General features: G+C 46.1%; 1 protein-coding gene across 2 annotated transcripts; it reads right to left on the bottom strand.

Moving 5' to 3' along the window:
- Positions 1 to 4961: 4961 nt before the first annotated feature.
- On the bottom strand, positions 4962 to 41034 carry LOC135548257 (phosphatidylinositol 4-kinase alpha-like). 2 transcript variants are annotated; one of them, XM_064977656.1, is made up of 51 exons: positions 40823 to 41034; positions 35075 to 35191; positions 34784 to 34877; positions 34522 to 34683; positions 34062 to 34324; positions 33597 to 33663; positions 33333 to 33481; positions 33167 to 33232; positions 32981 to 33077; positions 32639 to 32830; positions 32361 to 32461; positions 31975 to 32234; positions 31715 to 31810; positions 31300 to 31483; positions 31051 to 31151; positions 30776 to 30944; positions 30454 to 30504; positions 30221 to 30329; positions 29883 to 30019; positions 29656 to 29789; positions 27402 to 27529; positions 27242 to 27312; positions 26909 to 27115; positions 23725 to 23808; positions 23565 to 23654; positions 22870 to 22989; positions 22695 to 22787; positions 19902 to 20058; positions 18485 to 18612; positions 18202 to 18360; positions 17778 to 17929; positions 17576 to 17683; positions 17310 to 17437; positions 13594 to 13752; positions 13428 to 13507; positions 13115 to 13314; positions 12857 to 12944; positions 12505 to 12672; positions 11921 to 11974; positions 11525 to 11645; positions 11282 to 11411; positions 11115 to 11185; positions 10834 to 10906; positions 10459 to 10636; positions 10220 to 10324; positions 9843 to 9968; positions 9480 to 9600; positions 9022 to 9181; positions 8842 to 8931; positions 8673 to 8756; positions 4962 to 6600 (listed from the first exon to the last, which is right to left on the bottom strand). In XM_064977656.1, the coding sequence occupies exons 1-51, from the start codon at positions 40919 to 40921 to the stop codon at positions 6549 to 6551; spliced, it is 6333 nt and encodes a 2110-aa protein (XP_064833728.1). In that variant the 5' UTR covers positions 40922 to 41034; the 3' UTR covers positions 4962 to 6548. The 2 variants fall into 2 exon arrangements, with proteins under 2 accessions (XP_064833728.1, XP_064833729.1); XM_064977657.1 differs by having other exon boundaries at positions 27402 to 27484.
- Positions 41035 to 52195: the final 11161 nt, after the last annotated feature.

Below are 52195 nucleotides of genomic sequence, written 5' to 3'. Positions count from 1 at the left end.
ATAGACACATTGACTAACAAATAGCCTACCAAAATGTCGGAAATTAAACAGAAACATAGACCTATCTAAAAGTCCTGTCAAAAAAAATCTTTCTCTGATTTGCATTTTGTATATGTGGGGGTTAGGGTCGGGTGCGGGCCATCAGATTTTCACTTTATCACATATAGTCGGGCGCAAATTATCTTTATATAGCCTATATAAATAAGTACAATAATAAAAACAATACTAAACACATAACATAACATAACATAAAACCCAGACAACATACAAAACTATATACAGGTGTCACCAGATCCGGAGGATCTGCAGAGGTCCTTCAAAGCTTTTCTGAACAGCACGGTCTTGAGCTGTGGTTTAACGAGAAAATAGACTGCAGCCATAATAGTGTCTGGAAGTGCGTTCCATAGCCGCGGAGCCGCGCAACTGAAAGCCCTGTCACCCATAGTTTTTAGTCCGCTGCTGGGCTGCTGAAGGGAGACGGACCTGGAGGAGCAAAGGGTGCGTGTGGGGCAGGAGTGAACCAGTAGGCCAATATTGGCCAGAATGCTCCGATTAAAACTCTGATTCACCTGCTCGACAAGCATTAGAATGTTAAAATATTTATTTGATCAGCAAATTAGTAATTCCCGCTATGCCATACCGTTTCTGTCCCCAGGAAATATTACATCTTACTTAGTGTGAAATATGGATTCTAAAATCATATGAATATAAGGGCAGGTGTCATTTACCTTAAAAACACAAAAATGTGGCTCTAGAAAGGTAATTTTATGTATTCAGGTAGCCTAGTGGCTAAGCGCCTTGGGCCAGCAAGCATAAAGTCGCTTGTTCAAATTGCCAGCAAGGTGGGAAATGATTGGTTCTACCGTTGATCAAGGTAGTTAACCCCCAACAACTGCTCCCTGGGTGCTGATGACATGGACCTTGATGAACTCAGCACCTCTCTAATTCAGAGGGGTTGGATGAAATGCAGAAGATGCATTCAGTTGTGCAACTGACAAGGTATTCCCTTCCCCTAAAGGCTTTATAATTGATAAAGGTCATGTTAACTGACTGACATTATCTCATAGAACAAAACATATAAAATCTCTTAAACCTGTGTTAACCTCAGACCAAAACCCTATATTTATCCCATAGGAATGGGCCGATGAACCAGGGGATAACTTTCCGGGTTTTAGGACTACAAGCTGGCGAGCTCTATTCATCAACTTCTACAAGAAGAAACCAAAAAAGTCCTAAACAAATCTAAATATATTTTATATTTGACTCTTCAAAGTAGCCATCATTAGCCTTGATGACAGCTTTGCACACTCTTGGCATTCTCTCATCCAGCTTCACCTGGAATGTTTTTCCAACAGTCTTGAAGGAGTTCCCACATATGCTGAGCACTTGTTGGCTGCTTTCCCTTCACACTGCGTTCCAACTCATCCCAAACCATCTCAATTTGGTTGAGGTCGGTTGATTCTGTAGGCCAGGTAATCTGATGCAGGAGTCCTGCACTCTCATTCTTGGTCAAATAGTAAAATTTGATTTGATTTATTTGATTCATTTACTCCAATTACAGCTGGTATTAGCTTCCAAAAAAGGCCTAAATCAAAATTTACAAGCAACCGCACAGGTTGTGGACTTCAGGAAACAGCAGAGGGAACACCCCCCTATCAATACATTGGAGGTGCCGTACATAAAGGGTTGAGAGAGTTTGTTGATGCTGAGAATGAAATATATATGTTTTTCAATAACATTTTTAGAATGTTCTTTGATCGTTTACTCATGTTTTCTTGTGGTTTTTATGGAAATCTTGTGAGAACATGACTTTAAATAGAACCATGAGGAAACCTGTAGGAAACGTTATGCAGAAGTACTGAAATTCCCACAGAAGATCATTGTTTCTTAATATTCTTGGAACAATGAGAAGTTTACTTTAAATAGAACCACAAGGAAACCTGCAGAAAACATTATGCTGAGGTACTGAAATTCCCACATAAGAACGCTGTTTCTTAACGTTCTGAGAACATGACTTTAAATAGAACTAGGAGGAAACCTGTAGGAAACGTTATGCTGAAGTACTGAAATTCCCACATAAGAACGCTGTTTCTTAACGTTCTGAGAACATGACTTTAAATAGAACTAGGAGGAAACCTGTAGGAAAAATTATGCTGAAGTACTGAAATTCCCACCTAAGAAACATATGGTTTTCAGAATGTTATGTGCTAGCTGGGTATCAAGCACCATTCCCAGAACATTGTGTGAAGGTTGTATGCAAAATAACCACAGGACAACCACGCTCTCACCCCAGCTGTAAAAAAAACAGGTTTCTCAGAATGCTATATGCTAGCTATGTTGGGTGTGGTGAGTGATAGTTGCTGACATTTCTGTAGTTTTTGGTCTAGTAGATGGATCATGGCTAGAAGAGATCCAGCTTTTATCAAATGAAGGTCTGAAGTAGATTTTTTTGCATTTTAATTGACCCCAATCCTTCCTAATCTTAAAATAATTACGATAACCTGCTGTGTAAGTTCTCCTAACCTACTTTGAATAGTCAAATCTTAGGTTAATTTGACAAAAGCTGGATCCCTTCAAGCCATTACCCAGTAGATGAGGATGTAGGAGGATCTTATCTGGTATTTTAATCCAAACAATTAGCTTATTGATTGGAAAGTTGTCAAATATGTTAACAAATTTTACACTGAACTAAAATATAAGTGCAACCTGCAACAATTTCAAAGATTTTCTGAGTTACAGTTCATACAAGGAAATCAACCAAATTAATTTGTCCCTAATCTATGGATTTCACATGACTGGGAATACAGATATGAATCTGTTGGTGACAGAAACACTACATGACACAATCCTTGAGGGGCAATTTATACCACAGCGGGGGCAAAGTTGTCGAGCTAAGGAGAGGGTGACAGAGTCCAGGGTTGGAGCCTCCCAGTTGGCTCATTGATCCCCAAAGAGGCTTGTGACTTGGAATACTTGGTGTTGCCATGCCAAGCAGTCTGCTGCCATTTTTATCTATCCAGGCAAAGGTGTTTTGAGTGTACAGTGCATTCGGAAGTATTCAGATCCCTTCACTTTTTCCACGTTTTGTTATGTTACAGCCTTATTCTAAAATGGATTAATTTAATTTCCCTCATCAATCTTCACACAATACCCCATAATGACAAAGAAAAAAACAGGTTTTTAATAATGTTTGCACATTTATTAGAAATAAAATACAGAAATACCTTATTTACATAAGTATTCAGACTGTTTGCTTTGAGACTCAAAATTGAGCTCAGGTGCATCCTGTTTCCATTGATCATCCTTGAGATGTTTCTACAACTTGATTGGAGTCCACCTGTTGTAAATTCAATTGATTGGACATGATTTGGAAAGGCCTGTCTCTAAAAGGTCCCACAGTTGACAGTGCATGTCAGAGCAAAAACCAAGCCATGAGAGAGCAAAAACTAAGCCATGAGGTTGAAGGAATTGTCCGTAGAGCTTCGAGACAGGATCGTGTAAAGGCACAGATCTAGGAAAGGGTACCAAAAAATGTCTGCAGCATTGAAGGCTCCCAAGAACACAGTGGCCACCATCATTCTTAAATGGAAAAAGCTTGGAACCTCCAAGACTATGCCTAGAGCTGGCCGCCCGGCCAAACTGGGCAATCGGGGGAGAATGGTGGTCACGTTGACAGACCTCCAGTTCCTCTGTGGAGATGGGAAAAACTTCCAGAAGGACAACCATCTCTGCAACACTCCACCAATCAGGCCTTTATGGTAGAGTGACCAGATGTAAGCCAATCCTCAGTAAAAGGCACATGACAGACCACTTGGAGTTCGCCAAAAGGCACCTAAAGACTTTGACCATGAGAAACAAGATTCTCTGGTCTGATGAAACCAAGATTGAACTCTTTGGCCTGAATGGATTCGTAACGTGCTGTACCTTAATTAAGTAGGTTCGTGGATCAGAAAAGCAGTCAGTATTACATTACAGTATCTGGTGGAACCACCATTTGCCTCATGCAGCACGACACATCTCATTTGCAGAGTTGATCAGGCTGTTGATTATGGCCCATGGAATGTTGTCCCACTCCTCTTCAATGGCTGGGCGAAGTTGCTGGATATTGGCAGGATCTGGAACACTCTTGTCGTACACGTCGATCCACAGCATCCCAAACATGTTCAATGGGTGATATGTCTGGTGACTATGCAGGCCATGGAAGAACTGGGACATTTTCAGCTTACAGGAATTGTGTACAGATCCTTGAGACATGGGTCCGTGCATTATCATGCTGAAACATGGATGGCGGCGGATGAATGGCACGACAATGGACCTCAAGATCATGTGATGTGTCTCTGTGCATTCATATTGCCATCGATAATATGCAATTCTTTTCAGCTTATGGTAGAGAAACAAACATTAAATTATCTGGCAACAGCTCTGGTGGACATTCCTGCCGTTAGCATGCCAATTGCAGACTCCCTCAAGACTTGAGACATCTGTGGCATTGTGTTGTGAGAACTTCAGCTTTTAGAGTTGACTTTTGTTTAATGTTAATTTCTCTACCATAAGTCACCTCACGTTGTTTTAGAGTATTTGGCAGTATGTCCAACCGACCTCACAACCGAAGACCACGTGGAACCATGCCAGCCCAGGATCTCCACATCTGGCTCCACCTGCGGGATAGTCTGACGGGGGAGGGTGGGTGTGCTGAGGAGTATTTTTGTCTTTAACAAAGCCCTTGTGGGAAAAACTCATTCTGATTGGCTGGTCCTGGCTCCCAAGTGGGTGGGCCTATGCCCTCCCAGGTCCACCCTTGGCTGCACCCCTGCCCAGTCATGTGAAATCCATAGATAAGGGCCTAAGGAATTTAATTCAATTGACTGAATTCCTTATATGAACTGTAACTCAGTAACACAGTTGAAATTGTTGCAGTTCTATTTTGGTTCAGTATAGATAAAATGACACCTGAACTGGGGTTTATGTTTCAGTACTTTATCACAATACAACAGTCCAATAAAAATACTAATAATGGAACAGCTCTTTATCATCCCATTGGTCTGAAATGCATGTCCTGTTAGCCATTACAACCTACAGTACATAGTAGGGCTCTCTACGCTGATCATTTTTACAATGAGCATGTGTGCACCTAAGTTGAAAAATGTAAGCACACAAAGAAATTAATACGCACAATGAAAAATATTTGAAGTATTAAAGCTAGAATCCTTTAAATTTTTCTAGGTGCACTGGTACGCCTACATTTAACCTCCAGGTCACACAGCAGAACATTTAGGCGCATATGTGAGTAAAATGGTTACACTGTAGAGCCCTGAAATACAGTACACCGTAATATACTTCACGTGTCAATTTTTACTCATTTAGCAGACACTCTTAACCCTAATTGCTCCTGTAAGTCACTATGAATAAGTGTCTTGCTCAAGGGCACATTGGTAGATACCACACCTAGTCAGCTGGGGGCTTTCAAACCAGCGACCTTTCGGTTCCTTGCCGCTAGCTGACCTGCCGCCCACGTTATATTACAAACATACTCTGTAATACATACATGGATGTTTAAGATGAAATACCCTAAGTAAAATAATAACATATCCATTCAGATCAAAAATAACACATCTAAAATGATAAGATGTATGATTAATTATCTTTACAGACTACCAAGTAAAATATCTTCATAAACAGAAGGGTTTCTGAAGAGATTATGACAGCAATCTCATATGTTGACACACATTAAGAAGGTAACATCTAGCATAACATCAGAGGAGTATAGTTGTCACGTAATACCACCCTTCTGTTTGTGCCAAGGTTTAGAGAAATGGCTTTTTGGGTCTTCATTGTCATTGTAAAATCACCACCACCATTGTAATACTAAACACAAATCCTGGAGATTCAACTACAGGATTGAAGGTGAATAAAATCTTTCTTTGTGCAGAAAGAGGAATGTCTCCAAACATAATCTCACACACACCTGTTTAAGAATGCTACTAAATCCATGTAGCTACTAGAAGGTCCGATCATGAGACATGCAGAGTTAGTGGGTTATTAGGTAAACAACACTGGTTTATTCTGTACTGGACCCACCAACCTTGGGGCGGACACACACAGTATGTGACTGACTCAAGACAGATATAGTCACTAGCTCCACCATTAGAAATGACCCCAGAGAAAATATCTACTCATCGCTTTTGACTACAGGACAGGGACACTCACATTCACTGTGATTGCATCAAGACATTGATACATGATATATGGATTATGATCGTGGGATTTGCTGATTGTATTGGAGTTCAGTTACAGGTTGTGTGATTGGTTAGTGTGATTTCTCTAGTCTAGCATAACAGCTCTTGATCAGGGTCCAATCAGGTGGGTGAAATACAACGATCTATAAAGTGCATAAGTTGCTGGACGCTAGCTGGCTAGCAAGCCAAGGATAATTACCTAGTATATAGGACAACCTCTGACCTTACATAGAGTCTAAAGAAGAGGTTACTGCCTATATAAGGAATAAGAACTCATATCAGACAGGTATGTGATAATACTGCAGCAGGTCTTCAGTATGGGATCTGGTTCTGGTAATACTGAAGCATATCATAGGTCTTGCTCCTGAGGAAAGACAGAAAACAGACAGTCAGCATGTGTATATAGACAGTTAGCATTATGGATATTTCCTGTGGCCGAGTTGGGGCCATAGGGGTCAGGAAAGGAGCGAGAGACTGGAATGGGAGCAGGGCCATTGAGTGAGGAAAGGAGCTGAAATGGTACAGGGCCATTGGTGAGGAAAGGAGCTGGAATGGTACAGGGCCATTGGTGAGGAAAGGAGCTGGAATGGTACAGGGCCATTGAGTGATGAAAGGAGCTGAAATAGTACAGGGTCATTGAGTGAGGAAAGGAGCTGGAATGGTACAGGGCCATTGAGTGATGAAAGGAGCTGGAATGGTACAGGGCCATTGAGTGATGAAAGGAGCTGGAATGGTACAGGGCCATTGAGTGATGAAAGAAGCTGGAATGGTACAGGGCCATTGAGTGAGGAAAGGAGCTGGAATGTTACAGGGTCATTGAGTGAGGAAAGGAGCTGGAATGGTACAGGGCCATTGGTGAGGAAAGGAGCTGGAATGTTACAGGGTCATTGAGTGAGGAAAGGAGCTGGAATGGTACAGGGCCATTGAGTGAGGAAAGGAGCTGGAATGTTACAGGGTCATTGAGTGAGGAAAGGAGCTGGAATGGTACAGGGCCATTGAGTGAGGAAAGGAGCTGGAATGTTACAGGGTCATTGAGTGAGGAAAGGAGCTGGAATGTTACAGGGTCATTGAGTGAGGAAAGGAGCTGGAATGGTACAGGGCCATTGGTGAGGAAAGGAGCTGGAATGTTACAGGGTCATTGAGTGAGGAAAGGAGCTGGAATGTTACAGGGTCATTGAGTGAGGAAAGGAGCTGGAATGGTACAGGGCCATTGGTGAGGAAAGGAGCTGGAATGTTACAGGGTCATTGAGTGAGGAAAGGAGCTGGAATGGTACAGGGCCATTGAGTGAGGAAAGGAGCTGGAATGTTACAGGGTCATTGAGTGAGGAAAGGAGCTGGAATATTACAGGGTCATTGAGTGAGGAAAGGAGCTGGAATGGTACAGGGCCATTGGTGAGGAAAGGAGCTGGAATGTTACAGGGTCATTGAGTGAGGAAAGGAGCTGGAATGTTACAGGGTCATTGAGTGAGGAAAGGAGCTGGAATGGTACAGGGCCATTGGTGAGGAAAGGAGCTGGAATGTTACAGGGTCATTGAGTGAGGAAAGGAGCTGGAATGGTACAGGGCCATTGAGTGAGGAAAGGAGCTGGAATGTTACAGGGTCATTGAGTGAGGAAAGGAGCTGGAATGTTACAGGGTCATTGAGTGAGGAAAGGAGCTGGAATGGTACAGGGCCATTGGTGAGGAAAGGAGCTGGAATGTTACAGGGTCATTGAGTGAGGAAAGGAGCTGGAATGTTACAGGGTCATTGAGTGAGGAAAGGAGCTGGAATGGTACAGGGCCATTGGTGAGGAAAGGAGCTGGAATGTTACAGGGTCATTGAGTGAGGAAAGGAGCTGGAATGGTACAGGGCCATTGAGTGAGGAAAGGAGCTGGAATGTTACAGGGTCATTGAGTGAGGAAAGGAGCTGGAATGTTACAGGGTCATTGAGTGAGGAAAGGAGCTGGAATGTTACAGGGTCATTGAGTGAGGAAAGGAGCTGGAATGGTACAGGGCCATTGGTGAGGAAAAGAGCTGGAATGTTACAGGGTCATTGAGTGAGGAAAGGAGCTGGAATGTTACAGGGTCATTGAGTGAGGAAAGGAGCTGGAATGGTACAGGGCCATTGGTGAGGAAAGGAGCTGGAATGTTACAGGGTCATTGAGTGAGGAAAGGAGCTGGAATGGTACAGGGCCATTGAGTGAGGAAAGGAGCTGGAATGTTACAGGGTCATTGAGTGAGGAAAGGAGCTGGAATGTTACAGGGTCATTGAGTGAGGAAAGGAGCTGGAATGTTACAGGGTCATTGAGTGAGGAAAGGAGCTGGAATGGTACAGGGCCATTGGTGAGGAAAAGAGCTGGAATGTTACAGGGTCATTGAGTGAGGAAAGGAGCTGGAATGTTACAGGGTCATTGAGTGAGGAAAGGAGCTGGAATGGTACAGGGCCATTGGTGTTACCTGCTGCTGAGGAAGCAGCTCTGGATGACCTTGATGATGAAGGCAGCCGCCTCCTTCTCACTCATACTGGGGTTGAACCGCTGCCTGTGAACACAGACATGGTCAGAAATGGTCACGAGACTTGGCACAACCTAATTTATGCTCCCATGTGGTTTATTGATGTACTGACTTGAGCAGTTTGATGGTCTGTCCTCTGAAGCACGGTAGTCCAGTGTCCAGCATCAGAGTGACTAGAGACACCACTGCATCCATGTAGGGCCTGAGAGAGGTGTAACAAAAATAGAATTAATCCATAGAAAGACCGTTTAGATGCAAATAAGATTAAGACCCCACCCACACACACTCTTACCTGACGGCCAGGTACCCCCTGACACACAGCTCCATGAACCATTTGAAGGGAGTGGCTTCCATCTTGCCTCCCATGATCATCACCATCTCATCGGTCAGCTTGATGTCCGGCTCCCAGCCCAGGTTACCACCAGGAGAACTCTCAAACATGAAGCCAAAGTCTGAAAGAAGATGCTGTTTTAGACAACGATTATAAATTCAATTCATATATTTATTATCACAAAGAGATAAAAGATATCCACATTGCTGTATTAAATGAATGATTGATTGTGTGGATGATGTTTTGGATGAAGTTCAGGATGATTGTGTTTCCACGTGGATGATGATTTGGATGAGGTTAAGGATGGTCGTGTTCCTATGTGGATGATCATGTTCCTATGTGGATGATGTTTTGGATGAGGTTAAGGATGGTCGTGTTCCTATGTGGATGATTGTGTACCAATGTGGATGATTTTTTACCTATGTGGATAAGGTGTCCCTTGCTGTCCAGCATGATGTTCCCGTTGTGTCTATCTTTGATTTGTAGCAGGAAGAGCAGCAGGCTGTAAGCAGCCATACTACGGATGAAGTTATACCTCGCCTGGAGAGGAGGGGAATGGGAGGGGGAGAGATTAGGAAGTACCTTGTATAAACCATGTTGGTGAAGTAAAATAGTTGTTTATTAAGGCAACAGATCCATTGTAATGACGTACTGTATGTACTCAAGAGTATTTCTTTTTTTTTAATAATCCTTCATTTCTGATTAATTAAGAATAATGGCACAGACGAGGATCAGGTCAGGGGTCAGAGTTTAGGGGTTGTAGGACAGTACAGTCATCTCACCTTCTGGAAGGCCAGAGTGGACTCATCTCCATACTGGTTTCTGAAGTAGTCATACATCCCAAAGTCTGTCTGTCTGCCCAGTTGGTCACGGGATTTACAGTCTGGGATACACTCAATCACACCACACTGGACACAGAGACAGGAAAACCATTACTGTGATGCTACACTGCACAGAACAAGACACAGATTAAGGTGAATAAAGATTAGGGTGCAGGGGTTAGGGTATAGGAGGTAGGGTGTAGGGCAGAGGACAGAAACAGGCTGCCCGTGGGCCAAAACCGGCCCACTCGTATTTATGCCCCCCCCCCCCCCAACAAAAATGTGCCTGCGACTGAATCTATCGGCCTAGCCCTGGTGTAGGGGAGAAGTGTACATACCCCAGGGGCAGTAGCCACAACTCTGTAGGGAAACACAAACAGGTCCAGACCCACAAGTTGGAAGATGTTCTTAAACAGACCAATGATCTGGAGAGCCAGCATGTCCTGGGCAGGGAGGGAGAGAGAGGAAAAGAAAATTCAAAAATATGCCGATTGAAAAATAAATAGTTTATAAGCGCTGAGTATGTAAAATATGCTTGTGGTGTGTGTATGCGCATGTGTTGGTCTATCTATCCTACCTGTCTGCAGTCGTCTCCCACTTTAAAGATGGCGGCCTGCCAGACGATCCTGCGAGCTACATCTTCACCCGACTCCACGTCCTGGGAGTCAGTCTGACAACGCAGACCCTCTTTCTCCAGCTCACTGACCCCACAACGCTTCACCTTGAACTTAGCCAGGTACGGGGCCTTGGCAGCACTGGGAGAGAACGGAGACAGCCGTCAGATATAGATCCTGTGAGAAGGGTTTCTATTCCTTTTTTAAAATAGCATAAAGGAATAGATATCCACACACCATTGAATGCTCCTGTGTACTTTATTGCAACGTTCCAACTGGAAGGTCTCTGTCAGGCATGAAATCAATCAATCAAATGAATAGAATCAGTGAGTGAGTACCTCTGCATTGGTGTTCCAGACTTGTAGTCGATGTCCAATACGATGGCCTCTGGATTACTGGGCAGGTAGCAGCCTGGAGGATGGCCACCGGGAGGGGGCGAGATGGACAGACACACACACAGTGACTACTGCTTCCACATAGCACAAATCACACATACAGGAATCAACTGCTTAGAGGTAAAAACACCTAAGTCAAAACTATTCACATACACCTCACTGTAATCAAACATGCACCTGCACCCACAGACCGAGCAACATAGATGTCTCCTAGCTGTTGTTACCTTGCTGGACTTTGATGTCAGACAGAGCTTTGAGACAGGCCCTCTTCCTCTCATCTCCCTTTGGGGTGGGCCTAATAAAAACACCAACACGTTTATATCCAGAAACTAGTTGGGTGACAGTAGTGGACTATAGGGACTGCAGTTCTGATTAGATTTGTTCGTCTTACTTGATGATGGCAGATACGTTGGTGATTTTGTCGAAGAAGTCGAACTCTCTCTGGAAAAAGTCTTTAGCTGCACCAGACTGAGCACCGATTATCTCCTCAAGCATCTCCTCCAACAGATCCCCGATGTCGGCTACACGGAGAGAGAGGGAAGAGAGAGGAGGGAAGCGAGAGTGTGAGGACTGGTAAGTGTGCAAGTAAGTGTGAGTGAGTGAGTATGAGAGTGTGTGCACGTATGTGTCTCACGGTCTTTATGGTGTGCTTCCTCGTCCAGGTAGATGTTAGTCTTCATGTTCCAGATGAACTGGTGGGCCAACAGCTGAGACTTCTGGGCCGCCCACAGGATGTACTCCCTCACATACCCCATCTGCCAATAAAATACAGACATACACACACTTGTTTTACTAAAAACAATTGATATCCTATTTTTCCTTACCCCTACCGCTACACCTACACCTAAACCTTAAGCTAACCCTGACCTCTAAAATAGCATGTTCCCTAGTGGTAAAATGTCTCCACCTGTCCAAATGGTACTTGCTTTACTATCCTTGTTAGGACTTCTGTTCCCCACAACGAAGGTAAAAACCAAACACACACGGTAATGTAGAAATGCAGCAGCTAGTTAAATGTAGTGTCACTCACCTTGTCATAGCGCAGGGCCTGAACAATCTGAGGAATGTAGAACAGGATGGCATCCTAGAAATTGAGATAGATTAGTGACGGTATAGAGCGTGCGTGTGTGTTTCGTACCAGAGGAAAGGACCGTAGTGTGTGTGTGTATGAAGTGTGTGTCGTACCAGAGGAAACGTCCATAGTGTGTGTGTGTTTCGTACCAGAGGAAAGGACCGTAGTGTGTGTGTGTGTGTATGAAGTGTGTGTCGTACTAGAGGAAACGTCCATAGTGTGTGTGTGTTTCGTACCAGAGGAAAGGACCGTAGTGTGTGTGTGTATGAAGTGTGTGTCGTACCAGAGGAAACGTCCATAGTGTGTGTGTGTTTCGTACCAGAGGAAAGGACCTTAGTGTGTGTGTGTGTATGAAGTGTGTTTCGTATCAGAGGAAACGTCCATAGTGTGTGTGTGTTTCGTACCAGAGGAAAGGACCGTAGTGTGTGTGTGTGTATGAAGTGTGTTTCGTACCAGAGGAAACGTCCATAGTGTGTGTGTGTTTCGTACCAGAGGAAACATCCATAGTGTGTGTGTGTGTGTGTATGAAGTGTGTGTCGTACCGGAGGAAAGGACCGTAGTACTTTGACCCCATACTGAGCAGTAAGGGGGTGCGGGGGGTACATGGAAGAGAAGTAGGACAGGCCGGTGGGAGGGTCAGCAGGAGCCCAACACAGGATATGACTCAGCTCTGGAGAATCTGCATCAATGGTGTGCCATGTCACCAGGAACTGGAAAACAAATACATTTGGGTAAATTGACAAAGAACTTTCAAATTAGAAACACCATCACTTCTAATCCTAAACTGTTTGGCTCCGACATAAAAAACATGTCTTTCATAAAAACCTATTTGAGGTGTCATAAGCATTGGCCACTCCTGTGTTGCAGATGACCTGTAGATCAACAGTGACTCACCTTGACAGCCTCAGGTACGTCGCTGACAGCTCCAGGGTCCAGCCTTACCAGCCGGGTCACCTCAGCCACGATCACATCGTTCTTAAACCTGAACATTCAGACACGAGAGGGTTAACCCAAATGCCGTTCTTAAACCTGAACATTCAGACACGAGAGGGTTAACCCAAATGCCGTTCTTAAACATGACAACAAAAGTTAGAGGTGGAATGAATCCAAAGCTTTTCCCAAAGACATCCTAACCAGGGTGTGTGTGTGTACCTGGCAGGTAGCTGCATCGCCAGGTAAGGAGATATACCCCAGGCCAGGTTGACGTTGTCTTTCCACTGTTTCTCACTGAGGCTGATGTACTTGGACCTCCAGTTGGCGATGCTGGTCTCCACGGACTGTTCTGTAGCGATGGCCAACTCCTGGGTGCACAGAGGGTTGTACCAGGTAGTCAACCGCTCAATCTCACTGGCCTAGAGAAGTGGGGCGAGAGAGAAAGCACATCAGTCCTAGCAACAAAATGTAATTGAATAGCCTGGAAGGAGAGTCAATGGTAATGTCTTTGTCAAGGTCTCCAGAATGTCACCAGTAAGGCCAGCAGCAGGGTCCGACGCTTCATGTAGTACTTATGGAGCTGAGTCCCTCTGTTACTCTTCTTAGACATGCCTGGGGACAGGAAGGACATGGTCAGATCTCAGGGTGTGTGTGTGTGAGCGCATTGCGTCTGTCTGTGGGCGTGTGTGTTGTGTTACCTGACTTTTTGGAGGCGGTGGACATGCCAGAGGACAGAGGGTAGGTGTTGATCCAGCCACTCTGGCCACTCTGCTGGGAGCGGGAGTCATGAGACATGGTGCTCCTGGGCTCCTGGGCCGTCATCACTGACAAACTGTTCAACGACGGGTCCTGGTTGTCTACACACCCACGGACAGACAGACACAGGAACACACACACACACAGGGACACTCAGCAGGCTGACACACACACTCCCTGCCTCTTTCTATCCCTCATTATTTGGGCCCTGAGATTTTCCTGACTCTGATCTAATCAGGAAAAATTCTGGTCCTTCATTTAACTTTATCCATTATCTCTTTCCACCTCTTTCTGCAATTATGTCTGTCAGTCTAACTCTGAATTGCTTCACATTCTCTCTCTGCATTCATCAAAATAAACACTGGCATGCATCTCTCTCCATATCGCTTAATGCATTCATTCAAGTCTAGATCAACACTGGCAGGCATCACTTTCTTTCTTTCTCTCAATGCATTGATTTATTCTAAATTGAGACCGACATGCATCAGCATCCATATGAAAAGATACTGTGAACCAGAGGAAAATATAAATGAGGTCGCGAGCATCGTCTCAGCAGTCGATGGAGGGGGAGTAAACCTGCGGTATAGTGAGCTTTATAGTGTAAAAGCCCGGTCTGATATGAGATGGCCATGCGTTGTTCCCACAGGTGGTGGTAGAATTTACCCATAACCGCTGATACAGGATCAGGGGTTATTACACCCACCTAATGGTAAATAGTTACCATTGACGTTAGAGTAATCTGATCCTAGATCTGTGGTTAGTGCTAGTTTCTACCTGGTGCGATCCGATGAGTTATGAGTGAGATCATGTTGTTCTCGGGGACGCCAGGGACAGAGGAGTAAGAAAGGTGTGGGTTGTCAATTAGAAAAACCTTGCATTTCTCAATTTGTGTTTTGTTTTTGCTGACAAATCAAGCTGAGGGGGCGGATCGGCATGATGTGTAGAATAATAATAAATCTTGCGTTTTATCACAAGTGGCAGATCTGCACCAAGCTCCACAGCAGCTATAGATGGATATATTGAAATGGACACACACACAGAGCGAGCGAGAGAGCCCCACACACACACACACACAGAGCGAGCCCCACACACACACACACACACACACAGAGCGAGCCCCACACACACACACACACACAGAGCGAGCCCCACACACACACACAGAGCGAGCCCCACACACACACAGAGCGAGCCCCACACACACACACACACACACACACACACACACACACACACAGAGCGAGCCCCACACACACACACAGAGCGAGCGAGAGAGCCCCACACACACACAGAGCGAGCGAGCCCCACACACACACACACACACAGAGCGAGCGAGCCCCACACACACACAGAGCGAGCGAGCGAGCCCCACACACACACAGAGCGAGCGAGCCCCACACACACACAGAGCGAGCGAGCGAGCCCCACACACACAGAGCGAAAGAGCCCCACACACACACACAGAGCGAGCGAGCCCCACACACACACACAGAGCGAGCGAGAGAGCCCCACACACACACACACAGAGCGAGCCCCACACACACACAGCCAGCGAGCCCCACACACACAGAGCGAGCCCCACACACACAGAGCGAGCCCCACACACACACAGCGAGCGAGCCACACACACACACACACAGCTAGCGAGAGAGCCACACACACAGCTAGCGAGAGAGCCACACACACACAGCGAGCGAGCCACACACACACACAGCGAGAGAGCCACACACACAGCGAGCGAGAGAGCCACACACACAGCGAGCGAGAGAGCCACACACACATACACACACACAGCGAGCGAGAGAGCCACACACACATACACACACAGCGAGCGAGCCACACACACATACACACACAGCGAGCGAGAGAGCCACACACACACACACAGCGAGCGAGAGAGCCACACACACACACACACACACAGAGCGAGCGAGCGAGCCCCACACACACACACACACACAGAGCGAGCGAGAGAGCCCCACACACACACAGAGCGAGCGAGAGAGCCCCACACACACAGAGCGAGCGAGCCCCACACACACACACAGAGCGAGCGAGCGAGCCCCACACACACACACACACACACAGAGCGAGCGAGCGAGCCCCACACACACAGAGCGAGCGAGCGAGCGAGCCCCACACACACAGAGCGAGCGAGCGAGCCCCACACACAGAGCGAGCGAGCGAGCCCCACACACACACAGAGCGAGCGAGCGAGCCCCACACACACACAGAGCGAGCGAGCGAGCCCCACACACACAGAGCGAGCCCCACACACACACAGCCAGCGAGCCCCCCACACACACAGCGAGCGAGCCACACACACACACAGCGAGCGAGCCACACACACACAGCGAGCGAGCCACACACACAGCGAGCGAGAGAGCCACACACACAGCGAGCCACACACACAGCGAGAGAGCCACACACACAGCGAGCCACACACACAGCGAGCGAGCCACACACACACAGCGAGCGAGAGAGCCACACACACACAAAGCGAGCGAGAGAGCCACACACACACACAGCGAGCGAGAGAGCCACACACACAGCGAGCGAGCCACACACACAGCGAGCGAGCGAGCCACACACACAGCGAGCGAGAGCCACACACACAGCGAGCGAGAGAGCCACACACACAGCGAGCGAGAGAGCCACACACACAGCGAGCGAGAGAGCCACACACACACACACACACACAGCGAGCGAGCCACACACACAGCGAGCGAGAGAGCCACACACACACACACACACACACAGCGAGCCACACACACACACACACAGCGAGCGAGAGCCACACACAGCGAGCGAGCCACACACACACACACACACAGCGAGCGAGCCACACACACAGCGAGCGAGAGAGCCACACACACACACAGCGAGCGAGAGAGCCACACACACACACACACACAGCGAGCGAGAGAGCCACACACACAGCGGGCGAGAGAGCCACACACACACACACAGCGAGCCACACACAGCGAGCGAGCCACACACACACACACACACACACAGCGAGCGAGAGAGCCACACACACACACACACACAGCGAGCGAGAGAGCCACACACACACACACACACAGCGAGCGAGAGAGCCACACACACACACACACAGCGAGCGAGAGAGCCACACACACACACACACAGCGAGCGAGCCACACACACACACACAGCGAGCGAGCCACACACACACACACAGCGAGCGAGAGAGCCACACACACACACACACACAGCGAGCGAGAGAGCCACACACACACACACACACACACACACAGTGAGCGAGAGAGCCACACACACACACACACACACAGTGAGCGAGCCACACACACACACACAGCGAGTGAGAGAGCCACACACACAGCGAGTGAGAGAGCCACACACACAGAGAGAGAAAGACGGGGAAAAAAGGAGAAAGAGATTCTACAGACTACGCAGATGTATTGATCCATCAGCAGCGTAAAGAGAGCCTGTTGAGGCATCAGATCTGACCTGTGTAAAAACGTATTCCTGTAGTCTTGTAGTGCGGTGGTTATATCAGCCAGCCCCACCGCTGTAGGCTTACTTAGCATCGATATCGGAGAAGTGCTGGACACAATTAACGATCCCAATATCCCGGGAGACAAGGTGCTGAGGGTGGGCACGGCGCCTAGCTCACCGGGAGGAACCAGCTGGCACGCCGCCAGGTACTTCTTGTCTGACAGGATGCTGGCGTAGAAACGGATCATGAAGCTGATGTCCTCACGCAGACGCTTGTCCCCCTGGGTAGGGAACTTAGGGGGGGCACTAGAGGGGGGGAGGATAAACTGATTTAAAAGATGCCGATTTAGAGAGGGAAAGTTATGTCCCACGTTAGTAGTGAGTTGGACTGTGGAGTAGAACTTGTGTGTGTGTGTGTGTGTGTGTGTGTGTGTGTGTGTGTACCTGAAGTAGTCAAAGGCGGTGGAGTAGATCTTCTCTCGGAGGACATTCCTGATGGTGGCGTTGGTGACTACGTCAGAATGGAGCAGTGCTAGACCCAGAGTAAGGAGCCTACATACACACACACACACACAATGATTGCATCAATGAGAGGCTCATTTGTTCTGAATCAGAAACTGGATCTAGTGTGTGTGAGAGAGAGGACCTGAAGCGGGGTCCGATGGCGGCTACGTGGCGGTTGAGGCTGCTTTTGGCTCCGCCCACGTTGAGGGAGAGCGAGCGTTGTAATAGGCTGCCGAATATCTCCACCTGGTCTTCACTGGAATATTTAGCTATCTCAAACCTCTGGACCAAGAACTGGAGGGGGAGAGAGAGAGAGGGGGTGGAGAGAGAGAGAGAGGGGGGAGAGAGAGAGAGAGAGGGGGGAAGAGAGAGAGAGGGGGGAGAGAGAGAGAGAGGGGGGAGAGAGAGAGAGAGGGGGGAGAGAGAGAGAGAGGGGGGGAGAGAGATGTCCTTGAATTACAAGGGAGAGAAAGCACAAAGCCATTTATGCAGTAAAGACCTCTAACTCTAATGTTTTAACCAAAATGTAAAAAATGGACTAAAGCTGCCAGACAGGACACACACACCTCTATCCAAATGCAGTGAGGTGTGACGGCGGGGGGGCAAGGGACAGGCTGACTCTCCTCTGAGGCTGCTAGGGGATCAGCCTCCACCTGCGCATCAGAGAACAAGCCCATCTTCAGCTCCACTGTCATCTGCCACGCCCCCGCCATCTCACGCATGAACTGCAGAGAGGGGGGTGGGAGAGAGCGAGAAAGATGCCCAAGTTAGTGTGGGGTTGAATGCCGGTCCTACACATATACACAATGGTACTTGAACTGAGGTAATAGGATGTCTCCAGATTCTCACCGGGACCTCTACTCCTGTGCGAGCAGCCAGCAGCCACTCCCAGCAGGCGATAGCCGTCTCCATGCCGTGTTCTGTAAACATCTTCAGAGGAGACCAACACAGGTGGTGCAGCAGCTGAGGATCACATTCTACACCCCCCCAGAGAGAACACAGAAGACTTCAGTAGGACAGGTGACAGAGAGCTACAACACAGAGAAGACTTCAGTAGAACAGGTTTAAGGGCTACAGCAGAGAAGACTTCAGTAGAACAGGTTTAAGGGCTACAGCAGAGAAGACTTCAGTAGAACAAGTTTAAGGGCTACAGCAGAGAAGACTTCAGTAGAACAAGTTTAAGGGCTACAGCAGAGAAGACTTCAATAGAACAGGTTTAAGGTCTACAGCAGAGAAGACTTCAGTAGAACAGGTTTAAGGGCTACAGCAGAGAAGACTTCAGTAGAACAGGTTTAAGGGCTACAGCAGAGAAGACTTCAGTAGAACAGGTTTAAGGTCTACAGCAGAGAAGACTTCAATAGAACAGGTTTAAGGGCTACAGCAGAGAAGACTTCAGTAGAACAGGTTTAAGGGCTACAACAGAGAAGACTTCAGTAGAACAGGTTTAAGGGCTACAACAGAGAAGACTTCAGTAGAACAGGTTTAAGGGCTACAGCAGAGAAGACTTCAATAGAACAGGTTTAAGGTCTACAGCAGAGAAGACTTCAATAGAACAGGTTTAAGGGCTACAGCAGAGAAGACTTCAATAGAACAGGTTTAAGGGCTACAACAGAGAAGACTTCAGTAGAACAGGTTTAAGGGCTACAGAGCAGAGAAGACTTCAATAGAACAGGTTTAAGGGCTACAGCAGAGAAGACTTCAGTAGAACAGGTTTAAGGGCTACAGCAGAGAAGACTTCAGTAGAACAGGTTTAAGCAGAGAAGACTTCAGTAGAACAGGTTTAAGGGCTACAACAGAGAAGACTTCAGTAGAACAGGTTTAAGGGCTACAGCAGAGAAGACTTCAATAGAACAGGTTTAAGGGCTACAGCAGAGAAGACTTCAATAGAACAGGTTTAAGGGCTACAACAGAGAAGACTTCAGTAGAACAGGTTTAAGGGCTACAGCAGAGAAGACTTCAATAGAACAGGTTTAAGGGCTACAGTGTCAGCTTGCCTAAACAAAGGGGTTAATACTTACGCAACAACTATAGATTTCATTTTTTTCATTTGTATAAAAAAAATTGTGTAGAATTTTCTTTTCCCTTTGACATTATGGAGCATTTTGTGTAGATCAATAACAAAAAACATTAAATGTATTTCAATCCCACTTTGTAACGGAACAAAATCTAAATGGGGCGTGAATACTTATGATGCATCCCAACAACGGGCTATTTGGTACATTCATTCCATTCCAAATCAAAGTCTTCACTTTCAACACGCACACACCTTTAGTGCTGATGAGCAGTGCTGCCAGTTTGAACATGTTCTCAGTGAAGGCCTCAGGGTTCTGGGCTTCTAGAGCCTCTGTCGTCTGTCTGACCATCAGCCTGGACAGGTCTGACTGGCTACGCACTGCCTTACTGAAATGGATCATACCTGCCACCTGGAGGGAGAGAGCGCACACACACACACACACACACACACACACACACACACACACACACACACACACACACACACACACACACACACACACACACACACACACACACACACAATATTGTTCTGTTGAATAAGGAGAACTATGATAAAGTGTATAAAGGAGAAGTGAGTAGAGACCTGTAGCAGTGTCTCTCTGTACCTCTCCGGCATAGCGGGAGTCCTGTCTAGACCTGTAGCAGTGTCTCTCTGTACCTCTCCGGCATAGCGGGAGTCCTGTCTAGTCCTGTAGCAGAGTCTCTCTGTACCTCTCCGGCATAGCGGGAGTCCTGTCTAGACCTGTAGCAGTGTCTCTCTGTACCTCTCCGACATAGCGGGAGTCCTGTCTAGACCTGTAGCAGTGTCTCTCTGTACCTCTCCGGCATAGCGGGAGTCCTGTCTAGACCTGTAGCAGTGTCTCTCTGTACCTCTCCGGCATAGCGGGAGTCCTGTCTAGACCTGTAGCAGTGTCTCTCTGTACCTCTCCGGCATAGCGGGAGTCCTGTCTAGACCTGTAGCAGTGTCTCTCTGTACCTCTCCGACATAGCGGGAGTCCTGTCTAGACCTGTAGCAGTGTCTCTCTGTACCTCTCCGACATAGCGGGAGTCCTGTCTAGTCCTGTAGCAGTGTCTCTCTGTACCTCTCCGGCATAGCGGGAGTCCTGTCTAGTCCTGTAGCAGTGTCTCTCTGTACCTCTCCGACATAGCGGGAGTCCTGTCTAGACCTGTAGCAGTGTCTCTCTGTACCTCTCCGGCATAGCGGGAGTCCTGTCTAGTCCTGTAGCAGTGTCTCTCTGTACCTCTCCGGCATAGCGGGAGTCCTGTCTAGTCCTGTAGCAGTGTCTCTCTGTACCTCTCCGGCATAGCGGGAGTCCTGTCTAGACCTGTAGCAGTGTCTCTCTGTACCTCTCCAACATAGCGGGAGTCCTGTCTAGTCCTGTAGCAGTGTCTCTCTGTACCTCTCCGACATAGCGGGAGTCCTGTCTAGACCTGTAGCAGTGTCTCTCTGTACCTCTCCGACATAGCGGGAGTCCTGTCTAGACCTGTAGCAGTGTCTCTCTGTACCTCTCCGGCATAGCGGGAGTCCTGTCTAGACCTGTAGCAGTGTCTCTCTGTACCTCTCCGGCATAGCGGGAGTCCTGTCTAGACCTGTAGCAGTGTCTCTCTGTACCTCTCCGGCATAGCGGGAGTCCTGTCTAGACCTGTAGCAGTGTCTCTCTGTACCTCTCCGGCATAGCGGGAGTCCTGTCTAGACCTGTAGCAGTGTCTCTCTGTACCTCTCCGGCATAGCGGGGGTCCTGTCTAGACCTGTAGCAGTGTCTCTCTGTACCTCTCCGACATAGCGGGAGTCCTGTCTAGTCCTGTAGCAGTGTCTCTCTGTACCTCTCCGACATAGCGGGAGTCCTGTCTAGACCTGTAGCAGTGTCTCTCTGTACCTCTCCGGCATAGCGGGAGTCCTGTCTAGTCCTGTAGCAGTGTCTCTCTGTACCTCTCCGGCATAGCGGGAGTCCTGTCTAGTCCTGTAGCAGTGTCTCTCTGTACCTCTCCGGCATAGCGGGAGTCCTGTCTAGACCTGTAGCAGTGTCTCTCTGTACCTCTCCGACATAGCGGGAGTCCTGTCTAGTCCTGTAGCAGTGTCTCTCTGTACCTCTCCGACATAGCGGGAGTCCTGTCTAGACCTGTAGCAGTGTCTCTCTGTACCTCTCCGACATAGCGGGAGTCCTGTCTAGACCTGTAGCAGTGTCTCTCTGTACCTCTCCGGCATAGCGGGAGTCCTGTCTAGACCTGTAGCAGTGTCTCTCTGTACCTCTCCGGCATAGCGGGAGTCCTGTCTAGACCTGTAGCAGTGTCTCTCTGTACCTCTCCGGCATAGCGGGAGTCCTGTCTAGACCTGTAGCAGTGTCTCTCTGTACCTCTCCGGCATAGCGGGAGTCCTGTCTAGTCCTGTAGCAGTGTCTCTCTGTACCTCTCCGGCATAGCGGGAGTCCTGTCTAGTCCTGTAGCAGTGTCTCTCTGTACCTCTCCGACATAGCGGGAGTCCTGTCTAGACCTGTAGCAGTGTCTCTCTGTACCTCTCCGGCATAGCGGGAGTCCTGTCTAGACCTGTAGCAGTGTCTCTCTGTACCTCTCCGGCATAGCGGGAGTCCTGTCTAGACCTGTAGCAGTTGCTCTCTGTACCTCTCCGACATAGCGGGAGTCCTGTCTAGACCTGTAGCAGTGTCTCTCTGTACCTCTCCGACATAGCGGGAGTCCTGTCTAGACCTGTAGCAGTGTCTCTCTGTACCTCTCCGGCATAGCGGGAGTCCTGTCTAGACCTGTAGCAGTTGCTCTCTGTACCTCTCCGACATAGCGGGAGTCCTGTCTAGACCTGTAGCAGTGTCTCTCTGTACCTCTCCGACATAGCGGGAGTCCTGTCTAGACCTGTAGCAGTGTCTCTCTGTACCTCTCCGGCATAGCGGGAGTCCTGTCTAGACCTGTAGCAGTTGCTCTCTGTACCTCTCCGACATAGCGGGAGTCCTGTCTAGACCTGTAGCAGTGTCTCTCTGTACCTCTCCGACATAGCGGGAGTCCTGTCTAGACCTGTAGCAGTGTCTCTCTGTACCTCTCCGGCATAGCGGTTTCTCAGGTTGAGTGAAGCCATGAAGTTGGAGTAGTCCTTCTTCACACAGGCTGGCCTTTCTGTCAGCTGGGTGATCTAGAGCGGATGACGGAACTTGTTAAGTATGTGTGTGTAATTGCGTGTGTGTGTGTGTGTGTGTGTGTGTCTGTCTCCTCACCCCTAGTGTAGTGCTCTGTCTGTTGTAGCCAGCGAAGTGCAGGATGCTCTCTGTAGCCATGGCCAGGCCAGTGTGCTGGGACAGACCGGACACCCAGTTCTGATGCTTGTTTAGGTACTCCTGGAGAACAGGGAGAAAACATACAAAACAGGGGATAGGAGAAGATTCATCTCAAACTTTGAGTCCCTCAAAAAGGCAATCAAGAAGCTCTTGTTAGTCGTCTACTTGAAAAATGATTTGGCAGAACAACTGCAACACGTTGTCATAAAGATGGGTAAGCTGACAACGTCATGAAAACGATGCGCACGCTTCAATGAGGCAGAAGTCCGTTAGTTGCTGTGATTCCTAATGGAGAGATACCTAATGGAGAGATACCTAATGGAGAGATACCTGAGATACAATGACAAGCTGCTGCCATGTCTTGAGGTGTTTTAACTGATCTCATGTCAATGCTAATATGGCTCAAATTCGCTAGCTAACCAACTGTAACGACGTTTGAGAGACAAGTGCTCATTGTGCAAATATATTTATGTTTTTAATAAACATGGAGGAAATATAGTTGACATGTTGTCAACAATCCAAGCCAACCCTGTCTGTTTTGCACAATAGTTGCACACGCATCGGTTGTGGTGCTAAACAACCAATCCGTCTATGCTTTTCCTTTACGAAATGCGGTGTGTGTGTGTGTCTCTCACCTGTAGGTGTGACTTGGTGACAGAGGGGGCCCACTTCATGGCCTCCTTCAGGATCTCCCCGCAGCGAGCAGCAAAGTCCTTCACTATGCTCTACAACCACAGAGAAACATAGACCATTATTTAGAAAACACACACACGTATCACACACACACATTCCTACCTCTCTGGCCTCGTATGTGTCCGGCACAGTGATCCTGTAGGGGGTATCTGGGATGTCATAGTAAGGCTGGTCCTTATGGATGTCCTGCAAACAAGGTAGGAGCACGACACATCAGAACACACTGTCTAATAACCCCTTTCAGGACCACAGAGAATAACAAGGTAGGAGCACGACACATCAGAACACAATACGCTGTCTAATAACCCCTTTCAGGACCACAGAGAATAACAATAACAAGGTAGGAGCACGACACATCAGAACACAATACGCTGTCTAATAACCCCTTTCAGGACCACAGAGAATAACAATAACAAGGTAGGAGCACGACACATCAGAACACAATACGCTGTCTAATAACCCCTTTCAGGACCACAGAGAATAACAATAACAAGGTAGGAGCACGACACATCAGAACACAATACGCTGTCTAATAACCCCTTTCAGGACCACAGAGAATAACAATAACAAGGTAGGAGCACGACACATCAGAACACAATACGCTGTCTAATAACCCCTTTCAGGACCACAGAGAATAACAATAACAAGGTAGGAGCACGACACATCAGAACACAATACGCTGTCTAATAACCCCTTTCAGGACCACAGAGAATAACAAGGTAGGAGCACGACACATCAGAACACAATACACTGTCTAATAACCCCTTTCAGGACCACAGAGAATAACAAGGTAGGAGCACGAGGAACACAATAGGTCTAATAACCCCTTTCAGGACCACAGAGAATAACAATAACAAGGTACATCAGAACACAATACGCTGTCTAATAACCCCTTTCAGGACCACAGAGAATAACAAGGTAGGAGCACGACACATCAGAACACAATACGCTGTCTAATAACCCCTTTCAGGACCACAGAGAATAACAATAACAAGGTAGGAGCACGACACATCAGAACACAATACGCTGTCTAATAACCCCTTTCAGGACCACAGAGAATAACAATAACAAGGTAGGAGCACGACACATCAGAACACAATACGCTGTCTAATAACCCCTTTCAGGACCACAGAGAATAACAAGGTAGGAGCACGACACATCAGAACACAATACGCTGTCTAATAACCCCTTTCAGGACCACAGAGAATAACAATAACAAGGTAGGAGCACGACACATCAGAACACAATACGCTGTCTAATAACCCCTTTCAGGACCACAGAGAATAACAATAACAAGGTAGGAGCACGACACATCAGAACACAATACGCTGTCTAATAACCCCTTTCAGGACCACAGAGAATAACAATAACAAGGTAGGAGCACGACACATCAGAACACAATACGCTGTCTAATAACCCCTTTCAGGACCACAGAGAATAACAATAACAAGGTAGGAGCACGACACATCAGAACACAATACGCTGTCTAATAACCCCTTTCAGGACCACAGAGAATAACAATAACAAGGTAGGAGCACGACACATCAGAACACAATACGCTGTCTAATAACCCCTTTCAGGACCACAGAGAATAACAATAACAAGGTAGGAGCACGACACATCAGAACACAATACGCTGTCTAATAACCCCTTTCAGGACCACAGAGAATAACAATAACAAGGTAGGAGCACGACACATCAGAACACAATACGCTGTCTAATAACCCCTTTCAGGACCACAGAGAATAACAAGGTAGGAGCACGACACATCAGAACACAATACACTGTCTAATAACCCCTTTCAGGACCACAGAGAATAACAAGGTAGGAGCACGACACATCAGAACACAATACGCTGTCTAATAACCCCTTTCAGGACCACAGAGAATAACAATAACAAGGTAGGAGCACGACACATCAGAACACAATACGCTGTCTAATAACCCCTTTCAGGACCACAGAGAATAACAATAACAAGGTAGGAGCACGACACATCAGAACACAATACGCTGTCTAATAACCCCTTTCAGGACCACAGAGAATAACAATAACAAGGTAGGAGCACGACACATCAGAACACAATACGCTGTCTAATAACCCCTTTCAGGACCACAGAGAATAACAATAACAAGGTAGGAGCACGACACATCAGAACACAATACGCTGTCTAATAACCCCTTTCAGGACCACAGAGAATAACAATAACAAGGTAGGAGCACGACACATCAGAACACAATACGCTGTCTAATAACCCCTTTCAGGACCACAGAGAATAACAAGGTAGGAGCACGACACATCAGAACACAATACACTGTCTAATAACCCCTTTCAGGACCACAGAGAATAACAAGGTAGGAGCACGACACATCAGAACACAATACGCTGTCTAATAACCCCTTTCAGGACCACAGAGAATAACAAGGTAGGAGCACGACACATCAGAACACAATACACTGTCTAATAACCCCTTTCAGGACCACAGAGAATAACAAGGTAGGAGCACGACACATCAGAACACAATACACTGTCTAATAACCCCTTTCAGGACCACAGAGAATAACAATAACAAGGTAGGAGCACGACACATCAGAACACAATACGCTGTCTAATAACCCCTTTCAGGACCACAGAGAATAACAATAACAAGGTAGGAGCACGACACATCAGAACACAATACGCTGTCTAATAACCCCTTTCAGGACCACAGAGAATAACAATAACAAGGTAGGAGCACGACACATCAGAACACAATACGCTGTCTAATAACCCCTTTCAGGACCACAGAGAATAACAATAACAAGGTAGGAGCACGACACATCAGAACACAATACGCTGTCTAATAACCCCTTTCAGGACCACAGAGAATAACAATAACAAGGTAGGAGCACGACACATCAGAACACAATACGCTGTCTAATAACCCCTTTCAGGACCACAGAGAGTAACAATAACAAGGTAGGAGCACGACACATCAGAACACAATATGTTGTCTAATAACCCCTTTCAGGACCACAGAGAATAACAATAACAAGGTAGGAGCACGACACATCAGAACACAATACGCTGTCTAATAACCCCTTTCAGGACCACAGAGAGTAACAATAACAAGGTAGGAGCACGACACATCAGAATATGTTGTCTAATAACCCCTTTCAGGACCACAGAGAATAACAATAACAAGGTAGGAGCACGACACATCAAAATATGTTGTCTAATAACCCCTTTCAGGACCACAGAGAATAACAATAGCAGGTGGTTATGACAAAGAAAGTGTGTGAGTCCGTACTGCACTGAGGGAAAGGGAGAGAGTCTGCAGGATGTCCAGCATCGTCTTCAGTACACGGCCACTCCACAGCAGGTGAGGGAACGTTTCGGCCAGACCTGACAGGTATTTGTCGGCCACCCTACGGATCCTCTTGTGGACGTGGTTGAAGTTGACCAATAGGAACTGAGCGTGGCGCTCCAACTCCTCCTCATGGGCTTTAGTCTTCGGCTGGGGAGAGAAACAGAGACAGCACTCAGGCAGCCAATCATTGTAGAGGACACGCTCAACAGAAGGTAGTTTGCTCTCGACTTCTCCTAGAGACCCAGTTTCTCTGTTTTGACCGATGACCTTTACCTTCTCAGCCATCATGTGTAGGAAGACCTCAAACACCTTGTCCCCCACCGCTATCACACACTGCATCATACCTGGACACAGACAAAAAGAGACACTCTCACTGTATACCGCGTGAAATATGCGCACAGCACCTGTCTACCACGTGTGTAATGCAGCTCACCAGACTTGTCCTTCTGGATGGCTCTGTCCTCAAAGTAGCGGAACATCACCTGGAAACGGTCAGAGTCCAGAGCGCGCAGCATCCTGGTGAGAGAAGAGAAGCGGTCAGAGTCCAGAGCGCGCAGCATCCTGGTGAGAGAAGAGAAGCGGTCAGAGTCCAGAACGCGCAGCATCCTGGTGAGAGAAGAGAAACGGTCAGGGTCCAGAACGCGCAGCATCCTGGTGAGAGAAGAGAAACGGTCAGAGTCCAGAACGCGCAGCATCCTGGTGAGAGAAGAGAAACGGTCAGAGTCCAGAACGCACAGCATCCTGGTGAGAGAAGAAATTAATTGGCAAGGAGGCAGGATATGAATGACTGGGAGATTTAACTAACTAACCTCAACTGCTACACTCCAGACCAGGCCTCTCCAACTGCTACACTCCAGACCAGGCCTCGCCAACTGCTACACTCCAGACCAGGCCTCTCCAACTGCTACACTCCAGACCAGGCCTCTCCAACTGCTACACTCCAGACCAGGCCTCTCCAACTGCTACACTCCAGACCAGGCCTCTCCAACTGCTACACTCCAGACCAGGCCTCTCCAACTGCTACACTCCAGACCAGGCCTCTCCAACTGCTACACTCCAGACCAGGCCTCTCCAACTGCTACACTCCAGACCAGGCCTCTCCCACTGCTACACACCAGACCAGGCCTCTCCAACTGCTACACTCCAGACCAGGCCTCTCCAACTGCTACACTCCAGACCAGGCCTCTCCCACTGCTACACACCAGACCAGGCCTCTCCCACTGCTACACACCAGACCAGGCCTCTCCAACTGCTACACTCTAGACCAGGCCTCTCCAACTGCTACACTCCAGACCAGGCCTCTCCAACTGCTACACTCCAGACCAGGCCTCTCCAACTGCTACACTCCAGACCAGGCCTCTCCAACTGCTACACACCAGACCAGGCCTCTCCAACTGCTACACTCCAGACCAGACCGTTCCTGGAGAGCTGCTGTCCTGTAGGGTTTAGCTCAAAACCTACGCTAGTGCACCTAAATAAGTTGAATTAGGTTAGTTACAACTGGGTTTGGAGCAAAAACCTGCAGCACAGTAGCTGTCCAAGAACAGGGTTGGAGAGAAAACCTGCAGCACAGTAGCTGTCCAAGAACAGGGTTGGAGTGAAAACCTGCAGCACAGTAGCTGTCCAGGAACAGGGTTGGAGTGAAAACCTGCAGCACAGTAGCTCTCTAGGAACAGGGTTGGAGTGAAAACCTGCAGCACAGTAGCTCTCTAGGAACAGGGTTGGAGTGAAAACCTGCAGCACAGTAGCTCTCTAGGAACAGGGTTGGAGTGAAAACCTGCAGCACAGTAGCTCTCTAGGAACAGGGTTGGAGTGAAAACCTGCAGCACAGTAGCTGTCCAGGAACAGGGTTGGAGTGAAAACCTGCAGCACAGTAGCTGTCCAGGAACAGGGTTGGAGTGAAAACCTGCAGCACAGTAGCTCTCTAGGAACAGGGTTGGAGTGAAAACCTGCAGCACAGTAGCTCTCTAGGAACAGGGTTGGAGTGAAAACCTGCAGCACAGTAGCTGTCCAGGAACAGGGTTGGAGTGAAAACCTGCAGCACAGTAGCTGTCCAGGAACAGGGTTGGAGTGAAAACCTGCAGCACAGGAGATCTAAAGGAACAGGGTTGGAGTGAAAACCTGCAGCACAGGAGCTGTCCAGGAACAGGGTTGGAGTGAAAACCTGCAGCACAGTAGCTCTCTAGGAACAGGGTTGGAGTGAAAACCTGCAGCACAGTAGCTCTCTAGGAACAGGGTTGGAGTGAAAACCTGCAGCACAGTAGCTCTCTAGGAACAGGGTTGGAGTGAAAACCTGCAGCACAGTAGCTCTCTAGGAACAGGGTTGGAGTGAAAACCTGCAGCACAGTAGCTGTCCAGGAACAGGGTTGGAGTGAAAACCTGCAGCACAGTAGCTGTCCAGGAACAGGGTTGGAGTGAAAACCTGCAGCACAGTAGCTCTCTAGGAACAGGGTTGGAGTGAAAACCTGCAGCACAGTAGCTCTCTAGGAACAGGGTTGGAGTGAAAACCTGCAGCACAGTAGCTGTCCAGGAACAGGGTTGGAGTGAAAACCTGCAGCACAGTAGCTGTCCAGGAACAGGGTTGGAGTGAAAACCTGCAGCACAGGAGATCTAAAGGAACAGGGTTGGATAGCCCTAGTCGAGCAGGGGTGCATCTCAATAGTCCGAAGTAGTTTCCTTTTCCTTACCTCATGTACTCCAGCCTGTAGACAGACAGTAGGTAGGTAGACATGGCAAAGTCTAGTTTGTTGATGAGAGCAGACACCTCAGGAGGAGGATCTAGCAGGTTTATAATGGTGCTCCTCAGGTCATTCAGCTCCGCCTGAAAACACAACCACCCACCCAGAGAACATCAGTTGTGTGTGTGTGTGTGTATGTCTGTACACACATGTGTTGTGTGGGCATGCATGTGTACCGCTGTGACGGTGTCGTTCTTCAGGGCAGAGTTGTACTGTAGTTCAGAGCGTAGAGGTTCTCCACTGGGGAAGGTGAGGAGGGGAGACTTGGTGGCGATCTCACACACTCCCTCATACCACTCCTCTGGCCACAGACCTGCACAACACACAAAGCCCTTAATAAACCTACAGACTTCTACATAGCAGGATGACTGTTAGCCTGACAACTCACTTCCCTTTTATCTTTCCATCGGATGGGTATCAGTCCACCATTTCAACCATGTTAAATCAATTCTTTATATTGTATTCCAATCCTGGTGGAATATTGTAGTACAAGTTAACATTGTTAAACAGCCACCTGATCCCTCAACAGCGAAACCCATCACCACAGAGTAGAGCCAGAAGTCTCTGAACAGCTTCTGCAGACGAGGCTTTGCTTCCTTGATGGGCGGTAGACGCTTCGTCAGCTACACAGAGAGAGAGGGGGATCTCGATCAATATTAAGTGTATAGATTATATACGGAGTACTGCACAGAGGCACTACTGGACAAACTGTTGAAAGTGAAAAATGTATAGAGGCAACCCACATACCACAGCAATAACAGGAACGAGTACTCCAAGGTTTCCAGCACTGCTCGAAGCCTGCAAATACAAATAATAAACAAATGTCAACAAGAAAAAAAAAAGAGTTAACCTCTAAAGGCCGCGACACACTTCACCCAAACAGAGTGAAGGAGCGTCGTATATGACCCGTTTCCAAATTTGAAACCCACAAAAGTAGGTAGAACTAGGTGTGAAAACGACGTTGCGTTTGCATAGTTTGAATGAAGTGTGTAGGGCCCTTAACACAAGCCTGTTGTCGCTGAACTCTATAGGTCTATCAGAAGTCATGGCTACTGTAAACGGAGTTTACCTTCAGTGCAGGGCCCTTGTCCGAGGCCCTCTCGCTGGCCCTCTTTCCCTCCAGCCCCAGCTGGACAAACAGCTCCAGTAGGTTGACCAGCAACTCATCAACCATCTGCTCTGTTGCCAGGTTGGCAGCTATGTTAGCTAATGCATTGATCACAGCCAGGGAACAGTGTCTGGAACACACAAGATTAACACAGTAGTCTTTAGCAGAGTGGGTCGTGGAGCTGGCTATGGGTAGGGAATTGGGGATAGGGGTAAAGGTGTAGCGGCTAAGGATACCTGTATCCATGGTCCTTGTAGTCCTTGGTGGAGTACACCATGGAGGAGGCCTTCACACTGATTTGCTGGAACAGGTTCCACACCTCCTGGTAGATATATTGCTGTGAGAAGAGAGAGAAACAGATGAGTTTACTAAGAGGTTGATGAGTTTACTGACAGAAGAGAGCGAGAGAGGAGAGTTTACTGAGGGACGAGGTAAAATAATTAAGCGTATACAGGATCAAGTGTGTGTGTGTGTGTGAGACTCACGTTCCCAGTGATGACCATGCATCCCAGCTGATCTATAATGAGTACGTCTAGCTGTGACGGTGGCTGGCAGAACTTCTGCTGTAGGATCTGCAGGATGGGCTCCATGACGCGTGGCGTGTCCCTCAGAGCCACCGCGATGTGACCCAGCGCTCTGATGGTGTGGTCTGGGATCAGATGGGCCTCCCTGGGGGAGAGAGAAACAGTGCGTTGGTCAGAGGGGCTGTCAGTCATTGCCACGGACCTGGGGACTGGTCAGAGCAGCTGTCAATCACTGCGGGAGAGTCTAACTTGCGAGATCACCTGAGGTTTCACTCACTTACATCAACAGTTATTTCTCAGGCGTAATCCAGCCTGTGAATAAGTAAAGTACACGAACTGGTAATATTGGAGGGCTCAGGTATGAAATAATACTTACTTGTCATTCTCCTGAGAGATGTAGAGACGGTTGGACAGGCTGGCCAGGAAAGCCTCCACTATAACACTGTCCATAGTTAGACCTGCCTTCAGACACCTGAGAAGCAGAGAGAGGGGGGAGGGGGCAGAGAGAGAAAGGGAAGACAGAGAAAGAGAGAAGGGAGAGGGAGAAGAAAAGAGATTGCTCCGTTTGGTAACCAATTATGCAAACACAGCTCATATTTCTCTCCTTTTCACATACAATATTTTATCTTTCCTCACCTGCAGATGTTGTCAATGGAGATGTCTCGGAGCTGTTCGTACATGGAGGGCTGGCTCTTCTTATTAGCGTGAGCACTGAACGTAGACTGGGAGTGCTCATTGGTCACATGGATCTTGATCTCGCCAGTCCCTGTGGTGTTCTGGCTGTGGTACTTGTACAGCTTTACAAGGACAGGAGAGGGGACCACCAGGAAGTCTCTGAGAGACGTGGTGACAGAGTGGGCCACCACCGGGAACCGCTCACACAGACGACCCAGACCCTACACACACACACACACACACACATACATATATAGGAAAAATGTGATTAGGTAGGATAATACTGGTATTACAGGGTCTTATCAACACAGTATTGTGAAGACAGATGAAGACATTACAGGCCCAACCTGTAGACAGCAGACGAGCAGGGGAATGTGAGCGATGATAACTTTACTGGACGTCTTGGATTGCAGTTTCTCTGACAGCTTGGTACACAGGTTCTCAGCTCCTGATCAAAACAAAACGCATGAAGAACAGTTAGTTTGGTGTTCAATTCAAATTAACGACCCGATGTTTTTCAACACATGGCAAATGCATTCCAAATTCACGATCTGATATTTTTCAATACATGCGCACGGATGGATAGTACACACACACACAGGTTTGAACACAAACACACTCGTACCCTGCTCCTCAGTGACAGCCCAGACCATGAGGTCGACACAGGCAGCGTTAGCCTGGCAGCGTAGCTTCAGAGGACTCAGTTCACTGTGGAGGTGATCTACATCATGTAGGATCCTCTGCAGCTCTGACTGGCTACTACTGAACTGCTTCAGCACAAAGTCATGAACCTCCTTCACATAGCCTGTATGCAGGTCTGTGAACACCATCAATCCAACATCAATAACATGTTAGTAGCACAGTAATAAACTCTACGGAACTGCTTCAGAATAATCAGGTCATAGCAGAGGGTTTCTGTATATTAGAGATAGTAAAGGTTAAAGTGAGAGAGCAGTGTATTTGTTACCTTTCAGGTTGTACAGCGTGTCTCTGAGCATCTTGAAGATGGTCACATACAGAGGGTCACTGAAGGTCCTATAGTGCAGGTGCATCCCTGGGTTCAACTAGAGGGAGAGAACACAACAAACATGATGTAACATTGAGGAGTACACAGGACAGCGCTTTAATTCAATTATAGGGAAAATTAACCTACCTCCAGAAGTTCCTGCAGGGTGTTATCCAGTGTTTTCAGAAAGGATTCAGAGACAAACTGCTCAACCTGCAAAAGACAAACAGAACACTCAGAAAGGAATTCTGATAAACGATGTTCTACCCATTCTAATTCTATAGTTCTATGCATTCTGATTCTACGTACTGACCATGTTGAGGAGCTGGCGCAGAACGTCCAGAGGGACGTCAAACTCTCCCTGGGCACTGCCCGTAAACAGAGGAGACACAGAGAAACTAGAACTGATGGTGGAGAAGTAATAGTCTGGGTCCACAGCACTACCATCAGGGAGATAGGAGCCTGGAGAGAGAGGGAGGCAGGGGGAGAAAAGGACAGTCAAAAATGGAGAGACACAGGCTACTTAGTAACTTCTGAAATACTTTAGAAATATATTACCTGTCTAATATATTCTTACCTTCAAAGTACTGTGCTGAGGGGTCAGCTGGGGAGCTGGGGGTGAGTCCTGCTCTCTCTGGACTGGCCTACAGACAGAGGAACAGATCATTTTCAGACATTTCAAATAAGAGCTTCCTTTGTCCTCTAGTGGCCGGCTATGGTAGTACAGTTATATCCTCTGTAGTGATATATATATATATGGTAAAGGAGGAGCCCTTGCATCTTATGGTGTCTCCCTGATACCTGATGAGAATTAGTGGTAGAACTATGGTGTAGTGGTAGTAGTAGAGTACAGTGCTTCCCAGCAGTACACCAATTTGTTGTAGGCCTAGACATGCACACCTAAATCAACTTGTCAACTAATCATCAGGTCCTCAATTAGTTGAATCAGGAACATCTGTCCAGGACTACAACAAAAATGTGTGCTGTTGGGTGTACTGGAGGACCGGAGTTGGGAACCACTGGTCTAGTATAGTAATAGTGCCTGTTGTGATATGCTGGACACGGAGCTTCCTTTGCGTCTGATGGTGTCTCCCTGACAGACTGTGAGCAGCGAGGCAGGCATGATGGAGCGGAAGTCGTTGAAGGAGCGCCGTCGTGATGGGTCGACATCATTGCCAGTGGACACTGGCGGGGCTTCGGCCCGCGGAAACAGCTTGGACAGCAGGGGCTCCTCCGTGTTGCTATAGCGACCAAAGGCCCGGGCCACACCCAACAAGCAGGGCACAGTGTACCTGCACAGGTATTCTTGGGAGGGAGGGAGACGGGGGGACAAAGTAAGAAAGACAAGTGAAAGGCTGCCTTTTTCATTGTCATTCTGTCTCCACATACTTGAATCAAAGTTTGTGAGGACAAGAGACAACAACTAGATAACTGATCAGTAACTAGCATATTCATTAAACACTGGTGAACATGAAATGGTGGAACAGAGAGCATGCTGGTACCTTTATCATGTCCCTCTGAGTTCAAGCAGATGTCTAGCAGGACCTGCATTATGTCCATGACGGCCTCCACGATCTGTCCTCGCAGGGTGTCATCTCGCTGGGCCACGTCTGAGAGAAGAGTGACCAGACAGAAGCAGAAGTTCTCTGCCACCGGAAGGATATCTATAGGACAAGAAGAAAGATCATCAACCAGTCAGAAAGGTGGAATTAGACATCATCTTGACTGGTGCGAGAGACAAAATGCTGGCATCTCTCTCCTTACCCCGCCCTTTGCTTCCAGAGCTTTCTTCGATCCACTGGACTCTGGGAAGTCCCTTCAGCAGCCCCAGCAGGTAGGGGACAATAGAGTCTTTGTGCTACAATAAAAACATAATTCACAAACAACCCGAGCAAAGGCCATTAAACAGCTAAGGGGAGCACAGAAGGTGCCATGGACAGGAGCCAATTATTAGTCCTGAGGAGGTCAGGGAACATACATCCCATAAAAAGCAGGATATAAATACAACCCTTAACAGTGTCAGAGAGAAGGCATCGCTGCTCCAGTTCAATGTACCTGTAGGTCAGACTTGACCAGGAAGATACCCAGAGCGAGGACCGCATCCCTCCTCCTCTCGTCCAGCTGGAACACCCCTCGGAAGTCCACTGGACACATGCATTGGAGCTTTTGGACCTGAAACAGAGAACAAACAGCAAACAAGTGGCTTGCGGCTGACTAATCAAACCATCAGTCCTAACCTTCACAAATACCTTGCCCTGTATTAGCAGTTAGGGTGACTTCTACCAAGGCCAACTGACATTCACGAGAGGCTAAACGCTTGCCTCTGCTCCAGCTTTACAGATAAAGATAGTAAAGTACCCCTGGATTCCATGTCCTTCAGGAAACACAACACAGACAGTCCTATACCGCATAGTAAACATGGCATTGACAGCGTGACTGCACTCCAGGCGCGGAGCCAAACAACTAGCCCTTAGCATTAATTAGCTTAGCTAACAAGGATCAGCCTTTAAGCTCAGTGAGGAGGATTACAGCCTAATGTCAACTCGCCACCACAGCAGAGAGAGAGATACAAATCCAGTGATAAAAATCACACTCAGTCACACGCACAGTTGAAGTCGGAAGTTTACATACACCTTAGCAAAATACATTTAAAAACTCAGTTTTTCACAATTCCTGACATTTAATCCAAGTAAAAATTCCCTGGTTTAGGATCGCCGCTTTATTTTAAGAATGTGAAATGTCAGAATAATAGTAGAGAGAATGACTTTCAGCTTTCATTTCTTTCATCACATTCCCAGTGGGTCAGAAGTTAACATAAACTCAATTAGTATTTGTTAGCATTGCCTTTAAATTGTTTAACTTGCGTCAAATGTTTCAGGTAGCCTTCCACAAGCTTCCCACAATAAGTTAGGTGAATTTTATCCCATTCCTCATGACAGAGCTGGGGTAACGGAGTCAGGTTTGTGGGCCTCCTTGCTCGTACAAATGTTTTCAGTTCTGCCCACACATTTTCTATAGGATTGAGGGCAGGGCTTTCTCCAATACCTTGACTTTGTTGTCCTTAAGCCATTTTGCCACAACTTTGGAAGTATGCTTGGGGTCATTGTCCATTTGGAAGACCCATTTGCAACCACGCTTTAACTTCCTGACTGATAACTTGAGATGTTGCTTCAATATATCCACATCATTTCCCCTTCCTCATGAAGCCATCTATTTTGTGAAGTGCACCAGTCCCTCCTGCAGCAAAGCACCCCACAACATGATGCTGCCAACCCATTCTTCACGGTTGGGATGGTGTTCTTTGGCTTGCAAGCATCCCCCTTTTTCCTCCAAACATAACGATGGTCATTAAGGCCAAGCAGTTCTATTTTTGTTTCATCAAACCAGAGGACATTTCTCCAAAAAGTACGATATCTGTCATTATGTGCAGTTGCAAACCGTAGCCTGGCTCTTTTATGACGGTTTTGGAACAGTCACTTCTTCCTTGCTGAGCGGCCTTTCAGGTTATGTCGATATAGGACTCATTTTACTGTGGATATAGATACTTCTGTACCTGTTTACTCCAGCATCTTCACAAGGTCCTTTGCTGTTGTTCTGGGATTGATTTGCACTTTTCACACCAAAGTACGTTCATCTCTAGGAGACAGAACGCATCTCCTTCCTGAGCGGTATGACGGCTGCGTGGTCCCATGGTGTTTATACTTGTGTACTATTGTTTGTACAGATGAACGTGGTACCTTCAGGCATTTGGAAATTGCTCCCAAGGATGAACCAGACTTGGAGATCTACACTATTTTTTTCTGAGGTCTTGGCTGATTTCTTTTGATTTTCCCATGATGTCAAGCAAAGAGGCACTGAGTTTGAAGGTAGGCCTTGAAATACATCCACAGGTAAACCTCCAATTGACTCAAATTATGTCAATTAGCCTATCAAAAGATTCTAAAGCCATGAATTTTCCAAGCTGTTTAAAGAAACAATCAACTTAGTGTATGTAAACTTCTGACCCACTGGAATTGTGACAGTGAATAATAAGTTAAATAATCTGTCTGTAAACATTTGTTGGAAAAATTACTTGTGTCATGCAAAGTAGATGTCCTAACCGACTTGCCAAAAGTATAGTTTGCTAACAAGAAATTTTTGGAGTGTTTGAAAAACGAGTTAATGACTCCAACCTAAGTGTATGTAAACTTCTGACTTCAACTGTATGATATATCATTCTAATCTCTGTACACTTATATACACAAAGTTTTCTACCCAGAATTCTGGACCTTTATGGCACAGTAGTAAGACTAGTGCACTTGCCATGGTTGCAATAGCAAGGTAATTTAATAGGATCTCTGGTTTTATCATACCATTCTGAATGTTCGTGTAAAACGGTGCAAACATACATGCATACACAGTAGCAGTCAAAGGTTTGGACACACCTACTCATTCAAGAGTTTCTTTATTTGTACTATGTTCTACATTGTAGAATAATAGTGAAGACAAAACTATGACAACACATATGGAATGGAATTTCAGGAAATTTTTTTCTTTAAGTGCAGTCGCAAAAACCACCAAGCGCTATGATGAAATTGGCTCTCATGAGGACCGCCACAGGAAAGGAAGACCCAGTTACCTCTGCTGCAGAGGATACGTTCATTAGAATTACCAGCCTCAGAAATTGCAACCCAAATAAATCCTTCAGAGTTCAAGTCACATACTCATCTCAACATCAAATGTTCAGAGGAGACTGGTGAATCTGGCCTTCATTTTTATTTATTTTACCTTTATTTAACTAGGCAAGTCAGTGAAGAACAAATTCTTATTTTCAATGACGGCCTAGGAACAGTGGGTTAACTGCCTGTTCAGGGGCAGAACGACAGATTTGTACCTTGTCAGCTCTGGGGTTTGAACTTGCAACCTTCCGGTTACTAGTCCAACGCTCTAACCACTGCCGCTCATGGTCGAAATGGTCGAAATGCTGCAAAGAAACCACTACTAAAAAGACACCAATAAGAATAAGAGACTTGCTTGGGCCAAGAAACATGAGCAATGGACATTAGACCGGTGGAAATATGTCCTTTGGTCTGATGAGTCCAAATTTGACATTTTCGGTTCCAACAGCTGTCTCTTTGTGAGACGCAGAGTAGGTGAACGGTTGATCTCCACGTGTGGTTCCCACCTTGAAGCATGGAGGAGGAGGTGTGATGGGGACACTGTCAGTGATTTATTTAGATTTCAAGGCACACAACCAGCATGGCTACCACAACATTCTGCAGCAATACACCATCCCATCTAGGCCTGGGCAGTATACTGCTTTATTGCAATATACCAGTATTGATGTATGGACCATGAGTTTTTACTTTACCTTCTATACCAGTATTTGAATGTTTGGTTTGTTAAATGTGATACACAGTGTGTAACGCCCATTTGTATAGTTTACTTCACAACTTGAGTTATATCTCTCCATTTTCTCTATGCCGCTTCCCAAACAGACATAGCCACGCCCCCTGTCACTCAAGGATCGCATTTGGTGTTCCTCAACTACGGACACTTGTGTTCAGTCTGTATGGTCAATGCAGCATATGCAACACTGTTGATGACAACAATGCAGTTGTCACTTGCTTCTTAATTAATATAAATCTACTAGGATTCTATAATTACACCATTAGCTTTTGTTTCTTACATCTGCAAACAGCTAGTTTGTCTTTTCTTAGCAAGTTGTTCCTAAATCGTGTTAGCCGCTGATGCTAATCGCTAGCTAGCTAATAAAATGTACTAAGAGCAAGCATAATTATCTATACAGCCTGAAAATACCAGTGATTGTGTAGACCGAAATCAGCATGTTTGTGCAACAGTGTCTTCTAAATTAAAGAGGTAAACGCAAAGCAAGAATATGTTAGCTACATGAAGTAGCTTAAAGAAAACATTCAATGTAGCCAAAGATTATAAGGCCCTTTAGGAAATAACTATCAACACATAACACAATAACTCCTCCCTGACATTTTAATTCGTTGTCATGTCAAACACTGTTTTAACAGTGCCCACTATTATATTCCAACTACATAATTAGAATAGACATTCTTCCCATGATTCCAACAGTTAACCAAAGTGTTTTGCTCTAAATCGCAAGTCAAAATGCAACATTAGGTTAAAAATAAGGCCCAGATGACTTGCCCATATTGTGCATCCCTATGTGGCAGTGTGGAAAAGAACTCAAATGCAGAAATTGATGAAAATTATGATTTTTTTGGCGTTGAAGTTGAACAGTATAAAGCAATAGGAATGGAGAAAGATCCATTGAAATCACTTAGAATAATGTGTTGCCACCCTAGGGTCATGCACTACTCAAAGAAAACGTAGAACTTTTATTATTAAAAAACATAAAATACCATCATATTTTATCACCCAGCCCTTATCCCATCTGGTTTGTGTAAACCCTTGTTTAAATTCAGTACAGTTCAAGTGAACCCTTTCAGTTACTACGAATGGTTAAGCTTACTGTTTTTGGCATGACAAAATACAGAGGAAACGTGTTTTAGTTAGGACTAGTGGGACACGTTTCCTCCGTATTTTGTCATGCCAAAAACAGTAAGCTTAACCATTCGTAGTAACTGTGGGACAATCATTTTTTTTTTTTTTTTTCAACAGGACAATGACCCAAAACACTTCCAGGCAGTGTAAGGGCTATTTGACCAAGAAGCTTACCAGATTACCTGGCCTCCACAACCACCCGACCTCAACACAATTGAGATGGTTTGGAACACAGAGTGAAGGAAAAGCAGCCAACAAGTGCTCAGCATATGTGGGCACTCGTTTAAGACTGTTGGAAAAGCATTCCATGTGAAGCTGGTTGAGAGAATGCCAAGAGGGTGCCAAGCTATCATCAAGGCAAAGGGTGGCGACTTTGAAGAATCTCACATGTATTTTGATTTGTTGAATAAATTGGTTACTACATGATTCCATGTGTTATTTAATAGTTCTGATGTATTCACTGTTGTTCTACAACGTAGAAAATGATGAGTAGGTGTCCAAACTCTTGACTGGTACTGTATATACACTATATGCATTTGTACACAATTTAAAACAGGTGTTGGTAGGAAAGCTGCTCAGAGCAACATCATTGATGACTTCCAGTTTTTGCCTAAAGTTTGGCTGAAAGTTCCTCCCATATAGCTTTCCTACCAACACCTGAATCAACATGATGTAATGTGATATAAGGCAAATGAGCAAACAGCCTGTTGAAATCATAGACCTTATGGTTGAAATAAAGAATGCAAAACATTCAAGTAAACAGTGACCAATCAATGACCAGAAATATACGGGGGCGTTACCTTGGTTGAGGTTTGAGAGCTAGCTAATTTATGGGTATGCCAACTTCCTCATTCTGATGGAATGATAATCCACCATATATCATAATCGACAGGACAGATAGCTAAACGCGTAGATAGCAAGTGATGTTACTTATTAAACTAGGTTGTCAGTATGTAAAACTGCCTAGTTTTTGTGTCGTGTTCCGGTGTGAAATTACAAGCCAATGAACTAAGGGCCTCTACTTGTGAATGGATGTCTACAATGGCTAGCATTGCTGTCCAACAGCCGTGTGCAGCTCTTGGAAAACGAATAATTAGCTAATAACTAATTTCGATAGCATCGCATATCACTGCCATATAACGTTAGCCTTAGCGAAACGTTTTTTTGTAAATAATGTATATTATCCTGTTGCGATATTGTAAAAACATGTATGTTTATGGAACTGTGTAGACAACTTAGCTAGCTAGCATACGCTCACTTTACGTTAATGCTAATAACATAACTCACCTTATCTATCGGCGCTGGGCGGTGTGCGGCCAAAGAGCGCGCCAGGGACAATACAGTGTTGAAATAAAAACCCCTCGTTCCTACTCCTTTTGCAGACATGTTTACGAATCAAGACAAACGGGTAGTAAGAACATTATACAGCTTTTACCGCTGCGAAGAGGACAAGTGAGCACCCAACGTTGGTGCCTAGTAGACGGCCGTCACTAGTTACCACAGCCACAAGGTCTTAATTATGGCTAAGCCACGCCTATTTCCAATAGGTTCCCGGAGGGTCTCTATACTACCACTACTGATATGTAAATCTCAGTGCACAGCATCTCTTAGGAAAAGTGGGGGCTTTCGAAACTAACCACATAAGAAGTGGGGGTTTCGAAAGGAGTATTTTAACACTAGAAGCGCTGGAATTCCATAACTACTAGAACCGCAATGACTTGATATTTCAATTATATATTATTATTTCAAATATTTAAGTGATAATGTCCGAGAAGCCGGTGTTTGGAGGATATATTATCACGGGTGTTGTTATGGGCCAATATATTCTCCAAACACCGGCTTCTCGGGCATAATCACATTCATACAACGGGTTACCAACATATTCAAACAATGATTTACATATTTTCATTAAAAACGTAATTTTATGAATTTATTCATACTATATTTTCCTTCCACAAGATATAGTCCTGACTCAAATCTAGGGTTGCTAACCTATCCGGCTGGTCCTTCGTTCTATAGGTTCAGTTGCCAGAGTTGCGACCCAGTCGTTGTCTTTTTGTTCTGTATGGTCGCGACCCAGTCGTTGTCTTTTTGTTCTGTATGGACGCGAACCAGTCGTTGTCTTTTTGTTCTGTATAGACGCGACCCAGTCGTTGTCTTTTTGTTCTGTATGGACGCGACCCAGTCGTTGTCTTTTTGTTCTGTATGGACGCGACCCAGTCGTTGTCTTTTTGTTCTGTATGGACGCGACCCAGTCGTTGTCTTTTTGTTCTGTATGGACGCGACACAGTCGTTCATTCCGTACTGGCTGGCAACGTTCTTATCCCTTGCTCGCTAGCCAACTACAACTAACTTACATTCACGTCAAACAGTGCAGCTAGAATAACAACAAAGTAGCTGCATTTGCATTTACTCAGGCTGTTTTCTCATGACATTTATTTGAAGACATCCATAACAATGAGTTAATGATGTGCGATTTCACCTGGCATTGAAAATGTGCTCTCTCATCAGGACACTGGTTCAGAGGAAAGAGCCAACAACACAGCTAACACCATCACTTCAAACGGAAGCTGGAAAGACTGCAAACTATCTGCACTTCGTTTTGTTTTACCTGTTTTCTATTAATATTTCTTCATATAGAAATACAAATTATGCTGATTCATGATTTTGACTTGCTGAGAAAAACTGCCTGCCTGTCTGTCTCATCCCGACTCCAGGCGGTGACATCTGGAGATCGAATTTGAATATTGAAACAATGTTGGAGAGACAGACAGCAAGGTTTATACAAATCTCTGAAATGTGAGATCATGTCTAAATGCTTTTTATAGTGGAGATCAAGTTTATAAATTGCCTGGCTGGGCTGATGAGACAGGGGATTGCAGTGGTAATTTGTGGAATAGACACCGGCTGGAATGCGGTTTTAACCCATCAGCATCAAGGATTAGACCCACTCGTTGTATAATCAATAATAAATAATACATTCTAAAATGAATGCATTTTTATGTTAAAATAAATTATAACAGCGCAGTGGTCTAAGGCACTAGCTGCTGGCTGTGCCACCAGAGATTCTGTGTTCGAGCCCAGGCTCTGTCGCAGCCGGCCGCGACCGGGAGGCCCATGGGGCTCCTGTGGCGGACAGGGCGCAGTGCACGCGACCAGGTCGCTAGGTGTACGGTGTTTTCTCCGACACATTTGTGTGACTGGCTTCCGGGTTGGATGTGCGTTGTGTCAAGAAGCAGTGTGGCTTGGTTGGCTTGTGTTTCGGAGGAAGCATGGCCTTCGACCTTCACCTCTCCCGAGTCCGTACGGGAGTTGCAGCGATGAGACAAGACAGTAACTACTACCAATTGGATACCATGAAGAAGGGGGTAAAATAATAATTAAAAATATATGTCATTTTTAAAAATCATAACTTCAGGACAGCAAATGTAAATTGTCATCATTCAGAAAATGTATTGATTGATCCGAAATTGTTCTCCTAATTTGTGGAATAGACACCGGCTGGAATGCAGTTTTAACCAATTAGCGTCCAGGATTAGATCCACCTGTTGTATAATAAATAATACATTCTAAAATGAATGCATTTTATGTTAAAATAAATCATAACAAACTTCAGGACACCAAATGTAAATTGTAATCATTCAGAAAATGTATTGATTGATCCGGAATTGTTCTCCTAGAATAATGCAGCACAACCCATTCCTCACTGAGTATGGCTATATGGGCTGCAATGCAGGCAGGCAATTTAGTAGGGAATAGCCTTTCAATTTTTTTTTTTTTGGGGGGGGGGTTCTATTATTCTGACTGTAAAATATGTAGGTTTATGTGTTTACTGTGGTAGGGCAGGGGATATATGTGTTTGATGTCTTCTAAATGAACATGTTGATTTCATTGGCATGGAGCAGCAAATAGCCTGGCTAAGCAGCACATATGCTATCATGTTCTTTTGAAATAAATGTTCTTAATGTAATACTGTTTTTATGACACTCCTAAACAAAATATGAATATATTTCTTTGGGACTTGTAAGAAACATATTAAACGCATGTAATAACGCATTCACTGACTGTTGTCTGCCTGTGGCCTAACCATGCGATTGTGGCTTGCACACTGTGTCATAACCCTACCCTCCCCCTGTTCCTTGTGTAGATACTAATCGCACTGGTACAACCCTGTTTGAGTGGCTGATTGAGATAACACATTAGCGTCACTGCACATATATATTGGAATCCCTAAAACACCCGACCTCCTTTGGGATGGGCTCCAAAGACAAAGAACTCTGTCAAGAACCAACGGGATACGGACACCAGGCTGGAGGGGACTGTCTATCACCTACAAGCAACCTACCAGAAACCAGGACTACCAGAATCTACCTACGTCATTTCAATGTATTTAAGGGACTGCATATCATGTTTAAAAATAAAAATGAAATGTAAATATAGGACAAAACACACATCACGGCAAGAGAGACCTAAGACAACAACATAGCAAGGCAGCAACACATGACAACGCAGCATGGTAGCAACACAACATGACAATAACATGGTAGCAGCACAACATGGTAGTAGCACAAAACACGGTACAAACATTATTTGGCACAGACAACAGCACAAAAGGCAAGAAGGTAGAGACAACAATACATCACGCAAATCCGCCACAGCTGTCAGTAAGAGTGTCCATGATTGAGTCTTTGAATGAAGAGACTGAGATAAAACTGTCCAGTTTGAGTGTTTGTTGCAGCTCGTTCCAGCGGTTAGCGGCAGCGAACTGAAAAGACGAGCGACCCAGGGATGTGTGCGCTTTTGGGACATTTAACAGAATGTGGCTGGCAGAACGGGTGTTGTATGTGGAAGATGAGGGCTGCAGTAGATATCTCAGATAGGGGGGAGTGAGGTCTAAGAGGGTTTTATAAATAAGCATCAACCAGTGGGTCTTGCGAGGGTATACAGGTATGGAGTGCAGTGATGTGTCCTGTAAGGAACATTGGTGGCAAATCTGATGGCCGGGTGGTAAAGAACATCTAGCTGCTCGAGAGCATCCTTACATGCCGATCTATAAATTATGTTTCCGTAATCTAGCATGGGTAGGATGGTCATCTGAATCAGGGTTAGTTTGGCAGCTGGGGTGAAAGAGGAGCGATTACGATAGATGCAACCATGTCTATATTTAACTTTAGCCCGCAGCTTTGATATTTTTATTTATGTAACCAGGTAGGCCAGTTGAGAACAAGTTCTCATTTACAACTGTGACTTGGCCAAGATAGAGTAAAGCAGTGCGACACAAACAACAGAGTTACAGAAGGGATAAAAAAACATACAGTCAGAGACACAATAGAAAAGTCTATATACAGTGTGTGTAAATATAGTACGATTAGGGAGATAAGGCAAAAAATAGGTCATAGTGGCAAAATAATTACAATTTAGCAATTAAACACTGGAGTGATAGATGTGCAAGTAGAGGTTCTGTGGTGCAAAGGAGCAAAAAAAAATAACAATATGGGGATGAGGTAGTTGGGTGGACTATTTACAGATGTGCTATGTTCAGGTGCAATGATTGGTGAGCTGCTCTGACAGCTGATGCTTAAAGTTAGTGAGGGAGATAAAAGTCTCCAGCTTCAGTGATTTGTGCAATTCGTTCCAGTCATTGGCAGCAGAGAACTGGAAGGAAAAGCGGACAAAGGAGTTGGCTTTGGGGGTGACCAGTGAAATATACCTGCTGGAGAGCGTGCCATGGGTGGGTGCTGCTATGGTGACCAGTGAGCTGAGATAATGCAGGGCTTTACCTAGCAAAGACTTATAGATGACTTAGAGCCAGTGGGTTTGGCGACGAATATGAAGCGAGGGCCAGCTGTCATGATTGTCGTAAGAACGGGACCAAGGCGTAGCGGAGGTTGAGTTCCACATATTTATTTCAAAAGTGAAACTTAAAGCAAAAACAATAAATCAATAAACGAACAACGAAACGTGACTACGTGGTGCACAGGCACAAACACAAAATAATATACCACAAACACAGGTGGGAGAAATATCTACTTAAATATGATCCCCAATTAGAGACAATGATTACTAGCTGCCTCTAATTGGGAATCATACAAAACACCAACATAGAAAATAATATACTAGAATACCCCTAGTCACGCCCTGACCTACTACACCATAAAGAAACAAGGGCTCTCTATGGTCAAGGGCGTGACAGTACCCCCCTGTTGAAGGATTTTTTATCAATAATGACTAAATGATGTGTACATTTAACATAGAATTATAACTAATAGAATTCTATCCTCTCTGATGAAGAATATTTGTACATAGGCCAAGAGGAAGGGTTAACAGACAACTTGTGATCACAGTGAAACTAACAACAGGAAGGATGTCTGGTCCCCAACCAGGGACGGGAGAAACCGTTGGGCTTGCAGTAGATTGTGTAACATGTGGTAGCATATGATAAGCAATATGTATGTGTTGGAATGGAATTGAAAAGCAGCTTTGTCATTGTCTTAGAGGAGGAGGGACATTTAAGACGAAATGAGAGGTATATAAACCAATGTACATGAAATGATGGGTAGAGCTCTCGAGAATAAATGCTATTGGCTAATTTTGATGGCTGGTCTCTGTTCATTTTATGCAAATATGAACCTTACAAATTCTTAGAGATGGACAGTGTTTTAATCGAATTGGTTAATGAACACATAAGAACTAAATTCATTTAACACCAACCCAAAGGTGCAGACTCCGGCCGCAAAACCTGAAATCAAATGGAGGGGTTAGGGGGGGTGACTAGTGTCGGTGCTGGCTGGGCACCGGTGCAGAGGAAGGCTCCTGCCCTGGAACGGGACTGGACACTGTGCCTGGACTGGGAACCGGCGCAGAGGAAGACTGCGGCCTTGGAGCGGGACTGGACACCGTGCCTGGACTGGGAACCGGCGCAGAGGAAGACTGCGGCCTTGGAGCGGGACTGGACACCGTGCCTGGACTAGGCACCGGCACAGAGGAAGGCTCCGGCCTTGGAGCGGAACTGGACACCGTCGCTGGACTCTCTGGACCATTGACCCTTTCTGGAGGTTCCGGACCGTGGACCGTCGCAGGAGGTTCCGGACCGTGGACCGTCGCAGGAGGTTCTGGACCGTGGACCGTCGCAGGAGGTTCCGGACTGTGAAACGTCACTGGAAGCTCTGGACTGTGAACCGTCGCCGGAAGCTCTGGACTATGAACTGTCGGCAGAAGCTCTGGACTGAGTGCGCACTGGAGGCCTACTGCGTGGAGCCGGTACAGGTGGCACCGGACTGGTGACATGCACATCAGGGCGGTTGCGAGGAGGATCAAAGGACGTACCGGACTGGGGAGGCGCACTGGAGGCCTGATGCGTGGAGCCGGCACAGTTGGCACCGGACACCATAGAGAAACAAGGACTCTCTATGGTCAGGGCGTGACACCAGCTAATGAGAGCATACAGTTCGCAGTGGTGGGTAGTATATGGGGCTTTGATGACAAAACGGATGGCATTGTGATAGACTACATCCAATTAGCTGAGTAGAGTGTTGGAGGCTTTTTGGATTGGAGATGCTTAATGTGAGTCTGGAAGAAGAGTTTACAGTTGAACCAGACACCTAGGTATTTGTAGTTGTCCACATATTCTAAGTCAGAACTGACCAAAGTAGTGATGCTAGACGGGTGGGTGTGTGCAGGCAGCGATGGGTTGAAGAGCATGCATTTAGTTTTGCTTGCATTTAAGAGCAGTTGGAGGCCACGGAAGGAGAGTTGTATGGCATTTAAGCTTGTCTAGAGGTTTGTTAACACAGTGTCCAAAGAAGGGTCAGAAGTATACAGAATGGTGTCATCTGGGTAGAGGTGGATCAGAGAATCACCAGTAACAAGAGCAACGTCATTGATGTATACAGAGAAAAGAATCGGCCCCTGAATTGAACCCTGTGGTACCCCCATAGAGACTGCTAGTGGTCCGGACAACAGGCCTTCCGATTTGACACACTAAACTCTATCTGAGAAGTCGTTGATGAACCAGGCGAGGCAGTCATTTAAGAAACCAAGGCTGTTGAGTCTGCTGATAAGAATGCGGTGATTGACCTAGTCGAAAGCCTTGGACAGGTCGATGAAGACGACTGCACAGTATTGTCTTTTATCGATGGCGGCTATGATATAATGTAGGACCTTGAGCGTAGCTGAGGTGAACTCATGACCAGCTCGGAAACCAGATTGCATAGCGGAGAAGGTACTGTGGGATTCGAAATGGTCGGTGATCTTTTTGTTAACTTGGCTTTCAAAGACTTTAGAAAGGCAGGGTAGAATAGAATGGCAAATCACGTCTGTTCAGAACCAGACATTTAAAAATGTAGGAATCACTTAAAAAAAAGATTGTTTGTTGACCATTAATATTTTTCAGTTTGTTGACGATGAGGGATTATTAGAAGCTTTTAGCAAAACTAGTATTTACACACTAGCATTGCTTGGAATTAGCTGGCAAAAAAATAGTTTGCTTAAGCTAGATCCTTGTGCAGCGGAGAATTTGAGAAAACATCTAATGGAATGTATAATAATATAATGTATAATAGTATGGAATGTATAATAGTATAAGAATTTCCAAACGTGGGTCTGTTGTAGACCCATGCTATCAGAACTCAGGATAAGACCCAGATGCAGACAGCTAGAGTCACAGATGTTTATTGACCGAACCAGGGGGCAGGCAAAAGACAGGTCAAAGGCAGGCTGAGGTCTGTAATCCAGGGCAGAGTCAATAAGGTACAGAACAGTAGGCAGGCTCGGGGTCAGGACAGGCAGAGGTACGTAAACAGGTCAGAGTCAGGCAGGTACAGAACGGCAGGCAGGCTCAGGGCAGTCAGAATGATCAGAACCAGGGAAACAGAACTTAGGCAGCAAGGCGCCGGGAAACTACACTGGTAAGACCTGACAAGACAAACTGGCAACAGAGAACACAGGTATAAATACACTGGGGATAATGGGGAAGATAGGCAGCAGCAGGATAGGGGTGGAGACAAGCACAAAGACAGGTGAAACAGATCAGGGTGTACCACATGCAGTTTCTCAGTGAGGTCAGTTCCTCTCTGCTTACCTTATGTGAAAATAAAAGCCACCCACAAGTTCTTGCCTTTTTTTGTGCAGATATGGCGCAAGTAGATCTGAAGCAAGGCATATGTGTCACACACAAACATCTTCATAATGTAAGACATTAATGGAGGTACTGGTGAGGTAGGAGGATTCGGCTGGTAGGATCTAGAGGATAACTGCTGCTTCAGTTTTTATTTATTTAACCTTCATTTAATAACTAGGCAAGTCAGTTCAGAACAAATTGTTATTTACAATGACGGCCTACACCAGCCAAACCCGGACGATGCTGTGCCAATTGTGCGCCTCCCTATGAGATTCCCAATCACAGCCGGTTGTGATACAGCCTGGGTTCAAACCCGACTAAACAGACTCATCTTGTACACAATCCTTTATACTCTTTAATGCACACATGGCATATTCACAATCCCAAAGGCAAATGTTCCAAATGTCTCTCTGCAGGCAAATACAATCTGCAATGACTGTGTACGTGATCTTTCAATAAAACATGCTTACACAAGATCTTGTCTAAGAGCATCAAAAATGTATGTATTTTACATTGGGTAGACATAACAGTGGCAAATGTCTTGTTTCATGTAAAACATCTATTAGGTTTTGCTAAATATAAACAGGGTCGGTTCTTGCCTTTTGGGGGCTAATTGCTAACAGTGGAGCAGGTTGAGAGCTTCAAGTTCCTTGGCATCCACATCACCAACAAACTAACATGATCCAAACACACCAAGACCGTCGTGAAGAGGGCATGACAAAACCTATTCCCCCTCAGGAGACTGAAAAGATTTGGCATGGGTCATCAGATCCTAAAAAGCTTTTACAGCTGCACCATCGAGAGCATCATGACGGGTTGCATCACAGCCTTGTATGGCAATTGCTTGGCCTCCAACCGCAAGGCACTACAGAGGGTAGCGCGTATGGCCAAGAACATCATTAGGGTCAAGCTTCCTGCCATCCAGGACCTCTATACCAGGCGGTATCAGGGGAAGGCCCTACAAATTGTCAACGACTTCAGCCACCCTAGTCATAGATTGTTTCTCTGCTACCGCACGGCAAGAGGTTCTAGAGTGCCAAGTCTAGGTCCATGAGGCTTCTAAACAGCTTCTACCCCCAAGCCATAAGACTCCTGAACAGCTAATCAAATGGCAACCCGGACTATTTGCATTGCCCCCCCCCCCCACCCCCACAACCCCTTACGCTGCTGCTACTACTCTGTTATTATCTATGCATAGTCACTTTAATAACTCTACTTACATGTACATATTACCTCAATTACCTCGACACCAGTACCCCGTGTATACAGCCCCGCTATTGTTATTTACTGCTGCTCTTTAAATATTTGTTATTCTTATCTCATACTTTTTTTTGTTGGTATTTTCTTAAAACTGCATTGCTGGTTAAGGGCTTATAAGTAAGCATTTTACTGTAAGGTCTACACCTGTTGTATTCGGCACAAAATGTGATTTGATTTGAGTGACTGTCAGTGACTGACATAAGAGAGAAATTGCTGATGCACAACCAAACTTCGACTTACACCTACTGTATTCTACTATTCTAACTCAACAGTAAATTGAGACCTCGACTGAGTAAAAAAAAATGTTAAAAATGGTGCAGTTTTAAAGTTTTCAGTTCTACATATTTTGCCATAGAGCAGAGAGAAAATGTTACAATTTTATAAAACATTTCATGCAATTCTCCTCATTTTACAATGGGACAGAGAGAAATAAATTGCAATTTCACAGCAAATTTCCAGTAATTCTACCAATTTTGCCATGGGGTGGAGACATTTTTTTTTTTACAGTTTAAAGCAAATTTCCTGTAATTCTACAGGGGGTGGCCTGGAGGTCAGGGACCCTGGGTAGGGTCGGTATTCGGACATGATTATTAAAAGTTAAGATAGCTGGTTAGACTAATTTACCAACCTGACAATTGTTATCTGACATGGCTAATTGAGTGACTGTCATTAACCATGTTTCAATCCACAGTTTTCAAGCGAGTCGTCTTATCATATAAAAAATGTACACGACAGCGTACGGGAAGTGTCGGTGTAATTTTATAAATGCCGACACATAATTTGTTCGTTCGACATAGTGGGATCTTTTTGTGTCTGTAAAATGTATTCTACTCGAAATGTCAATGGAACGCCTTCATGCCCAAATATTGATATAATAACCATCATATCGAAGTAAACTTAGAGTCACGCTCCCACTACGACTCTGGAAACTATGCAGTTTATTAGGCTACAGATGACATTAGTTAAGATGAACTTCACAGGGTGGTGAAAGTGCAAGGTGATGAGCTTGATGCTCCTTTCCATTAAATATTGAGGGTCTAATTCTGGTGATACGATGATCGATGCTTGACTGCCGTTTGACAAATAAAAATATTCTCGATATTATCCATAATAATCTCATCATGTAGACTATACTAGATATATACACTGCTCAAAAAATAAAGGGAACACTTAAACAACACAATGTAACTCCAAGTCAATCACACTTCTGTGAAATCAAACTGTCCACTTAGGAAGCAACACTGATTGGCAATAAATGTCACATGCTGTTGTGCAAATGGGATAGACAACAGGTGGAAATTATAGGCAATTAGCAAGACACCCCCAATGAAGGAGTGGTTCTGCAGGTGGTGACCACAGACCACTTCTCAGTTCCTATGCTTCCTGGCTGATGTTTTGGTCACTTTTGAATGCTGGCGGTGCTTTCACTCTAGTGGTAGCATGAGACAGAGTCTACAACCCACACAAGTGGCTCAGGTAGTACAGCTTATCCAGGATGGCACATCAATGCGAGCTGTGGCAAGAAGGTTTTCTGTGTTTGTCAGCTTAGTGTCCAGAGCATGGAGGCGCTACCAGGAGTCAGGCCAGTACATCAGGAGATGTGGAGGAGGCCGTAGGAGGGCAACAACCCAGCAGCAGGACCGCTACCTCCGCCTTTGTGCAATGAGGAGCAGGAGGAGCACTGCCAGAGCCCTGCAAAATGACCTCCAGCAGGAAACAAATGTGTATGTGTCTGCTCAAACGGTCAGAAACAGACTCCATGGGGGTGGTATGAGGGCCCGAAGTCCACAGGTGGGGGTTGTGCTTACAGCCCAACTCCGTGCAGGACGTTTGGCATTTGCCAGAGAACACCAAGATTGGCAAATTCGCCACTGGCGCCCTGTGCTCTTCACAGATGAAAGCAGGTCCACACTGAGCACATTTGACAGACATAACAGAGTCTGGAGACGCCGTGGAGAAAGTTCTGCTGCCTGCAACATCCTCCAGCATGACCGGTTTGGCGTTGGGTCAGTCATGGTGTGGGGTGGCATTTCTTTGGGGGGCCGCACAGCCCTCCATGCGCTCACCAGAGGTAGCCTGACTGCCATTAGGTACCGAGATGAGATCCTCAGACCCCTTGTGAGACCATATGCTGGTGCGGTTGGCCCTGGGTTCCCCCTAATGCAAGACAATGCTGGACCTCATGTGGCTGGAGTGTGTCAGCAGTTCCTGCAAGAGGAAGGCATTGATGCTATGGACTGGCCCGCCCGTTCCCCAGACCTGAATCCAATTGAGCACATCTG

This window comes from Oncorhynchus masou, chromosome 11, assembly GCF_036934945.1.
Source record: "Oncorhynchus masou masou isolate Uvic2021 chromosome 11, UVic_Omas_1.1, whole genome shotgun sequence".
NCBI lineage: Eukaryota > Metazoa > Chordata > Actinopteri > Salmoniformes > Salmonidae > Oncorhynchus > Oncorhynchus masou.
This window is presented reverse-complemented; position numbering and strand designations above follow the sequence as displayed.

What these genes read in the sequence shown, in the direction of transcription:
- LOC135548257 (XM_064977656.1), bottom strand. Translation starts at nt 40,921, where the DNA reads ATGTCTGCAAAAGGAGTAGGAACGAGGGGTTTTTATTTCAACACTGTA. An exon ending in TCCATTGACAACATCTGCAG is followed by an intron (nt 31,811 to 31,974) that starts GTGAGGAAAGAT and finishes TCTGCTTCTCAG; the next exon opens with GTGTCTGAAGGCAGGTCTAA. An exon ending in GGAAGCACACCATAAAGACC is followed by an intron (nt 11,412 to 11,524) that starts GTGAGACACATA and finishes CTCTCCGTGTAG; the next exon opens with CCGACATCGGGGATCTGTTG.